The sequence below is a fragment of the Lycium barbarum genome, chromosome 9, assembly GCF_019175385.1.
Source record: "Lycium barbarum isolate Lr01 chromosome 9, ASM1917538v2, whole genome shotgun sequence".
In the NCBI taxonomy this organism is placed as follows: domain Eukaryota; kingdom Viridiplantae; phylum Streptophyta; class Magnoliopsida; order Solanales; family Solanaceae; genus Lycium; species Lycium barbarum.
The window spans coordinates 1,139,864-1,211,952 of NC_083345.1; the positions used below are offsets into that span (position 1 = coordinate 1,139,864).

At 34.6% G+C, this 72,089-nt stretch overlaps 4 protein-coding genes and 2 pseudogenes across 5 annotated transcripts; 1 reads left to right on the forward strand and 5 right to left on the reverse strand.

The window, feature by feature from the left end:
* Positions 1–1,129: 1,129 nt before the first annotated feature.
* On the reverse strand, positions 1,130–5,489 carry LOC132611109 (auxin-induced protein PCNT115-like). Its single transcript, XM_060325521.1, has 6 exons — positions 4,815–5,489; positions 3,784–3,984; positions 2,599–2,771; positions 2,398–2,500; positions 1,585–1,735; positions 1,130–1,455 (listed from the first exon to the last, which is right to left on the reverse strand). The coding sequence occupies exons 1-6, from the start codon at positions 5,037–5,039 to the stop codon at positions 1,259–1,261; spliced, it is 1,050 nt and encodes a 349-aa protein (XP_060181504.1). The 5' UTR covers positions 5,040–5,489; the 3' UTR covers positions 1,130–1,258.
* A 6,210-nt stretch (positions 5,490–11,699) lies between these two features.
* Positions 11,700–51,527, reverse strand: LOC132608843 (auxin-induced protein PCNT115). Of its 2 annotated transcripts, none has more exons than XM_060322612.1 (5): positions 51,267–51,527; positions 14,527–14,742; positions 13,138–13,310; positions 12,951–13,053; positions 11,700–12,313 (listed from the first exon to the last, which is right to left on the reverse strand). In XM_060322612.1, exons 1-5 carry the CDS (start codon positions 51,498–51,500, stop codon positions 11,975–11,977), a joined length of 1,065 nt encoding a protein of 354 aa, XP_060178595.1. In that variant the 5' UTR covers positions 51,501–51,527; the 3' UTR covers positions 11,700–11,974. The 2 variants fall into 2 exon arrangements, with proteins under 2 accessions (XP_060178595.1, XP_060178594.1); XM_060322611.1 differs by lacking the exon at positions 51,267–51,527 and adding an exon at positions 16,134–16,580.
* On the reverse strand, positions 17,360–22,064 carry LOC132608844 (auxin-induced protein PCNT115-like; annotated as a pseudogene).
* Positions 28,676–32,857, reverse strand: LOC132608845 (auxin-induced protein PCNT115-like; annotated as a pseudogene).
* A 7,471-nt stretch (positions 51,528–58,998) lies between the features above and the next one.
* LOC132611058 (uncharacterized) lies at positions 58,999–62,207 on the forward strand. The gene is made up of 3 exons (XM_060325468.1): positions 58,999–59,220; positions 60,513–60,822; positions 61,969–62,207. The coding sequence occupies exons 1-3, from the start codon at positions 59,083–59,085 to the stop codon at positions 61,986–61,988; spliced, it is 468 nt and encodes a 155-aa protein (XP_060181451.1). The 5' UTR covers positions 58,999–59,082; the 3' UTR covers positions 61,989–62,207.
* A 2,200-nt stretch (positions 62,208–64,407) lies between these two features.
* Positions 64,408–67,776, reverse strand: LOC132610162 (uncharacterized). The gene is made up of 2 exons (XM_060324451.1): positions 67,476–67,776; positions 64,408–64,897 (listed from the first exon to the last, which is right to left on the reverse strand). Exons 1-2 carry the CDS (start codon positions 67,614–67,616, stop codon positions 64,571–64,573), a joined length of 468 nt encoding a protein of 155 aa, XP_060180434.1. The 5' UTR covers positions 67,617–67,776; the 3' UTR covers positions 64,408–64,570.
* Between the last annotated feature and the right edge of the window lie 4,313 nt (positions 67,777–72,089).

The following is a 72,089-nucleotide window of genomic DNA, read 5'->3' on the forward strand; positions in this document are numbered from 1 at the left end:
CTCAACTTTTGTCGATGTGACATTTTTTAAAAAGTTAAATCCTTATTTAATATAAACTCACTCAATTTTACCATTTAGTGACCCGCTATCCAATGAATTTAGGGTAGGGTTTGATGAGGATGTCTGTGAATTGATCAGTAGTGTAAATTTTGTAAAGCAGAGATTAATATAGTAATTTTGAAATAATCACTACTTCTTGGATCCTGAACTAACTAAGTGAATTGAAACGTTGATATCGATGTGGCATTTACTTTTCCCGCAATCGCTACGAACTTCTTATGGTATTCTTTGTAACATTCAAGCTGCTTGCTCAAGGAAATTGTATTCTGAATACATCATAAATGAAAAGAAGATCAAAGGTACAACTAGACTCGGTTGATTTGCATAATATTTTGTGAATAGAATGTTTAAATTTCCTTGAAGAACTGTTACTAGTTGCAAATAGCTTAGCAGTAGTGTCATAGTAACCAGATGAACTTGAGGCAAAATTTTAAGGCCTGAGTAGGGAGGAGAATCCAGCCACGTTACCAGTAAAAAATTACTAGTAAAATTTCAGTCCTTAGTGTTTTGTTATAAAAATTTGGATAGCGGGTCGGTTTAGTGGGGCGGATCACTAAATAGTAAAAAATGTGGGTTTATATTAAATAAGAATTTAACTTTTAATAAAATGCCACGTCAGCAAAAGTTGACTAAAATGAGTTGAGTGACTTTTTTGTTACAAAGATGAAAGTTGAGTGACTTTCCGGTTACAAAACAAAGTTAAGTGACTTTTGTGTTACAAAGATGAAAGTTGAGTGATTTTCTTGTTACAAAACAAAGTTAACTGTGTTTTGTGTTACAATTACGATAGTTGAGTGATCTTCTGAGAAATCAACTCCACCGAAAAATATGTACTCTTTTTACAGGGTTTTGCCCCGTGTAAACTAATTAATACTCATAAAAGAAGCATGATTTTTGCTATTGGAATATTGACAATTTGACAGTATAAAGACATGTGACAGAGGAGTTTAGAAAATATCGCAAGACACATAGGAAAGAAGAGGGAGATAAACATAGAGCATACTTATAACATCAACCCTTAAACCTCTTGTTACCTGAACCATAGTTTATGAACATTCTACAATGACTATATATATTTCGGTAACACAAAAGTTAAATAAACATAGACGCTTAAAGAAACATAACTTTTAACATTTAAGTTTACAATTTCCAACAAAAAACATGTGTCGTTGTATTATAATGTATGGTGCGCAAAACTCTATCGTGCAGCGTTCCAAGTTGACAAGGGTGGAGTATCAGAGTTTTTATAATCATAAGTAGTTGCACCAGAGGCATCTCTTTCACCTTTGACTGCATCAGCTGAAGCAATGGATTCAAGCTCCGCCATATCTTTTGTATTTAAATTAATTGACAAAGCTCCGATATTCTGGTTGAAGTTTTCGATCTTAGTGGTACCTGGCATTGGCAGATGTAGCATATGGTCAATCTGTTCAACTTCCAGTATTTTCATCACGAATATATTTGAAAAATCAATTTAAAAGTTTGAACTCATCAAATTTTAAACTATGGAATCGTCTTAGGTACCTGGGATGGGGCACACATCATTTCCTTGGTGGTGAACCCACGCTAAGGCTAGTTGAGACGGCGTGCATCCCTTCTTGGTTGCCATTTGGCAAATTCTCTCGTACAAGATCTTGTTATGCTCAAGATTCTCGGCTTGAAACCTTGGGATATGCTGCAAAATCAATATTACATTATATACAGTATTAATACAAGTTATTGTTGTGCTCATGATTCTCGGCTTGAAACCTTGGTATATGCTGCAAAATCAACATATTATTTTACTTCTATAATTCTGATCATTATATCATCTCAAAAGCATATCTTATTAACAGCTAAATCAAGTGAAACTATTGCAATACCTAGAGAGGAAGCATATTCTATCATAAGTTATCATCTGTCAATTAAAATAGAGGCTAAGTACAAAAATAGAATTTACCTTGATTGGTCAAGGCATGATACTTAAAAGACACTATCACCAGATCATTAAAACTCAAATACTTGGTCACCAGCGAACAATATCCTAATCAACTTACTTATCCAAAATCCTTTTCCTATCTGTTGAAGTCTTAATTAAGTATATTAAAGTGCGCTCTCTCTAACAGATCAAGCTTTTAAATAAGATGGTCACACACTTCAACACGGTATTAGAGCAAATAAGAAGTCCTAACAGAAAGAATTTCGAGCACTTGGTGCATGAAAAAGAATCAAGCCCTAAAGAGTGTTTTCTCGAACAATTTAAATTTTTAGATAAGATGGTCGTGCAGTTCAACAATTTTCTAATATATAACTCGTCTACAGATTTACAAAAAAAAAAAAAAAAAAAAAACTTCAAACCTTCCGAAAGTCTTCATTCGACAAATCCTCGAGCAGTTTTGGACCTGATGACAGAAATCCTTTTCCTAAGGGACTGTATGCTACAATTCCAATTCCAAGCTCCCTACAGAATTAAAATTTAGTCATGAGGAGTGTTACATTAAGGACTAAAACCTGTGCTTTTAGACATTAAGTGAAAGTTTAACAGGACGAATGTTTAACCTGCAAGTAGGAATTATTTCTTCCTCTACATCTCTTGACCACAGAGACCATTCTAATTGAACTGCTGTTATTGGATGAACTTGGTGCGCTCTCCTGATGGTCCCTGCTGAAGCCTCCGAGAGACCTATATATTTAATTTTACCCTCTTTAACCAGCTTCTTAAGTTCTCCCATCTTGAAAACAAAACGCAAATCATAAAAAGATAATAAGTTGCAAACGACAAGCATAATGGACAAAGATACCGAACAAAATTGATGAAACTCAGAAACATTGCTTCATAAGAGAGTAGGAAAAACAGGATGCTTTAAGCAGAATCCAAGATTAAACAAATAGTCAGGGCTTAAATATTGACTAATTCAGCCAGTTTAACAAGTTAAACTGACAGTCACATCATTGTATTATGTATACAAACATTAAAGAAAAAAAGCGTTAAAGAATAGTAGGGTCGTCGATCATGAAGGAAAACAATCACATGCCATTTGCCAAAAACACGAATCACGTTGTAAAGATTAACAGTCTATGATCATACCTGTTACAAAAGACTCTCTCAACACATTTCCTAGAAAACTTTTGAAATTGTCAACATGAATTCAACTAGTTAAACTGGTAATGGCTATTGTAAGAAAGGCTATTATGTATTACCTTGCCTTAACAGTCATTTATTTCAGGACACGAGATGGTAAAAGCTTAAATTTTTGTCTTAATCAGGTTAGTTTAAAGAATAGAATATGCCTTTTGTTGCTCAGAAAATCTAACTTAAATGAGATTTTGATAATTCCTTCGTGTTCAGGGCATACTCTGCTAGTTGAATACTACATAATAAGATAAATTATCATTAGATTAGTATCAGTTCTTCTTGATAAATTTAATAGAAAGAATGAACAGAAACATTCTAGTCCTCTTTTCAGTCTTTATAACATGACTAATTAACGCTGAAATTTAAACCATTTTGTGTCTACTAAATGAGCCACTAAAAATCATTGTACCATAGCAAGTCAATCATCTTATCCTCTATAACTAAAAGTTAAGTTATATGCCCAGATGATGGAAGAAATATTTACATAATTAGGTAACTTAGAGGGCTATCATTAATAAACTGCTATGATAAGCATTAATCAGTAACCTGATAAATATAGTACTAAAAATTTGCCATCATATCTTATATTGCTAGTGTATATAACTAACCGTGATTTCGATTGGCACGTGCGTGTCAATCCTATGCTGATAGTACAAATCGATGCAATTAACATCAAGTCTCTTTAAGCTGGCCTCACATGAAGCTCTAACATAGCAGGGATCTCCAATTATCTCTATTTTCCCATCTGCAGAACTAATTCCAAATTTCGTTGCTAACTCAACTTGTTCTCTCATCCCTCCCTTTAAAGCCTGTCACAGTTATATAATAAACGTTAATCAACAAATTTCTAAAACAGTGTTAAGATTATTTTACTTTAACTTTCCATTGTACACTTAATGAGAAGCTTTCATACCCACGCAATTGTTACAACATATTTAAGACCACAAGTTTCGGTATGGATTGCTTTAAGACCACAAGTTTAAGACCACTAGCCACTTTCCAGCCATGTCTTTAAAAAATAACCACTGTTATGGAAAATTACGCATGATATTGGAATTAACTACTCCCTCTATCCCAATTTATGTGATACAGTTTGGATTTCGAGAGTCAATCTTGTTTATTTTGACTGTGAATTCGAACATACAATCTTTAAGTTTTTTTTTGAATAATTTACATATTTAGACATCACAATATAATTAATACTTTAAAATATTTAAAGGATATACGAATAAATTGCGGTAAAAATTTTCTTGTTTGATTCTCGCAGTCCGAACTATATATCACAAATTGGGATAGAGAGAGTAGTTGCCAGATATAGAAAATGATGTATTCTGTTAGAACAACCTAAAGAAAAATAAAAACACAGAAATTGAAACAGATAGATTAATATTCAAATTAAAAAACTAAGAGTCTGTTTGGATGGTCTTATAGCTTTTGACTTATCAGGAAATTCTAGCTCATGGCCTATTTTTGCAATTTTGGCTTAAAAACAAATGCTTACCATCATTTTTTTTTATTTTACTTAAACGCTACAGAAGTGGTTAAAACCTATTTTGGCTTAGAGGAACCTAAAATAAGCCAATCCAAACAGGCTCTAAAATGGAAATTAAAGATCATAAGAAACAGAGCAATTACGTACCTTGCCTATGAGGATTTCGTTGGTGTAAGGGACATATATATCAGAAGTATCAAGAAAAGTGATACCAGAGTTAATGGCATGGTGAACAAGTTTGATCATTTCATATTCAGGTTTTGGGGGCCCATAAAATGCAGACATACCCATGCAACCCAGTCCTTGGGCAGATACTTCAAGGCCTTGTGAACCCAGTTTCATTCTTGGCACTTTTATTCCCTCTTTAGCCATTGATGAATGAAGAAAACAGAAACAAAAACAAAACAAAAAAAACAAAAAAGAGAAACTGGGTGCGTTGTGTGTATCTGCAGGATAGAAGTGCTGATGTTTATATAATGGAGTTGGAGAGTGGATGCGGATTTAGAATTTAAACTTGAGGGACTTGCTATTTGACTAGATATATGCATTTAAGGAAAGTGTGTTACTATTTTTTTTAGATGGACTGAAAAAGAAAAGTGCGTCATACAGAATGTGACAAATTGAGTATTATTTTTACATAATGATGGTATTTAGACCAGCTTAAGCGCATCATACAAAGTACGTGTTACCTTTAATCAGTATAGAGACCGAGTAAGTTTGTCTATCAAGGCCCACGCAAATGATTTTTTTCTGCTTGAATTTGAATTCTGATCTTCAACGATTTTCATCCGCTTCATTGATGAATATAATACACCCCACCATTGAGTTCTTAGCATTAAATGTTTACATAATTTTCTATGTTCATTGAACTATGTTTCAAAGGGTCCATCTTGTGGACTTGCTACATGAAGAGAGTCAAATAAGTAAAATTAATAGCCAGCCATTTACATGCAAGCACGTGAACAAAAGAGAGCAAATTCAATTGTTGGGTGCTAGCTAGTTTTAATTCTTTTGTTTTCCTTATATTCATGAAGTGTTCAATTTAGAAAATTTGTAACACCCTCTAGCTATTTTAATTGCCACTTTCACTAGTATATCTTTGGATTTGTCATGCGTGAAAATTTTGAAACATTTCCTACAAGATTCAAGAATTTCAGTATTTCACGTTATCGTACACAAAATATTTTTCATATGTCCATCTCAGTCATTGGTAAAGAATAGATTGCACTAGTAGATTATCAGTGTCGTCAATTTTACATGCCTCTCTTAGTTTGGCTAGCACTCATTGAAGCTAGAACAAATCTTGGAAGATCAAAATCCAAGTCACTTATGGGCAAAAAAAAAAAAAAAAAATTCACTTATCTTAGTCTTGATGGACTGAGTTGCCCAGCATTTTTGCTGACAAACAATAAATTGAAAATAGCGCAATCTGACTAAATTAGTGTTTGGACATGTGATTTCATCTCATGAGATGAAATCCAAATCATCCAAAAAGGCATGATTTGGGATTATCATGATTTTAGAATTTTTAAATGTAAAACTTGACCCATAAATTTATATTTTGTAAAAAAAAAAAGATCCATAAATTGGTAGATATTTTTAACAATAACTCTCACCAACCATTTACCAACCTCATTAACTTCTACCAAGCGTTATTTATGTTCGTACCATGTGGGGAGATTATATTAAAGAGTAGTTAAGTTACTATTCACGTTAAATTTTCATTTTTATTGAACTAAAGTTTGATCAATTGATGTTGCATTTTTTAAAAAGGTCTTCTAGCAGCGTATTAATTTTGTTAAGAACTAGAACTTGCTCATTTGGTAAGATTGTATAAAAATTGGGAAAGTTTTGATAGTTTTCACAACTTGGGAGTTTTTATGTCTATAAGAAAAAATGCAACTTAAGAAATTCAAATTGCATATCCAAACATGAGTTCATCTTATGGTTTCAAATCATGTCCAAACGGCTCCTAAGACACCACAATTCTCCAAAATATTTACAAGCAAAACAAACTAAATTGAATACAAAGCAATATTAATTCCTAGTGCTTTACTCCACAAGTAAAGCCTACCAACAGAGTCATGAGTTTATTGTTCGAACCATCTTAAGGTCATAACTCATAAGTGGAATGATAGTTTGAAACTGAAAAATACCCTCTATTACACAGTACATAATACAGCAAAAACTCAACATACAGAGACACTAATTACATACTCTCATGATGCATAAAAGAAAAAGTCAAGTCAACTTACACAGACACTAATTACATACTCTCATGATGCATAAAAGAAAAACTCATCTCAACACAACACACTTACACACAGACACTAATTACGCAATTGCATCATTATGTAGCCTTCCATTGAGTGCTTAATATATACACGGGATTTGGCAAAAACTTATTTATTCATGTAAACCTGTAGATTACCAGCTAAATCCATCTCCAGGCTCCAAGAATAATACTCCCTCCATCGCATAATATGTGTCAATCAAAAAAAATTGTCCCATAATAAATGTCATCTTAGAAAATCAATACATAAATTGATTAGCTTTTTCCAATTCTACCCTTAGACAAAAAGTTACAAGTTAAAGTACTCCCTTCAGATAAAAAAAAAAGAGTCCACTTAGCCTTTTTTTCTTGGATAAAAAAAAGAGTCCACTTAGCAAATCAAGAATTAATTAATCTTGTTTTTCCATATTTGCCCCTATTAATTGTGATATAATCAAATTCTAATGCCTATTTAATTGGGGGTAGTTTAGTCAAATTACCTAGCATTATATTTTTGTTATAAATTTATAAAAGTATTATTCTACTTATAATATTAATAAACTTAAAATAAGAATCTATAAATACATAGATTAAATAAATAAATATTATATATAATATAAAAATGTATTACATAAATGGAGGATTGTAAAAAATAAGGGTGAAATAGTCATTGCATAGGATAAAGGGGGGGAGAATCTCTATTGTTCAAAGTTGAGGGGGGAATTTGATTTTCAAAGTAAAGTTGGGGGTGGAAATGATGTTCACCCGTGTGTATATATGGAGAGAGACAGAAACAAGTAGTTTTGAGTGAATATTGCAATGTTTGATGTTCTAAAATGACACTAACAAAGGTATTACTTTATAAAAATAGATTATGTTAATTCATTAAAATATAACCACTAATTTCAACATTTTCACCAAGTGACTCTTGTTAAGGACAGTTTCTTTGTCCAGCTTTATGTTGTGTAGTTTTAATGGAAAAAGTATTTTAAGATATTTCTATATACTTAAAAAAACAAATTAATAATAAGTCATCCTGGTATTAACACGACTTCAATTTGCAAATGGTCAAATATACCTTTCTACTTTAGTTTATTGGCTAACTTTGTCCTCCGTTAGCCAAAGTGATCAATTATATCCCTCTATTAGCCAAAGTATTCACTTATACCCTTAAGTGGATGGAAACCCCTAATTCAGCCAAAATTACTCATTTAATTAAAAATACCCATGCCCCATATTATAAACCCCCCCCCCCCCCCCGACCCACAAAAAATAATTTCACCTCACCCAAATATATCCCTTTAAAGTTTTAAAACATTTTAGTCTATTTCAAAAAGTGGGAAGGGCTTGCAACCGTTGAGGGCATGAAAACTTTTTAGTTTGAGTAATAGCAAATCCACATTTGAGTTTGAGTAAGTTGTTAATACATGAGTGATTATTATGTAGCAAAGAGAGATGATTTATTTTGCACAAATGGTACCTATTGCTAGCTGATAGTAGATATGACAGAATTCTTGCACTTTTGAGTTCGAGTAATAAGTTATTAATGGATGGTTGCAATCTAGCCAAAGGAAAATGATTTATTGTGGACAAAATGTTGTCAATTCTTAGCAGATAGCATATATGACAAAATTCTTGCACTTTTGAGCTTGACTAAATTATTAATACATAGATGGTTGCTATTAGGCATTAGCCCAAAAAATTGGCCAAGGCGCTGCCAATTGGTGAGTCCGGAGCTAAAATGGCGTATTTTTGCAGCTATTAGCTTAAAATAGTATGCTTTTTTTTTTAGACCAAAATAGGTATTTCGTTGGATAACCAACGAAGTACCCACACACACTGTTCCGGTGCCGAATAAATTGTTGCATTCGCTACACATGTAGCGAAATGCAACAATTTTTTATTTATTTTTTTGCATTTCGTTGTGCAATTCACGAAATAGGTTTTTTTTTTTTTTTGTTGCAATTCGTGAAAGAAACTGTGTGTGCATGCAATTGACCTCATTTTTTAGTGAATTGCATTTCGTTGTGCAATTCACGAAATATGCTCTTTTTTTTTTTGCAATTCGTGAAACTAATGAAAAAATTTGTTTTTTTTTTTTTGCATTTCGTGAATTGGTCAATGAAATAGACTTTTTTTTTTTGCATTTCGTGAATTGATCAACGAAATAGGTTTTGTTTTTTGCATTTCGTGAATCAATGAACAAAATAGTTTTTTTATTTTATTTCGTACATCTAAAAACGAAATTGGAATATAAATATATATATATATATATATATTTATTATTATTTTTTTGTATTTCGTTGATATACCAACGAAATAGGAAATTATTATTTTTTTATTTTTTTTTACATTTTGTGTATTAAAAAACGAAATAGGATAAAAAATATTATTTCGTTCATATAAAAACGAAATTGGAATATATATATATATATATATATATATATATATATATATATATATATTCGGTTATATTCCAATGAAATAGAAAATTATAATTATTATTTTTTTTGCATTTCGTTTATATTCCAATGAAATAGGATAAACATTTTATTTTATTTTTGTATTTCGTTTATATAAAAACGAAATAGGAAAATAATTGGAATATTTTTTTATTATATTTCATTCATATATCAATGAAATAGGATATATATATATATATATATATATATATATATATATATATATATATTGTATTTCATTTATATAAATAACATACCTATTTGCATGTACAAGAAAAAATATCAACTCGTAATTACAGCAATTAAAATCACAAAATTCAAAAATAATATAGTTTTTCCTTTTTTTTTTAAATTCACTTTTTCGTGTTTTTTTTTTTAAGTTTCCTAAAATAAAATTATGAAAATATAAATTTTTTAACTTTATAAAAAGTTATGATAATTTATAAAGTGGATTTTTTTAAAACAAGCGTGTTTAAAAAAAAAAAATTATGTTTTGATTAAAAAATAACACGCTTGTTTTATTTGGAAACTTTAGGTTTAAGTGTTTTATTTTTTAATCAAAACATAACTTTATTTTGAATATAATTCTAATTCAATTAGATAAAAACATAGTTAAAAAATATAGGAGAAAGAGTAGTTATAAATTGGTGAAAGAGTAGTTGTAAATTGGTGAAACATTAAACAGTCATAAATTTGCGCTCGGATATCCGATTTATGCATTTTTTTTTTTTTGCATATTTTTTCGAGATCTAGCAGCGCAAACGGCCGTAAGGCGGTTTGGTCGGGGCGATTTTCTAGAAAACCTCTTTTTTCCCTTCCAATTTTAATTTTCCCCCAAATTGGCGGGAAATTTTTAATTTTCTTTACTTATAATATGATGATGCACAATAGACTTCAACATAAAAATTTCGGAGTAATGTAGCTGTGAATGTCAATTTCACTTATGTGGTTTCAATTTTTGAAAATAAAGTTGACTAATTTTCTCGACGTATAGGATAAAACTAATTTTTTTTATCCTATTTCGTTTTTAATACACGAAATGCAAAAATAAATAAATTATAATTTCCTATTTCGTTGGTATATCAACGAAATACTATATATATATATATATATATATATTCCAATTTCGTTTTTAGATGAACGAAATAAAATAAAATAAAAACTATTTCGTTCATTGATTCACGAAATGCAAAAAAAAAAAAAGCCTATTTCGTTGATCAATTCACGAAATGCAAAAAAAAAAAGTCTATTTCTTATTGGTCAACGAAATAAAAAAAAACAGTTTCTTTCATTAATTTCACGAAATGCAAAAAAAAAAAAAAAACAGTTTCTTTCATTAATTTCACGAAATGCAAAAATAAATAAATAAATAAAAAAGTCTATTTCGTTGATCAGTTCACGAAATGCAAAAAAAAAAAAATCTATTTCGTTGACCAATTCACGAAATGCAAAAAAAAAAAAAAAAAAAAAAAAAAAAAAAGAGCATATTTCGTGAATTGCACAACGAAATGCAATTCACTAAAAAAAATGAGGTCAATTGCATGCACACACAGTTTCTTTCACAAATTGCAAAACAAAAAAAACTATTTCGTGAATTGCACAACGAAATGCAAAAAAAAAAAAAATCGTTGCATTTCGCTACATGTGTAGCGAAATGCAACAATTTATTCGGCACCAGAACAATTTATGTGGGTATTTCGTTGGTTATCCAACGAAATACTCATTTTGATCTAAAAAAAAAAGCATACTATTTTGGGCTAATGGCTACAAAAATACGCCATTTTGACTCCGGACTCCCAATTGGTAGCTTACAGCAGATATGGCAAAATGCTAGCTGTGTTGTCAAGTTGTGCAATTAGTCATGTGTTATCCCTTTGCCATATGATAAACCTGAAAGTTGGAGTTAAAATAGTTACAATTTCTCATCTTAGTCAAGAGTTGCTTAGTAGCTACATTGCTTTACTCACTATATAACTTGAAATGCTTTAGAACGTAAAAGGGATACATTTGGGTGGGATGAAATTATTTTTTGTGGGTCGGGGCGGTATAATATGGGGCATGCATATTTTTAATTAAATGGAGAATCTTGGCTGAATTGGGGATTTTCGTCCACTTAAGGGTATAAGTGAACACTTTAGCTAACGGAGGGGTATATTTGATCACTTTGATACGGAGGGCAAAGTTAGCCAATAAATTAAAGTAGAGGAGTATATTTGACCCTTTTCCCTTTAAACAATACCTTCTGAACTTGAGAATTGAATTTTGAAATGGAAAATGGAAGGAAGAAAAACCAAAAAAGAAAAGGGAAGCCAACGCCAAATATCTAAGAGAAATAAATGGGCAGGAAAGAATATACCTCTAATATCTGTCACAAAACTCCAACAAAGAAATGATCTGTCAAAAAACTCCACAAGTACACAAATTGGAGTCATGAATTTATTTTCGAACCATCATAAGGTCATAAGTGGCACGATAGTTTGAAACTGAAAAATATACTCCCTATTAAGCAGTGCGTAAGACAGCAAAACTCAACTCAACTTCAACACAGAGACGCTAGTTACGCGATTGCATCATTATGTAGCCTTCCATGCTGAAAGGGGCGGCGTTTCTGAATTTTTGTAAGTATTCATACCAGGAATATACCTATCACCCTGGACTGCATTAGCTGACGCAATGGATTCAAGCTCCACCATGTCATCTGGTGTTAACATTATGGACAGAGCTCCAATGTTCTGATTGAAGTTTTCAATTTTGGTGGTGCCCGGTATGGGACACACATCGTTTCCTTGGTGATGTACCCAGGCCAAGGCCAGTTGAGAGGGGGTACATCCCTTCTTTGCAGCCATTTGACAAATCTGCTCGTACAAGTTTTTGTTATGCTCAAGATTCTCAGCCTGGAACCTTGGCAGATGCTGCAAAATCAAAGATCGACTTAAGTCCAAGGAAGATATGACTTAACTCTCCCACAATATCGCTTAGAAATAGAGGAAAACAAATAATAACACTAAACATCATGGAGGAGAGCATTGGATACCAATTCAGCAAATGGCGATATATATTGCAGGCAAAACTCTGTACACCAAAAACATGTAGAAGTATACCTTGTGCTGTTGGGCATCTATAAAGTCGATCAACAAAAGCTGATCCTTTCATCCAGTGAGCATGTATGTAAAACGCTATTACATAAAATGCTAGAAAGAAGCAAAGACGTAGAAACTTTCTATACTGGTAGAATGACCTTCACATATCATGCTGAGCGACCTACTCATCCAAGAACATGTCTTTTTTAACAGAACTGGACATTGCGTACATACATAAATAAACTCCCTAGTGAGGAAGCAAGTTCTTTTTAAATAGTCCATGTACATCTCTTCCATATAAGGGACAAGTGTGAAGTTCATACTTCTTGAATTTTGATACTCCTACCAACTATTGGAAGCTTTTAACCCTAGTAATATCGTCCATATCAATAGCTTAATAAATATACAATACAACTAAACATGATATCAATATGTTTGAAATCCGAAACAACAATGAAAACAAACAAACCTTTCGGTAGTCTTCATTTGACATATCCTCAAGCAGCTTTGGACCTGATGACAAAAAGCCCCGTCCTAGTGGACTGTATGCCACAATCCCAATTCCAAGTTCTCTAAACAGTTACCAGAAACCTAAATCAGGATTTCAATTTCCATAGATCTCAAACACGAAAAACTAACAAAAAGAAGAAATATACCTGCAAGTAGGGATTATTTCTTCCTCTACATCTCTCGACCATAGAGACCATTCTAATTGTACTGCAGTTATTGGATGAACTGCATGTGCTCTTCTAATTGTTGATGCTGAAGCCTCAGAGAGACCTATATATTTTATTTTACCCTCTTCAACCAGCTTCTTAAGTTCTCCAACCTAGTAAAACAGGATCTCAAAGGGATAAGAAACGCTGATTATTAACCATTTCAACCAATATGTGAAGACATAAAAATTTACCAACCCGACATAATTGGTCACCCTGAAAATGTATAAAGTGTATGACACAACTCTAAGAAAGGTTGATTAATAACCATTTCAACCAATATGTGAAGACATGATAATATACCAACCCGACTTATAGCCTGTTTGGCCAAAGCTTATTTCCCCCCCAAAAGTACTTATATTTTCAACAAGTGCTTATTTTAAAAAAAGTTAGGTGTTTGGCCAAGCTTTTGGGAGAAAATAAGTACTTTTGGGGAGTAGCAGAAGCAGTTTTTCAGAAACTAAAAAAATAGCTTTTGCCCAAAAGCACTTTTTTGAAAGTACTTTTGAGAAAAATACACATAGAAGCACTTTTTAAAAACTTGGCCAAACACTAATTGCTGCTCAAAAGTATTTTTTAAATTAATTGGCCAAACACAAACCGCTTTTAGCCAAAAGGACTTATTTGAAAAGTATTTTTGAAAAAAGTACTTTTTAAAATAAGCTGTTTTTAGAAGCTTGGCCAAATAGGCTATTAATGGGTCACTCTGAAAATGTAAAAAGTCTATCACACAACTCTTAAAAATCTATTAATACATGAATCAGTTAAACTGTCTAACTGGTTCATCAAGCTCGCAGATGTACGCTAACAGTCGCAAAAGTCTGAAAATGAGTGCAGTTACATCTACTTTCCCGTTCATCTCTGGATGTTCATTTCTTTCTGTCTTTCGTTGTTTCTTTCCTTCTTTTTTTAAAGCAGAAAGCCGTGGGGAATTTTGTTGTTGATTTGGATAACAAGGGCAATGATTTTACTCTAAGCATATGAAGAGCGTGAAATTAAAATCACATATTTGATCTGACACGCACCCAACAGCATTTTTGAATAGTCCAAGCAACATAGGTTACAACTACTAGATCAATTCCAAAATATTGCATTGAAATATTTAGTAAAAACATTACACATGTACTCGAATACTAAACAGAATTTCCTATTACAATCAAGAACATTTGTATATATAAATTACCACTACACATTTAATTATTTGATTTGATTTTAATAATACTACTCCCTCAGTAGCCATCCTCCGAGTAAGAGCAAATATTACATCATTTTCCCGAATAAATAAGCAGTAACTTCAAAGAGTTATAAACGGGAAAAAAGAGAACTAACCGTGACTTCAATGGGCACACGTGTATCAATTCGGTGCTGATAGTACAAGTCAATGCAGTCAACATCAAGTCGCTTTAAGCTAGCCTCGCATGCTGCCCTTACATAGGCTGGATGTCCATTCACTTCTCTCTTTCCTTCTGCTTTCTTTTCATCTCCTAAAACAATACCAAATTTTGTTGCTAACACTACTCGTTCTCTCATCCCTCCCTTCAAAGCCTACATGGATACATAATTATCAGAAAAGTGGTAAAAGCTAAAAAGTTCTCAGTTGCCTATGCAATGCATTGAGTAAAAATTAAGTGTGTGATTTAGTAGTTAATGAAGTCGATGCTACGATGCTAACTTTGGAAAGTTCAGTTCAAATCTCAGCTGAGACCAAAAAAAAAAAAATACAAGATGATTTTTTTCCATGTCTAAGCTTTGGTGTGTAGAGTCTTGATACCTATGCTAGTGAGAGGTAGTAGGACCCAGTGAAATAATCAAGGTACACGGAAGTTGATCTGAACACTACTATTATAAGAAAAAATCTATGCAGAGAACAGCGGAAAATACAACTTCATGACACTTTTGTTTCTGTGTACCTCGTACTAAGAAAAGAACAATCCAAAACAATGACTATTCGTGGAAAAAAGAAACAAGTAAGCTCGAATACTAAAAGTAGAAATCACACACAAAGATACAGGTTTGAAGAATCATGAACAATACTTCTTCCTTAAGGTACAACCTTTGAGGCTTAAGCATCTGAAACGCAGCACATTGTCAGGTGAAAACATTAAATACCTCATATTCAGAGACCAACCAAAAACAGAAAAGTACAAGACTTTAAGCTCTGAGAACAATCATATTTTGCATAAGTAAAAAAGTATACCAGCTCCAACACCAGTACTTAGCACTCACATACCAACCCCACCAACCAAAAATGGAAAAGTACAAGACTTTATGCTGTGAGAACAATCATAGTTTGTGTAAGTGGAGTAAAATTATCCAGTCAAATACCAGCATTTAGCAGTAAGTAACTAAGTACACAATCACACACCTCTTTACCAAAACACATAACCAAAAAGGTACAAGAATTAAAGCAGTAGGTACAACCATCCTACTACATAAACTCAAAGAATTAAATTCACAAAACAGAGAAAAAAAATAATAAGCACACAATCACATACATAATACCAAAAACCAAAACCAAAAAGGTACAACAAATCAAGCATTACGTACAACCATCCTACTGCACAAACTTAAAGAATTAAATTCACAAAAATGGAAAGAAAAAAAAAAAGTAAGTACACACAACCACATACATACCTCTACCAAAATCCAAAACCAAAACCAAAAAGGTACAACAATTAAAGCATTATGTACAATCATCCTACTGCATAAACTCAAACAATAAAATTCAGATACATGAAAAAAAAAAATTGGGGGAAAAGGGGAAATTAAGAAGTTGAATAGAATAGTAAGTACACAATCACACACCTACTCTACCAAAAGGTACAAAAATTCCAGCATTACGTACAACCATCCTTCTGCACAAACTCAAAAATTAAATTCACAAAAATCCAAAAAAAAAAATTAAAGCAATGTAATTAAGAAATTGAGTAGAATACTTTGCCAATGAGGATTTCATTAGTGTGGGGCCCATAGACATCAGAAGTATCCAGAAATGTGACACCAGAGTTAATGGCATGGTGGATCAGTTTGATCATATCGGGTTCGGGTTTGGGTGGCCCATAAAATGCAGACATACCCATACAACCTAGTCCTTGAACAGATACTTCAAGACCCTGTGAGCCCAATTTCATTCTTGCCACTTTTGTTCCCTCATTTGCCATTGTTGTCATTCAAGCTTAAGGTTATTACTCTGCAAATATATGGACTGTGGCGGCTGGTCGGGTTAGGACATTTAGACAATGATTATGGATTGTGACAAGGCCTATGTTTTTTTGGTACACACGTCACTAGAGATAATATAATTGGACCATAGACATGTTAGCATTCAACTGCCATTAAACAAAAATTCTTTTTTTGGGAAAAATATGTATTTTACCTTTTCAACTTGTCCGAAAAATCATATACACATATATAGTGACAATCTAGGTGGAGTGGTGGACCATAAGAGTTGCGTGACCATTTTATTGACATTACAAACTTTTTTTTTTTTTTTTGAGATAAATGTATATTAAAATTCTAAATTGTCTCGAAAAGTCACTTATGGATATCCCTTTATCTCCTTATCTTATTGGGAGCAAAAATCCAGTGAAATTAGTGTTCTCTCATCTCAATTTATGTAATGATATTTGACTGAATACATTTAAAAATTAAAGGAGACTTTTGAAATTTTGGTCTAGATAAGTTATAGATATTAGTGGGTCTATAAATTATCTTATTAACATTAAAGTTATTAACTAAATATAGAAATATGTCATTTTTTTTAAATTAATTAAAAAAGAAAAAAGTCGCACAAATTAGGACAAAGGGAGTATCTCCTTGAGTGATGACATGGCATGAAAAATAGAATCACGCGTGAAAAGTTCAAAAACATGGAGTTAAAACTAGTTGAAATTCCACGTGTCACATTTTGATTGAATGCTCAATTAATCACATTTGTTTTAGTTTTTTTCCTACTTATAAAACTTGATAGACAAAGTGACCCGATACTTGTACAAATATAAAGTAACTATAACCGGTGCATCCGTTAAAGGAAGTACAAGTTTGGCCAAACACCACCTTCATTCCAAAAAATACTTCTCGAGTCTCGAGTCTGTCCAATTAATAAAAGATTGAATCATACATATTTCGTAAGGCAAGGGAAAAATATATTTCACTCCATAGGTAAAAGCCAACAAACAGAGATGAGAATTTTATTATTTGAACCATCAGCAAGTGGCACAATAGTTTGAAATAGAAAAACTATATTTTCTCAGTGCACAGCACAAAAACGACTCAACTTAAAACAGAAGACACTAATTAGGCAATTGCATCATTTATGTAGCCTTCCATACTGAAAGGGGTGGAGTTTCTGAATCTTTGTACCTATCACCCTGGACTACACTAGCTGAAGCAATGGATTCAAGTTCTTCCATATCTTCTGATGTTAACTTTATGGACAAAGCTTCAATGTTCTGGTTCAAGTTTTTGATCTTAGTGGTGCCGGGGATGGGACACACATCGTTTCCTTGGTGATGTACCCAAGCTCAAGGCTAGTTGAGAACGGGTGCATCCCTTCTTTGTAGCCATTTGACAAATCTGCTCGTACAACTTTCTGTTGTGCTCAAGATTCTCGCCCTGGAACCATGGTAGATGCATTCAATTCAAATAAAGAAATGTCTACGGTATAATAATTTACTTTAGGTATTTGACATATTTTTTATACAATATATAACCCAAAACAAACAATAAATATAAGCCAACCTTTTGGAAATCTTCATTTGCCAAATCCTCAAGCAGCTCTGGACCTGATGACAACAAGCCCCCTCCTAGTGGACTGTAAACCACAATCCCAATACCAAGTTCTCTGATCAGTTAAAAGATAGGGGAAAATCAGGATCTCACATTGCTATAGAGCCAAACATGAAAAACTAACAAAGAGAAAAAAAAAAACCTGCAAGTAGGGATAATTTCTTCCTCTACATCTCTTGAACATAGAGACCATTCTAATTGTACTGCTGTTATTGGATGAACTGCATGTGCTCTTCTAATAGTTGATGCTGAAGCCTCGGATAGACCTATATATTTTATTTTACCCTCTTCAACCAGCTTCTTAAGTTCTCCAACCTAGGAATAAGAAATGCTGATCATTAACAATTTGAGCAAACGTGAAAACATTAAACAAATAAGGCACTCGACTTAATTGGTGTGCGGCTGAAAATGTAATATTCTATGCCGTAACTCTTAAAAGGCTAACCATGCTTTGTATCTGAGGTCCCGACTGCTCATTTTTAAATTCTTTAACTGGTTCATCAAGCTCAGAGATGCAAACTAATAGTCGCAAACGTCTAAAATAGAGTGCAGTTACATCTAACTGTTGTCTCAACTTCATGTTTGCTCTTTTCTGTCTCTACAGGATCATTTCTTTCTTTCTTTCTTTTTTTTTTTAAAAAAAAAAAAATCTTTTCACAACTGTGCTATCTGTGCCAGCTTGCGCCCACCACGACTAGTTCCAACGTGTACCTGCTACCTTCCACCCGCAGAGGTTCCGGGTAACTCTTCTTTTTTTTCTTTCTATAGAAAGCCAGGGAAATAGCGTTATTCGTTTTGATAATGATATGGCAACATTTAACTCCAAACATATGAAGAGAGTGGATATCAACCTAGATCACTTCCAAAAATGATGGTGCAAGTTGATGCAGCACTGGAGTCATAAGTGTACGTAAAGTTTTGATAATGTATTCAAACAATTCAATTAGTTTATTCTTAATCAGTAGATTAGAAAATGTTCATAACCTGCGATTTCCAGAGTTATATATGGAAAAAGAGAACGAACCGTTACTTCAATGGGCACATGTGTATCAATTCGGTGCTGGTAGTACAAGTCAATGCAGTCAACATCAAGTCGCTTTAAGCTGGCCTCGCATGCTGCCCTTACATAGGCTGGTTCTCCACGCACTTCTCTATCTCCATCTTCAAAACTAATGCCAAATTTTGTTGCTAACTCAACTTGCTCTCTCATTCCTCCCTTCAGAGCCTGCATAAATACATGATTATCAGAACTTAGGTATGCCATTCTTGCAGAAGGTAAAAGGAGAAAGAAATTTCAAAAAAGGCACAATCCACATTGCCTGCAGTCCAATTCACGAACTAGTGTACCAACAAGCCTCTCCTACCCAAGTCAACAACAACAACATACCCAGTGAGTCCCACAATGTGGGGTCTGGGGAGGGTAGATTGTACGCAGACCTTACCCCTACCTTAGGTAGGGAGGCTGTTTCCGGAAGACCCTCGGCTCAAGAAAAAGCATAGGAAAGGTTAGATATGAGTAAACAATTCAAAGCAATTATGAAAATGAAACAACGAAAGTGAATAAGCCATGATAAACCATTCTGTGCAAACAAATACTCGCACAGATCAAGGGGCAAGAAACTAAAGATCAATGCAATTACTCGCAAGAAAGGATAAATGCGACTACCTACTAGCCTTCTACCCTAATCTGAGTCCTTCATACCCCCCTATCTAAGGTCATGTCCTTGATAAGCTGAAGATGCGCCATGTCTTGTCGAATCACCTCTCCCCAATATTTCTTCGGCCTACCTCTACCTCTTCTGAAATTGTCCATAGCCAACCTCTCGCACCTCCGCACTGGGCATTTTTATCTCTCCGCATCACATGTCCAAACCATCTCAGCCTCGCTTCCCGCATCTTATCCTCCACCGAGGCTACTCCTACCTTATCTCGGATAACTTCATTCCTAATCCTATAGCTCCTAGTGTTCCCACACATCCATCGTTGCATTCTCATTTCCGCCACTTTCATCTTCTGAACGTGAGATTTCTTGACTGGCCAACACTCCGCCCCATACAACATAGTCGGCCCAACCACCACTTTGTAGAACTTACCTTTGAGTTTTGGTGGCACCTTCTTGTCGCACAACACTCCGGAGGCAAGAAAAAGGATAAAACCTTGAGGACCAACGGACGCTTAACCAACCCAAGATCCGAGAGTCATGCTCTTATCAACTTGATCGTCATTTGAAGGAAGAAAAAAAAAGAAGTTATATAACGACCCTCTTATTTACAAAGGAACCCAAATTCTACAAGCAAGAGCATCAATCATCAATTACTCACTGCAACTACTACATTACTCTCAGGAAAGCTCTTTCTTAATTTACGTGTTCTTGTTCTTAGACTTAGCTGACTTGTATCGAAAAGAAGGCTTTGTATCTTTGACTGGACAGCGGATCAATAATATAACAACTCCCTCTTTTCCTCTCTATTTCTGAGCTTTCCGTTTACTGTTATATTACTTCAATTCTTGCTACTAGTGCTTCAATTCTTGCTACTAGTGCCCTTTTCCTTCTCGGTAGATTTTAGCATTAAGACTTGAGCATCATCAAGAATGAATTTCTTGCTTTGGTACAAACATCAAAATTAGGAACTAGTTGTAACTTATATCTCATATGTTGGAACCTTCAAATACCAAGCAGCCAGCAAAAACCGTCTCCCAATACACCATAACATGTCCAAGGTTTGAAGAACCACGAACAACATTTCTTGCTAAGGTCCAACTCAAGAATCTTAGGAGCCGTTTGGACGTAAGAATTTTTTCCTGTTCTTCAAAAAAATATTTTCAAAGCATTGTTTGGTTGGAATGATTTTTCAGCTAACTTTTAATGATGAGTTTTTCAAACTAGAAAAACAATGAAAAAATGAAATTCGCTCACAAAATTGCAACTTTTTCAAGTGAAATGCACGTTCAAACGTAACTTCAACTTCAAAACCCTTTTTTTCCAAGTTTCAACCAAATCTGTCCAAACGCCTACTTAAACATTTGAAAGTAGTATCAACTGAGGTGAATATTTCAAATACCGCGCACGAACTCCAACCCAACCCAAAATGAAACGAAAAGTACAAGTCTTTGAGCTTTATGAACCAGCACATTTTACATATATTACAATTATTCCAGCTCAAACACCACAAATACCCAATCACATATCCTCTCTCCAAGACACCAAAAGTTACAACACATCAAACATTATGTACAATCATCACTGCATAAATGCAGAGAAATTCATAAAATATTCCAGCTCAAGTACCAGACGAGCCAATCACCAAAAAGTGGGGGGGGGGGGGGGGGGGGGGGGGGAAGGTACAATACATATAGCATTAGGTACAACCATCCATCCTATTGCATAAAAAGTACTCCCTACGTCCCAATTTAAGTGTACTTAGCACAAAGTTTGATGAATAAAAAGTGACTTCTGAATCTTGCGGTCCTATAAATTAAATATATGAATAATGTACTAAAATATTCTTTAAATCTTGTGTTCTTAAACTTGTCAGATCAATGTTTAAATTATTAACTTATTAAATATAGAAAGTGATGTCCTATTTTGGGAAGACCAAAAAGAAGAGTAAGAAACTTAACTTGTAACATGGGTGAAGAAATGAAATACCTTGCCAAGGAGGATTTCGTTGGTGTGGGGCCCATATATATCGGAAGTATCAAGAAAAGTGACACCAGAGTTGATGGCATGGTGGATCAGTGTGATCATGTCGGGTTCGGGTTTGGGTGGCCCATAAAAAGCAGACATACCCATACAACCAAGCCCTTGAGCAGACACTCAAGTCCCTGTGACCCCAATTTGATTCTTGCCACTTTTGTTCCCTCTTTCGCCATTGTTGTCATTCAACTTACTCTGCAAATATTTAGAGATAGACAGATATGCTACTATGATTGATCTTTGTGTGTCAGTGTACATATATATATACATAAATTATTTAGGCACTATGTGGAGTGGAGTTGTTGATTGAGTTGACAATGGGTGAGATGGAAGGATCAGCTATTGGTGATCTTTTAGGTGTGAAATTAGCAGGGGTGACATGTACCACTCGAAAGCAAAATTTAATTAAATTTGGGATTAAGAAAAATTAGAGTTTAAAATAAATTTTTTAAATTTTTTAATTTTTTATAAAATATAAAAAAACGCCAACTTAATCTAAAAAATCTACCAACCCCTTTCTCCTCCTCCCACCCCTCCCCTTAATTTTTTTTTAAAGAAAAGTTTTGAATTTTTTATTTGTTTTTTCACCAGGCACCTCTCTTCTCCCATTGCTCCCCGCCTCCCCCCCCCCCACTAAAAAAAAATTAAATTTTTTTAATTTATTTTATTTTCTTTTTCACCAACAGCCCCTTCACCTCCTCCCACCCCTCCCTCAAATTTTTTTAAAAAAAAAAGTTTTAATTTTCTTTATATGTTTTTTCATCCCCCTCCTCCTTCCAACCCTCCCCCTCCCCCCACCCAAAAAAAAATTGATTTTTTTACCAACCCCCCACTCCTCCTCCTCTCACCGCTTGCCCCCTAATTTTTTATTGAAATTTTAATTTTCTTTATTTATTTTTCACCCCCCCTCGCAACCCTCCCCCCGCCTCTCCCCACTCCCCCCTGTTCTGATTTTTTTTTTTTTAATTTTGATTTTTTTATCAGCCCCCACTACTCCTCCTCCCCCCCCCCCCCCCCCTCACACACTTTTTTAAATAAATTTTTTTTTTTTTTCTTACCAGCCCCACTCCTCTTCCTAGCCCCCAAATTTTTTTAAAAAAAAATTAATTTTCTTTATTTGTTTTTTCACCCTCCCTCCTCCTCCTCCCCCCCAACACCCACCACCCCCCCCCCCCAAAAAAAAAAATTTGAAAAGTTTTTCTTTTTGTTTTTTTTTTGCACCCCCCACCCTTCCGGGAAAAAAAAAGTTTTGAAAAATATTCCCCCCCCCCCCCCCCCCCACACACACACACACATACACAAAATGATTTTTGTTGAAAAAGAAATTTTGATTTTTTTTTTTTGGTTTCTTACTTCCCCCACCCACCCAAAAAAAATTGTTTTAAAAAAAAAAAGTTTTTATTTGCAACCCTCCACGACCCCCCCCCCCCCCCCCCGCGCCCGTTCCAAATAAAATCTTGAAAGGAAGTTTTGAATTATTTTTTTTTGGGTTTAGGAAAAGTTTGGATAAAATCTAGGTTGTTGTTATGTGTTTGTAGTGAAATAGATGGTTTTTCTGTTGTTGTCCTGGTATGGTTCAGGGTTTAGGAAATATATCCAACAAATAATTTTTTTGTTCTTGTCCTGATATTTATCTAGTTCTATTTGTAAAAGATAACCAACAGATTTATAGTTGTTGCAACAAATTCTACACTTTTTGCAACAAGTAGACAATTTGTTGCAACGACTCACTAATTTGTTGGACATAGCTTCAGTTATTTGCTTCTGTTTGTAGAAGACATCCAACAGATGTTTAGTTGTTGCAACAAGTTCTACACTTGTTGTAACAAATGGACAATATGTTGCAATAACTACAAATTTGTTGGATATAGCTTCAGTTATTTTCTTCTGTTTGTAGAAGATATCCAACAGATGTTTAGTTGTTGCAACAAGTTCTACACTTGTTGTAACAAGTAGACAATCTGTTGCAACAACTACAAATTTGTTGGACATAGCTTCAGTTCTTTGGTTCTGTCTGTAGAAGGTATCCAATAGATTTTTAGTTGTTGCAACAAGTTCTACACTTGTTGTAACAAGTAGACAATCTGTTGCAACAACTACAAATCTGTTGGACATAACTTCAGTTATTTGGTTCTGTTTGTAGAGGATATCCTACAGATTTGTAATTGTTGCAACAATTTCTACACTTGTTGCATCAAGTAGACAATTTATTTATGAATCAGCAAATGTTGAGGAAAGATATAGTCAAATTGGCAGCCAAACTGACAATCAATCCTCAGAAAGAGATGAAGAACAGAGCCAAGAAGCAGTATATACAAATGAAGAAAGTAAAGAAGAACTAGAAGATGAAGAAACTGATGATGGAAATGAAGGAGATGAAGTAGATGAAGAAAATCTGCTACACCCCAAAAGGCAGTTGCTGAACAAATTATTACTTAAGTTGTGGTATTTGGAGGCTGTTGATTTTTTTTTTTTTTTTGTCCTTTATGTTATTTGTGAATGATGTTTATGAACTTATTCATTTTGATTAGTTGTGGTATTTGGAGCCAAGGTGGTTGTTGAACAATTTCTATTTATGAACTTATTTATTTTGCTTAATAATTGTTGCAATAGATGCATACAGTAGAATTGCTTAGTTGTTCCAACAAATTACTCACCTTATTGAAAAACAATCAAACAATTGCTTAAATTATTGTAAAACTAAAAAATATGTCGCAACAAATGAGTTAATTGTTGCAATTGATCATACACTTGTTAAAGAAGTTGCAACAAGTTACTAATTTGTTTCAACAGATGGATCAATTTAAACAAGTCACTAATCTGTTTAGACAAGTTGCCTAAATAATTGCAATAGATCATACAGTTGTTGAAGAAGTTGCAACAAGTTACTAATCCGATCTAACAAGTAACTAATATGTTTAAACAAGTTACTAATCTGTTTAGACAAGTTGCCTAAATGATTGCAACAGATCATACAATTGTTGAAGAAGTTGCAACAAGTTACTAATCCGTTCCAACAAGTAACTAATCTATTTAAACAAGTTACTAATCTGTTTAGACAAGTTGCCTAAATGATTGCAACAGATCATACAGTTGTTGAAGAAGTTGCAACAAATTACTAATATGTTTCAACAAGTTACTAATCCGTTCCAATAAGTAACTAATCTGCTTAAACAAGTTACTAATCTGTTGCAACAGATAGTACAGCTGTGGAAGAAGTTGCAACAAATTACTAATCTGTTTCAACAAGTTACTAATCTGTTCTAACAAATAACTAATTTGTTTAAACAAGTTACTAATCTGTTGCAACAGATCATACAGTTGTGGAAGAAATTGCAACAAACTACTAATGATTTTAATGTGTGTGTGTGTGTGTGTGTGTATATATATATATATATATATATATATATATATATATATATATATATATATATATATATATATATTGATCACTAAATATGATTAATTTTCACTGTTTATCACTAAATATGGGTAAATCAAGTAGTTCACTCCATTTAGTGCGTATTGGACTTAGTTGATCATCTATCCTGACCCAAAACACCATCAAATTGCTTAAGTATATATATTGATCACTAAATATGGTTGATTTCAATTGTTTATCACTAAATATGGGTGAATCAAGTAGTTCACATCAATTCACTCCAATGATCACTCCGTTTAGTGCGTATTGGACTTAGTTGATCATTTATCCTGACCCAAAACACCATCAAATTAATGAGTTAATGGTTAATTAGAGGTTAATTAGTGTAAATATAATTAATAAAAGAAAAATCACATGAAAAAAAGAAAGGAAAAGTGACAGTGACGTGTCAGTGACGTGGCAGTGTCGTGGCAGTGACGTGGCACCAATGTGGCGGAGAGTGTGCAACACTCTCCACTGTGCAACTAACCATAATTTTTTTTTGCCACGTCAGTCAAAAAGAGGTACAAAAATACAGAAAAAAAATATGACCAGAGGGGTAATAGGTTGCCCGCAAAGGTTGGGTGCGTCATAGATAATCCGAGTGTACGTTGGGGGGGTTTTATGTATTTTCCCAATCCATTAAGGATGTTAGTAGATATATATATATATATATATATATATATATATATATATATATATATATATATATATATATATATATCACTAAATATCGTTGATTTCATTTGTTTAACACTAAATATGGGTGAATCAAGTAGTTCACATCAATTCACTCTAATAATCACTCGACTTAGTGCATAATGACTTAGTAGATCATCTTTTCTGACTCAAAATACATCAAATTGATTGAGTATTATATATTGATCACTAAATATCGTTGATTTCATTTGTTTATCACTAAATATGGGTGAATTAAGTAGTTCACATCAATTCACTCTAATGATCACTCGATTTAGTGCATACTGACTTAGTAGATCATCTTTCCTGACTCAAAATACATCAAATTTATTAAGTATTATACATTGATCACTAAATATAGTTGATTTCCTTTGTTTATCATTAAATATGAGTGAATCAAGAAATTCACATCAATTCACTATAATAATCACTCGATTTAGTGCATACTGACTTAGTAGATCATCTTTCCTGACTCAAAATACTATCAAATTGATTAAGTATTATATATTGATCACTAAATATCGTTGATTTCATTTGCTTATCACTAGATATGGGTGAATCAAGTAGTTCACATCAATTCACTCTTATGATCTTTGGATTTAGTGCAGCTTCCTGACTCAAATTACCATCAAATTGATTAAGTATTATATATTGATCACTACTTATTATTGATTTCCTTTGTTTATCACTAAATATCATTGATTCTCTTTGTTGATCACTAAATATGGGTGAATCAAGTAGCATCCGTTGCAACAACTGTAATATCTGTCGCAACAAGTGTAGTATTTGTTGCAACAACTGTAGTATCTGTTGCAACAACTGTAGTATCTGTTACAACAAATGACATAGTTGTTGAACAAGTTCTTACTCTTGTTGGATAAAACACAACAAGTTACCCACTTGTTGGAAAAACCCTAACATGTAACATAGTTGCTACAACAAGGCCTGTCAGTTGTTGCAACAGATTGTTTATTTGCTAGAAAACTTTCAGCAGTTGGATAAAACACAAGTTATAGAGATGTTGCTACAGATTCATTATTTGTTGAAAACTGTTCAGCAATTTATTAACAACACTACACACATTTGTGATTTGAACACGATCAACATATCATATAAACCAAGTTCACAAGCACCAAGAACAAAAATTACCATTTTAAAAAAGAATAACATTAAAATGTATTGGGGAGAGGTAATTAGACACGACATGGCGCAATTACAGCTTACCGAGGACATGACCTTAGATAGGAGTGTTTAAACAAACATTTTTTTTTGGAAAGGTGGGGGGTGGTGGGTGCCAAAAAAAAAAAAAAAAAAACTTTTCAAAACTTGTTTTAAAAAATCAATTTGGGGGGGGGGGGGGGGGGGGGGGTAGTGAGGGGTGGGAGGAGGAGGGAGGCTGGTGAATTTTTTTTTTTTAAAATATCGAAATATTTTTAATTTTTTTTTTGGGGGGGGGGGGGGGGGGTGGGAGGGATGGGAAGAGGAGTGGAGGCTGGTAAGAAAAAATAAAAAAAAAACAAAAAATTTGGGAGGGGGGTTGGTGAGGGGTGGGGGTAGTGAGGGGTGGGAGGAGAAGGCGGGGCTGGTGATAAAATTAAAAAACAATCAAATTTTTTGAGGGGTAGAGGGAGGGATGGGAAGAGGAGTGGAGGCTGGTAAGAAAAAATCAAAACTTTTTAATTTTTTTTTTGGGCGGGGGGGAGTGGGGTTGGTGAGGGGTGGGAGAAGGGTTGCGAGGAGGAGGAGGACGAGGGGTGTAAAAAAATAAATAAAAAAATCAATTTTTTTTGGGGTGGTGGTAGTGAGGGGTGGGAGGAAGAGCGGGGGCTAGTGAAAAAACAAAAAAAAAAATCAAAACTTTTTAATTTTTTTTTTGGTTGGGGGGAGGGTGGGGTGGGGATGGGGGAGGAGGAGTGGAGGTTGGTAAGAAAAAATCAAAACTTTTTTTAAAAAATTTTTTTAGGGGGTGAGGGGAGGGTTGCGACGAGGAGGGGGAGGAGAGGGGGGGGGGTGAAAAAACAAATAAAGAAAATCAAAAAAAATTAAATTTTTTTTGGAGGGTGAGGGTGGGGGTGGGGAGGAGGAGGGGGAGTGAAAAAATAAATAAAGAAAATAAAAAAAAAAAAAATTTTTTTGGGAGGGGGGTGTGGGTGTGGGGTTAGGGTATTGGGAGGAGGAGAGGGTGAAAAAAAAAATCAAAAGAAAAAATTGGCGGGGGGTGGGGTGGGGGCGGGGGAGGGGTGTGGGCGGCATGGGGTCAGGGGTGGGGTCTGGGCGGGGGTGGGTCAAAGTGTTAAAAATTAAACTTGAGGGTTAAAGTGTCTAAATTGAAACTTTTGAACAACTTCAAAATCCCTTAATCACTAATAGAAAATTATCACCTCCACCTAATAATTAAAATTTGAGTTACCTCTCCTAAAATAAAACATTAAAGAGTCACCAATAATTAAATGCCCGGGTGAGATGAAGTAGGTGGCTAGTCATAGAGGGAGCCATTGACTGCTCATGTGGCTACTTGCCTTTTTAGTAGGCCCTTATCTTAACTTTGGGATTAAAATAACTTGGACACCAATATCAATTTTATCGATTTTTAATAGGAGATCGATAAAATATAACAAAAGAGGTTGATAAACAAAATAAAATAAATTTTAAACCTTTTGCCAGAAAATAACTCACCAATTCAAAGTTGGATATGATCTTAAAGATTTTGTGGACAAGTGTTTCATTTTTCAGAAACAAGACTACATGATGGCCTATGAGCCTATTATAAACATGAAATGTGTGTTGGAAAAGACATATTAGTTTTACCAAAACACCACCGTTATAAAAAAAAAAAAAAAAAACACATTCTTGACGTCATCCAAACAACAAAATGATTGAGCCAGTACATGTTTGCTAAGAAAACACTAATAAGATTGCTACATAAAATGCTCAATACAGAATAATTCAACTCAACACATCGAGGCTTGTCGACACACCACCACCATTAAAAAAGAAAGTTCTTGGACTTATCCAATCAACAAAAAGATTGAATCAATACATGCTTGCTAATAAAGTACATCGAATGCTCAGTAGAAGAATAATTCAACTCAACACACACATTAATTCCGCAATTCCATCATTTTATACCCTTCCATGCTGAGATGCTGAAAGGGGTGGAGTTTCTGAATCTTTGTGAGTACTCATACCAGAAGAATACCTATCTCCTTGTGTTGCATTAGCTAAAGCAATGGATTCAAGCTCTGTCATATCTTCTGATGTTAACTTTATGGAGAGAGCTTCAATGTTCTGGTTCAAGTTTTCAATTTTAGTGGTGTCCGGGATGGGACACACGTTGTTTCCCTGGTGATGCACCCAGGCTAAGGCTAGTTGAGAGGGGGTACATCCCTTCTTTGCAGCCATTTGACAAATCCTCGCATAAATTTTTTTGTTATGTTCAAGATTCTCAGCCTGGAACCGTGGTAGACTTTGCAAAATTTGAAGATAAATGTCAACATTATGAAGGAAATAATTAGATACCAAGGGAGCCTTAAAGCAGTGGTAAAGTTGTCTCCATGTGACCTGGTTTGAGCGGTGAAATCAACCATTGATACCTGCATCAGGATAGACTGACTACATTACACGCATTCGGTGGGACCCTTCCCCCGACCCTATGTGAACGCAGGATGCTTCGTGCACTGGACTGACCTTTATTAGATACCACAGCTGGCAAATGGAATGGGGTGGGGTATAAAGTCGAGAACATGTCAATAAACGCAAAACTAATTAATCATTTCATCAATCTAGCAAGAAAGTATGTGAAAATTGAGCAAGTCTTTAGATATGGGAAATGTTAAACAAATGCACTTGTTCATCATTAATTGTGTAATGATCTCCAAAGGGATTTATAACAGGCTACTCCCACCCATTCAATTTGGTCGAATGCTTAGATTCTTTCACATGGTATCAGAGGCCAACTTTGGCAAGAGCGTTTGCACAATCACTTAATCACTAACATTACTACGGGCCCACTCATTAGCCCGTTGAGACTACTATGTCTCCCTCTTAAATAGTTCACGCTTCATGGCTTTTGATACCAGAAATTCGAAATTTTTATTGTTAGTGATATGATCCAAATCAAATTCCTCAATACGCGAAACACTTTCTTTCCTCAAACAAGAAAATATACTAGCAACAGAACTGCACTGCAACTATACGTGATGCAATATGTTTTAAATCCAAAACAGTAAAGAAAATTACATGCAAAACCTTTCTATAGTCTTCATTTGACAAATCCTCAAGCAGCTTTAGACCTGATGACAAGAAGCCATGTCCTAGGGGACTGTATGCTACAATCCCGATTCCGAGTTCTCTAGTAGATTAATAGGGAAGGCAAACATCAAGATCTCACACTGTTATTGAACCTAAACGCGAAAATAAGAGAAGAAAAAACCTGCAAGTAGGGATTATTTCATCCTCTACATCTCTCGACCATAGAGACCATTCTAATTGTACTGCCGTTATTGGATGAATTGGATGTGCTCTTCTAAATGTTGATGCTGAAGCCTTGGAAAGACCTATATATTTTATTTTACCCTCTTCAACCAGCTTCTTAATTTCTTTGACCTAGTAAAAAAGGAATCTCAAGGGAATAAGAAACGCTGATCATTAAACATTGCAAATATGTGAAGACATAATAATATAAGAACCCGACTTAATTGGTGAGCCCGAACATTGCATCATTTTTTAGAATATATTAACCAGTAACTTTGGATGTATAAATGGAAAAGGAGAGCTAACCGTGACTTCAATGGGCAAACGCGTATCAATTCAGTGTTGACAGTACAAGTCTATACAGTCAACATCAAGTCGCTTTAAGCTAGCCTCTCATGCTGCCCTAACATAAGCTGGATCTCCATGCACTTCTCTCTGTCCATCTGCTGTAAAAACCAGACCAAATTTTGTTGCTAACTCAACTCGTTCTCTCATTCCTCCCTTCACATTGCATTAGTAGTTCTCTCATTCCTCCCTTCACATTGCAGTAGTAATGCCGGATTTTATGTGGAGATCGAATCTCCTTATTTATACTAATCAAATGACCCCTTAATCGTTGAATCCGGTATATGGTTCATATGTCCAAGAAAAGAAAAACGTTCCAAAAAACGTAACAAGACTGAGCATTATTAAGAATGAATTTCCTACTTATGGTACAAGCATCAAAATTAGGAATTAGTTAAAAGGATAAACATCCCACCTCAAACAACACAAGCACCAATCACACAATTCCTTAAGGAAAAGGGCCAAATGTACCCCTGTACTTTGGGATAAGGTTCATATTTACCCCTAGAAACTTTAATTTACTACCCGTACCCCCACCGTTAGTATAGTATACTCCCTTTCCCCTACGCCTAACGGATGCCCAATGGTGGCTTGCCACGTCATTTAATGTAGCCACTCGGGCAACCAGTCAGCAAGCCACATGGACACTGCCCGCCCCAATTAATTTGACCAACCCACACTAAATCACAACCCTAAATATGCCAAATACCCGACCCACACTTCCAGTATCCAACCATTGAAGGGCTGTGATTTAGTGTGGGTCGGGTCAAATTAATTGGGGCGGGCAGTGTCGGTAGGGGCAATGGAGTATACTATACTAATGGTGAGGGTACGGGTAGTAACTTAAAGTTCCTAGGGGTAAATCTGACCCTTTTCCCACTCCTTTGTCAAAAACCAACACCAAAAGGTACAACACTTTATGCATTATATACAATCATCTTAATGCACAGATGTAGAGAAATTTGCAATATAGTCTAGCTTCATACCCCATAACAAGAAACACTGATCAATCACACACCTCTACGAACACCGAAAAGTACCACTTTCAGCATTATGTACAACCATCTTAAAGCACAGATGTATAGAAATTCCAAAAAATAGTCTTAGCTTCATACCCCATAGAAAGCAGAAAACTTGACCAATCACGCACCCCTCTACCAACACCAAAAGGTACAAAACTTTAAGCACTATGTACAATCATCTTAATGCACACATGTAGACAAACTCGCAAAATAGCCTAGCTTCATAACCCAGAAAGAAGAAATACCAATCACATAACTCTACCAACACCAAAAGGTACAAAACTTTAGGCATTATGTACAATCATCTTAATGCACAAATGTAGATAAATTCGCAAAATAGTCTAGCTTCATACTCCCTTCTTCTCATATTAGCTGTCCAAGTAATTTAAAATGTTTGTCCCGAAATAGTTGTCCTTTTACGAAACCAAGATGAACTTAATTATTTTTATCCCAAATGTTAATACTAAGTGTTCTTGACAATAATCATCAATTATTGATTAGAGTGCAATTTATTGGAGAGAGAAGCATGAGTAGTAAATTACACTTTTTAGCGGCCGTGCAAACGGGGAATGTGACAACTAATATGGGATGTAAGGAGTACCCCATAATGAAGAAACATTTATCAATGACACACCTCTACCAACACCAAAAGAACAATAACAACAACATACCAATGTAATCTCACAAGTGGATTTTGGGTACTGGAAAAGGTAGAATGTATGCAGAACTTACCTTTATCTTGAAGATAGATCCCATAGACCCTCGGTTCAAGACACACAAATGAAATCAGTTCAACACTTTAGGCATTATACAATCATATTAATGCACACATTTAGAGACATTTGCAAAATAATCAAGCATTACGTACAGTCATTACTGCATAAAAATGAAGCATTTGGAGAAAATGGAAAAAAGTTGAATACCTTGCCAATGAGGATTTCATTAGTGTGAGGCCTATAGACATCAGAAGTACCAAGAAATGTGACACCAGAGTTAATGGCATGGTGGATGAGTTTGATCATATCGGGTTCGGGTTTGGACGGGCCATAAGCCATACAACCAAGCCCTTGAGCAGATACTTCAAGTCCCTCTAAACCTAATTTGATTCTTGGCACTTTTGTTCCCTCTTTCGCCATTGTTGTCATTCAAATAAAAAAGAAGAAATCTTTTTGTTTTTGGACTAAATGTGATTTAACTTATTGTTTTACTCTGAGAATATGTCGAAGAGACAGAAAGCAAAACGGGGTTTATATAGAGAGTGTTGACATGGCCATGCAACTGGTTGGTGATGGATTTGAAGAAGGCACAGTATATTCATAGCACGTGTCAATTAATATGGCACAGTATAATCATAGCATGTGTCATTAGTTATCAATATGGCACAGTCTATTCATAGCAAGTGTCAATTTCATTGAGATGCTCAATTAATACGTCAGTTTTTTTTATTGACGCTTGACCAACATGTTAGGATTTTGTCCTGATTTTCTTACAATATTTGAGTTTTACTTTTCTCTGGAAGAAAAGTTCAAGTATAACCATAATCGCTTCACTTTTCTTAAAAAGAAAATATAATTTCTTTCATATTTGGCTAGTCCTTTTTTTTCGAGGAAAAGGTTTTGGACCTCTGTATATTGAAGAACCCTTCTCATACAACAAACAGAAAAACATCCACAATATAGTCATTAAAAGTTATTTTCTCAGAGTTTTAATGTTTTTTTAAATATTAGATTTCTCAATATGTAGGTCACTTGACCAAATCATATTGCAAAATTATGATTTGATTTTCGTCGTTGTTTGATTTATCGTCATTTAAGGTTTGCAATTTTAGCTCCGCCTGACGCCCTGTTATTTCGATCCCAACACAACGATGTTTACAAATATGATACAAACTTGTAGGAAATCAAAATTGATTAGGATTTAAAATTTTAATTCATGTCTAGTTAGAATTTATAGTCAAATTAGTATAGCAATAGGTTTTGCTATTTTGAGTTAAAGTAGGTTTCTTACTATTATAAATAGGGTTTCTACTAGCTATTTTCATTACAAGAAAAAATAAGAGAGAATAAGAGACATTGTAGAGTTTATCAATAAAATATTTTACTTCAAATTGGTTATTTTATGACCCTGGTAGAGAGAATCAAATAGCTTCCGCTGCCGGCCGGCGGCACCAGCCAATATATGTCGCCCTTCTGGCCAAGAATTGTGTAGGAAAACGTCGGGCCAATGATATGCATGAAAGACAATCATGCTGAGAAAAGAACTGTCTTCTCTAAAAGTTGGAGAAGTCGGTTTAAGAAAAATTGAATGTTGATGAGAAGTGCATAAACTATCGGAAGTTGGAGAGAAGTGCTCCAACACAACCAAGAAAAAAAATAATGAATGTTGGAGAGAAGTGCTCCAACACAACCAAGAAAAAAATAATAGGAGTTGAAGAGAAGTGCTCCAACAATTGAAAGTTGAAGAGAAAGTGCTTCAACAATTGAAGGTTGATGATAATGTGCATCAACAAATTTGGATGTTGGAGAGAAAGTGCTCCAACCGTTGTCACTACTAAAAAACCGACGGATTCTGTTGGTTTTTTCAATAATTTTTTAAAATTTTTTTTTAAAGAAAACCGACAAACTGTGTCGGTTATATTTTGCGCAAAAATGCGCGAAAAAATATAATTATTTTTTATATTATTTTCTAAAATATAATTATTTTTTATATTATTTTTTTTGAAGAAAACCGACGGACTGCGTCGGTTTTTAGAGCAAAAAAACAGTATAAATTAAATCAATGTAAGTATATGAACAAAGAATATCAGTGGTCTAGTGGTAAAGCCCTTTAATGCCAAGGAACATACCCGGGTTCGATTCCAAGTTCCTAAATTTCATTCTTTAATTTTCAAAAAAAAAATGATGAAGTCCGTCGGTTTTTTTTTTTTTTTTTTTTTTTTTTTTACAAAACCGACGGACTCCGTCGGTTTTAACCGATGCAGTCCATCGGTTTCGAAAAGCGACATAACGTAAACCGACGAACCGTTTTGCGTCGATTTTCTATCGGTTTTCACTGAAAAACCGACGCAGGCCGTCGATTTTTGCCTATTTTTTAGTAGTGTGTGAAGGTTGAAGAGTGCTTCAACAACTGATAGATGGTTGGTGACAAGAGCATCAACAAGGTTGCTGCTCAAGTGCTTCAATAAAATTTGGTGTTGGTGACAAGTGCATTTACGGGGTTGGAGACAAGTGCTTCAACAAAATTTATAGGTTGGAAACAAGTGTCCTCAGCAATTGGAAGATGGTGACAAATACATCAAAAATTAGATACACAATTTTGAATTACGGGAGAATGTTGGAAATAATAATTCAAAATCGGTTAGCATTTGATATTTTAATCCGTGTCTAGTTAGGATTTATAGTCAAATTAGTATAGGAATAGATTTTTCTGTTTTGAGTTAAAGTAGGTTTCTTACTATTATAAATAGGGATTCTACTAGCTATTTTCATAACAAAAAAAATAAGAAAGAATAACAGACAACGTAGAGTTTATCAATAAAGTATTTTCCTTCACAATGATCAAGTTTCTTTTTTATTTAAACGATTCAAGCCCCATACTTAGGCCTGTTTAGACACATAATTTGGATTTTTTATGCTGTATTTTTTTTATAAACATAAAATTTCATAATTTGTAAAAACTATTAAAATTTGTCCAACTCTTATACAATCTTACCAAATAAGTAATTATAGTTCATAAATAAGGTATTGCAATATAAGACGCTGCATTAATAAATCGCTTATATTCATGTGCTTTTTATAAATAAATGCTTCCAATTATATGTTATTACAAACTTTCAAATACATATAACTAAAGATTCACTGGTTAAAATATGAACAATAATAGTAACTACCTATTCTTTAATATGATTATTCCACGTGATATGGAAAATTATCCCACTTGAATAGATTGACTTGCGCCCACAAATAGTATTAGATATATTTCATTATTTGACTAGTGTTAGTTATATATGAAATGAAATGAGGATATATTTCATTTTCTTCGCTAAAGGGAATCCTAATAAGCGAGAAGTTCTTTTGACCCTTTGTTTTCGACCCTTTGTGATCATAAATTAAACGAGTCGTTGATAAATTATTAATTATTCATGGATTGAATCAACTTCATTAGACTAAATAATGTTACTCCCCCCTATTCACAATGAGTGATTTTCTAGCATTCCAAATTTTGTCCAAATAAGTACTTAATTCTTTTGTAAACCAACAAGGTGTTAAATCTTCTTCATTTTTTTCAAATTTATCTGAACAATTTTTTAGTAGAACTTTTCAATACTTCTTTACATTTTTCTATGAGTAGATTAAAGGTAAATAAACCCTCTCAATTAATACTTAATCTTTTTTATAAATGTGTCAAAATCTTAAAAATAACTTATTGAGAGTGGGGGGAGTATAACTCAATTGGTCAAAATAATAGGAGATAACTTGAATTATAGTTAAATGGAGCAGTGTTTAATCCATACATGTTTGAAGGAGCTCCAATTACTTTTTCGGGTCATGCCATCCCAGGATAACTGCTCTACCAATTAATATGCAAGTGATTTTAAAATAAGCAAGATGGCCATGAAGTAGAAGTTAGAACATACCTCAAGATTGGATGATTTGCACAAATAAGATCTTTCTGAGCCACTATTTAAAATTTGACCTTGTTAAGAAAAACATTGCAAAAATACCGTAGAAGTCTAAAAAACAGAGCCGTAAATTTATTGTTCAGACAATTGTAAGGCCAGAAGTTTTACATTTGTTTGAAACAGAAAGATACAATTTCATAGTACATAAAATGCTCAGTACAGGAATAATTCAACTCAATCCGCAAACATTAATTCCACAATTGCATCACTATGTAGCAATCCGCAAACATTAATTCCACAATTGCATCATTATGTAGCCTTCCATACTGAAAGGGACGGAGTTTCTGAATCTTTGTAAGTGCTCATTCCAGAAGAATACCTGTCACCCTGGGCTGCATTAGCTGAAGCAATGGATTCAAGCTCTGCCATATCTTCTGATGTTAACTTTATGGACAGAGCTTCAATGTTCTGGTTCAAGTTTTCAATTTTAGTGGTGCCCGGGATAGGACACACGTCATTTCCTTGGTGATGTACCCAAGCTAAGGCTAGTTGAGAGGGGGTGCATCCCTTCTTTGCAGCCATTTGACAAATCCGCGAGTATAAGTTTTTGTTATGCTCAAGATTCTTGGCCTGGAACCGCGGTAGACTCTGCAAAATTAAAGATAAATGTTAATATTATGGAGGAAAGAATTGGATACCAAGAAGCGGAGGCTCAGAGCAACGGTAAAATTGTCTCTGTGTGACCTATAAGTCACGGGTTGGAGCCGTGGAATCAGCTATTTAATGCTTGCATCAGGGTAGACTGACTACATTACACCCATTCGGTGCGACCCTTCCCCGGACCCTATGTGAACGCAGGATGCTTCATGCACTGGACTGACATTTATTGGATACCAAAGCCGGCAAACGAAATGGGGTGAGGCATAAAGTTGAGAACATGATAATAAACGCAAAACTAATCATTTCATCTGGCGAGCAAGTAAGTGAAAAATTAAGCAAGTCTTTAGATGTGGGAAATGTTAGACAAATACACTTGTTCCTCATGGATTGTGTAATGGTTTCCAAAGGGATTTATAACGTACTCCAACCCATTCGCTTAAAGTTTTTGGTCGGATGCTTAGATTCTTTCACATGGTATCAGAGCCAAACTTTGGCAAGAATGTTTGCACAATTACTTAATCACTAACATCACTCCGGACCCACTCATTAGCCTGTGACCCTACCATGTCTCCCTTTTAAAAGCTTCATACTTTATGGCTTTTGATACCAGCTATTCGTAGGTTTTGCCGTTAGTGATATCATACATATCAAATACCTCAATATTTGAAACCCTTTCTTTCCTCAAACAAGTAAATATACTTGCAACAGAAATGCACTAAAATTAAAAGACATCAATATGTTGTAAATCCAAAACAGTTAAAAAAAAAACACAACCAAACCTTTCTATAGTCTTCATTTGACAAATCCTCAAGCAGCTTTGGACCTGATGACAAGAAGCCCCGTCCTAGTGGACTGTATGCCACAATCCCGATTCCGAGTTCCCTGAACACTTAACAGATAGGCGAACATCATCAGGATTTCACATTGTTATAGAGCCAAACGCAACCTACTAACAGAAAAAAGATTAAACCTGCAAGTAGGGATTATTTCTTCCTCTACATCTCTTGACCATAGAGACCATTCTAATTGAACTGCTGTTATCGGATGAACTGCGTGTGCTCTCCTGATCGTCGATGCTGAAGCCTCGGATAGACCTATATACTTTATGTTACCCTCTTCAACCAGCTTCTTAAGTTCACCAACCTAGTAAAACAAGCATCTCAAAGGAATAAGAAATGCTGACCATTAACCATTTGAACGAATATGTGCAGACATAATAAATGGAAAAAGATAGCTAACCGTGACTTCAATTGGTACACGTGTATCAATTCGGTGCTGATAGTACAAGTCAATGCAGTCAACCTCAAGTCGCTTTAAGCTAGCCTCGCATGCTGCCCTTACATAGGCTGGATCTCCGTGTATTTCTCTCTTTCCATCTGTATAAATCATACCAAATTTTGTTGCTAATTCAACTCGTTCTCTCATCCCTCCCTTAAAAGCCTACATAGAAAAATAAAAGTAATGATCAGACATTGCATTAGTAATGCTGGATTTTATGTGTTGATTGAATCTCCTTATTCATACCAATCAAATGACGCCTTAATCGTTGATAAAGGTATTTGGTTCATATGTCCAAGAAAAGAAAAACACCAAAAAATAAGTATTAAGACTTGGAGAATTATAAAGAATGAATTTCTTACTTATGGTACGAACATCAAAATTAGGAATTAGTTAAAAGGATAATCATCCAAATAGTAGCATTCGCCTCTAATCAAACCTTCATATCGAGCAGCCAACAACCACACCCCCCCCCCCCCCCCCCCCCCCCAAAACCACCACAAAAGAAAACGAAAAGTGCAAGACTTTAAGCTTCAAGAACAATCACATTTTGCAAAAGTTATATAGTAATTTATAAGTGACTATTCCAAAAGGTACAACACATCAAGGACTACGTGTTATCACCCGTGTTCAGAACTGTATGAAAGCAGAACCAGAAACTGGAAAAAATCAGTAAGTAGAAAAAATGAAAACAGAAACTGTGTGAAGAAATTTAGAAATATCCGAGACCACATAATTCACTGTGTGTCCTTAAGGAATTTAACCCCCTTACTGTACCTGAGGTTGCGGATTATTTCCTCCCAGGATAAAATAGATATACCTGTCGCAGGAGTGGCGGTACCTCAAACGCCTACGACTTCGCCGAACTCAAATTTGGCAACGAAACACACTAAGACTCGATAGTTTATTTCTGGAGAAAGAATGCAGAATTTTCAATGCAAGAAAAAAAAATTCAGTAGTCGAAAATTGAGGCATTGCCTCAGTTTATATAGTCTCGAACATGCCTGTTCAGAATAGGCTTGGTGGCTGTTCGGAGAGGCCATGCCTTTTCCGAAAAAAGAACGTTGGGGAAGTTTTTTTTAATTTTATTCCGCCAAAATTTAATTAATTACTAATTAATATTTTACGGCGAAAATAAAAAAAAATCAGAAAATGAAGATTGAATTTAAATAAATTTGGTCCAAAAAGATTATCAATCAATTAGATCATTTGACCAAATCCAAATCCAAATCCGAAGCCGAAGCCGAGCCGAGCGACGACGACGGCGCGAGGGGAGTCCCTCTTCTCAACCCTTTATGAAGATTGAATTTAAATAAATTTGGTCCAAAAAGATTATCAATCAAATCCGAAGCCGAAGCCGAAGCCGAAGCCGAGCCGAGCGACGACGACGGCGCGAGGGGAGTCCCTCTTCTCAACCCTTTAAGAGCAAGAGGAAGTGCTTTCTAATATAAGCACATAACTTTCCCTTTCTACCACCAATGTGGTACAAATCTCCTTTTCAAAGTAACTTTGCTTTGAAATTCATTTTCCTTCCATTGTTTTTTTCCCTCCATTTCTCATTCACACCAACTTAGCTAGCTTCAATCATTGACTAGCTTTAACAATCCCCCACATGAATGGGGAATGGCTATATGATGGAAAAACATGCATGAAAAAAAAAACTGTGTGATTCGTAAGCAAGGATTAATCGCATCTGGATAAGTAGATTTCTCTTTGAACTTTCCGTAGTGAACATATGTCGGATATACTCGGTCATTCGGTAGATTTGATATCTTTGAACCGTCGAGCTTTGGTGTATACCTAGACAACCACATGTCACACAATTTACCCTTTAACCATCTTTGTGTTACACCCCGCACTTTCAGAAAATGAGAATGACATGTACATCACCGTAGCAACGAAGTATCGGAGATGTCGCATGATGTTTTGGAAGATACAGGCCATGGGAAGTATGTAACAACAAAATAAAAAGACAAATTACGATCTCGTAAGTCGTAATCGGGAAAGAGTATTTTGAAACACGAGAACATGGCCATTATTAGTATAATAAGTGATAAATATCATGTATGGAGAGTTTCGGAATATTTCGAGATCGAGCGAATTGAAGAAAATAAGTTCGACAAAAATTTGAGAAATGCTGGAAAGAATTTTAGTCAGATTTGGAGGGGTATATATCCATGTATATTTGGAGTTTTAAGGCGTTTCAAAAGCCTAAAATGAAGTTCATCGAGTCTAGTTTGTAATTCAACAAACCTCTTGTTGATAAGACCTCGGAGTAGAGAATTATAGACGTTATAAACTGAACTGTCGCGCAGAAACAGCACTGCTACAGCACTGCTACAGTACCTCTACAGTACCGCTACAGTACTGCAGCAGTACTGTAGCTACAGTACCGCCGACCCAATTATAAAAAGGGGTTAAAACCCCATTTTTCTTCATAAAAACCTTCCAAAATGCTCTGAAAATTTCCAGAAAATTCTACACAAAAAGGGGGCTTAAATCTCTCATAAAATTGAGGATTTTTAGTGAAATTTGAAGCTACGAAGTACTAATCGAAGTCCGGGCAACGCATAGTCACAAATATGATTTCATTTTGGAGTTGGAGTGGCTTGTAAACGAGTAAATTTTGAAGATTTGGCTACTTTCATGAAAAACAAGGTATGAATTGTTGAATCTCTATCTCTATCAATATGAATTAAGAAATAATGGCAAGAATAAGGTGATGGTTTGTTGTATTGATGTTGTTGATTTGTGGGTTGAGATTTGAAGAGAAATTGGATGAAAATACACATATATATATATATCTTGTAGGATGTTAGTATTAATTTAAACTTCTTTATGGAATAATTTGATATGGGAAATGATTTTTATTGATGTTGGTATTGTTATTGTTATTCTTATGAAGTTGGGAAGATTTTTGGTGGAATGATATATTAGTGGGCTATTTTGAAAATTGTGTGGATCGTTTAAGGCATTCTTGAATTGATTATTGAAGTTATAGCATGGTTATTGGTTGGGTTGTTGTTGAATTGGGCCGAGCCATATTCTCGGGGGTGGCATAATTACAGGGGAAATGCTGCCGAAATTTCGGCAGACAAAGTGTTACCTTAAAGAATCAACTTCTAAAGGCTCTAATCAAGTTTTGGTAAACATGACCAATTTGTAGATTTTGGCGGATTTGCGACTTGAATTCGGGATAGCATACGGAGCGGCAAGAGGTATGTAAGGCTTCACCCTTCATTCTATGGCATGTCTTAGGCATACTAGGCTGGATACGAGCCTCAAGGACAACTCCATTCTCCGGAATCCGCACCTAAAGTTTCCCCTTTTTCTTTCAGTAGAATTGAACTAAAAAGTGTGCAAATGATGGAAAGACCTCTCAAACCCCTAGAACTTCCATAAGTGGGACCCGATTACCCTAGGACCCTGACAAGTAATGACATGACACGTAATATATGTAAATCATATACGTCACCCCATCCGGCCCGAGGTGGGCCCGCTACTCTCGGATTTTTCCTTACAATCTTGCTTGACTTACTTGAAGTGAATCCAAAGGGAACCTTTGATCCCGATTTCGTTACCAAATGATAAATACTATGACTCCTCTAACGAGGGCACTTCCATGACGATAATGATAACAATGATGTTAGATAAGAGAATATGCCTATGATACGTACTACCGGAACGACTCTATGACTAAGATGACTAAGCTAAGTATCTTATATAAACATGAAAATGATAAACTAATTTTTGAATCTTATTTATATTTCCTAGCTATGACTTTATTTTCTAAAAGATTTCAAAGTCTATGAACTGTCATCTATGATGCCCCGATTTCATTCTACGTTTACTTTAATATTATTCCCCGTTGGTAGTCTCACCTTAAAATACTCGTTCCTTCAAGGTGAGACAAAGCGATCACGAGTATTCTATAATATAATCGGAGGTCACTGACCATTACGTCACTCCGATGACTACATGATTCTTCTTTGGGCTTTCCTGCGTGCCTATGAGACATATGTATATAGGATACGTAAATGCATATAAGACATGTAAATGTATGTAAGATATGTGTATATATTTTTAAAACATGCACATGACGAAAGAGCTAGAGCGCTATAGACGCTGATACATGCACATGATACACGTATATGTATATGATAAAAGCACCAGAGCGCTATAGACGCTGATGTACCTACACGACACACGTATATGTATATGATAAAAGAGCTAGAGCGCTATAGACGCTGATATATGTACATGATATATGCATGTGTATACGGGGAAAATGGAGGTAAGGGCAGAGCGTTATGAACGCATATCCACCTGATCAGTTGGCATTACATGATATGATATCGTCCCGGACGCGGGATGTGTATATTTATGGTTAAATGGATCGGCTGCCGACGCCTCGGCAATATGAGATGTCCTATTTTATATGTATATGTATATGAACAAGGAAAGATTCTTAAAGGAAAGCTAAGTACGCATAGCACCTGCCAAGGGTATATATATATATACAGGTTATGTTTCTACCTCAGGACATGTGCTATTATTCTCTTATGTCGTTATTTCCGTTTTATACTTTCCGTATGCTACTATTCATGCCTTACATACTCGGTACACTATTCGTACTGACGTCCCTTCTTGTGGACGCTGCGTTTCATGCCGCGCAGGTCAGCAGACAGGCGGATTTGATCCTTAGGAGCCTTACCAGCAGTGTTGACAGCGCTCCAGTTATTCCGGAGTCTCACTTCTGCAGTACTATTTTGTGTATGTATATTCGGGCACGGCAGCACCCGACCCTTTCTATGTATAAGTGTACTATGTCTAGAGGCTCGTAGACAGATATGTACAGTCAGTTAAGTACAGTTAGGTATATGGTGTTTTGGCATGCTAATGTTGATGTATAAGTGATAACGAAGTTTATTAGTCTATGTTCAGAATGACGCCGCTAATGTTAATGTTCAAAAAAAAAATGGCTCTGTTTACATGGCTTGCTAAGAGGTAAAGGTAAAACGATAGACAAGGGGTGCTTGGTACAAGTATCGGGTACTCGTCACGGCCCCTAGTCGGGTCGTGACACTTTGGTTCTCATTGTTTTGTTCGTTTCAGCCATGAACACTGCCTGGTTCATAAGTGCGTAGAGAATTGGCCTTACAGAATTCTTCTTGAAGCGGCTTACACTTCCGCTTACATAGGTGATTTCTAAATGTGTCATCCCGTAGATACACTATTTGATATACCCCGTATCAAACTTAGAAACCATTAAAAATTCGTAATGCTTTATCCTGGTACTGAACATTGTCTCATCACGAGAATGGACTAAAAAGCTATTGTGACAATGTTGAACCGTCATCAATGACTTTGTTTGATCTCTTTGAACCTAGATCTTGGGATCTCCAGTCTTCTAGGTAGAGTTACCGCCACGATGACTTGTCCTCGGCCAAAGTCCCATTCCCCTCGATGATCTTTCAACCACTTCTCTAGTTAGGCCTTTAGTTAGTGGATCCGACACATTATCTCTTGACTTAACATAGTCAATTGTGATAATTCCACTAGAGAGTAGTTGTCTAACGGTATTATGTCTTCTTCGTATGTGACGAGACTTTCCGTTGTACATAACGCTCCCGGCTCTTTCTATTGCCGCTTGGCTATCACAATGTATGCATATAGGAGCCAACGGTTTGGGCCAAAATGGAATATCTTCTAAGAAATTCCGGAGCCATTCAGCTTCTTCACCAGCTTTGTCTAAAGCTATGAACTCAGATTCCATTGTAGACCGGGCGATACATGTCTGTTTGGATGACTTCCAAGACACTACTCCTCCACCTATGGTAAAAACATATCCACTTGTGGATTTAGTTTCAGTTGAACCGGTGATCCGATTTGCATCACTATATCCTTCAATAACTGCAGGATACCTATTATAGTGCAAAGCAACGTTTTGAGTATGTTTCAAATACCCCAAAACTCGTTTCATTGCCAGCCAATGATTTTGGTCGGGATTACTAGTGTAGCGACTTGGTTTACTTATAGCACACGCAATATCAGGTCGCGTACAGTACATGATATACATCAAACTTCCCAACACTCTGGCATAATCCAATTGAGAGTGACTTTCACCTTTATTCTTTGCAAGAGCAAGGTTCATATCAATTGGCGTTTTTGCAACTTTAAAATCCAAGTACTTGAACTTTTCAAGTACCTTTTCAATATAATGAGATTGAGACAGTGCTAGACCTTGAGAAGTCTTATGGATTTTAATTCCCAGAATTAAATCGGCAACTCCTAAGTCTTTCATATCAAACTTACTAGCAAGCATGCGCTTAGTAGCATTTATATTAGCAATGTCGTTACTCATTATCAACATATCATCCACGTACAAACAAACAATGACGACGTGGTTCGGAGTGTTCTTAATGTAAACACATTTATCACATTCATTTATCTTGAATCCATTTGACAGCATCGTATGGTCAAATTTTGCATGCCACTGTTTAAGTGCTTGTTTAAGTCCGTAAAGAGACTTAACAAGTCGACACACCTTCTTCTCTTTCCCTGGAACTACAAACCCTTCAGGTTGTTCCATGTAAATTTCTTCCTCTAACTCTCCATTTAAGAAGGCTGTTTTCACATCCATTTGATGGATTTCAAGACCATACACGGCGGCTAACGCTACTAACACCCGAATAGATGTAATCCTCATTACCGGCGAGTATGTATCAAAGTAGTCAAGACCTTCTCGTTGTTTAAACCCTTTAACAACTAGTTTTGCCTTATATTTATCAATAGTACCATCAACTCTCATTTTCCGCTTGAAAATCCATTTGGAACCTAAAGGTTTATTCCCTGGAGGAAGATCAACCAATTCCCAAGTATGGTTGTCCAATATGGATTCTATCTCACTATTGATTGCTTCTTTCCAAAATTGAGCTTCCGATGAAGACATAGCTTCATTGAAAGTTCGAGGCTCATTTTCCAACAAAAATGTTAGAAACTCTGGTCCAAAGGAAGTAGACGTCCTTTGACGTTTGCTACGTCTTGGATTTTCCTCATTAGGAACATTTTCCTTTATTTCTTCCTGAGGTCGTTTATATTCTTTGCTAGACGACTCACATTCCTTTTTATACGGATATATGGTTTCAAAGAAGTCAACATTATCTGATTCAATTACTGTATTCACCTGAATGTCGGGATTTTCTGATTTGTGAACCAGAAATCGATATGCCTTACTATTTGTGGCATAGCCTATGAAAACACAGTCAACGGTTTTAGGTCCTATTTTTACCCTTTTGGGTTTAGGAACTTGCACCTTGGCCAAACACCCCCACACTTTGAAGTATTCCAAATTGGGCTTCCTTCCTTTCCACTTTTCGTATGGAATCGATTTTGTTTTGCTATGGGGCACTCGATTGAGTATTCGGCTAGCTGTTAGAATAGCTTCCCCTCACAAGTTCTGGGGTGACCCAGAACTTATTAACAGGGCATTCATCATTTCTTTTAGTGTTCTATTTTTCCTTTCTGCAATTCCGTTTGATTGTGGCGAGTAAGGGGCAGTCGTTTGATGAATAATACCATATTCCAAACATATTTGTTCAAAAGGAGATTCATATTCACCGCCCCTATCACTCCTTATCATTTTAATCTTTTTATTAAGTTGAGTCTCAACTTTAGTTTTGTATTGCCTGAATGCTTCAATTGCTTCATCTTTACTATTAAGTAAATAAATGTAGCAATACCGCGTACTATCGTCAATAAAAGTTATGAAGTACTTCTTTCCACCGCGAGATGGGATTGACTTAATGTCACAAATATCTGTATGGATTAAGTCTAAAGGACTTGAATTCCTTTCAACTGACTTATAAGGATGTTTAACATACTTAGATTCAACACAGATTTGACATTTCGATTGATTGCATTCAAACTTAGGCAATACTTCCAAACTAATCATTTTTCGCAAGGTTTTATAATTGACATGTCCTAAACGTGAATGCCATAAATCATTTGACTCAATCAAGTAAGACGAAGCACAAACTTTATTATTACTAGCAACAACCATTACATTCAGTTTGAAAAGACCCTCTGTGAGGTAACCTTTTCCTATGTACATCTCGTTCTTACTTATTACAACCTTGTTAGAAACATAAACACACTTAAAACCGTTCTTCACTAGAAGTCCGGTAGATACTAGATTTTTCCTAATTTTGGGAACATGACAGACGTTGTTGAGAGTCACCACCTTGCCAGAGGTCATCTTCAGCAGTATCTTTCCATAACCTTCAATCTTGGCCGTTGCATAATTTCCCATATATATGGTCTCGTCGGGCCCGGCGGGAGCATATGAAGCAAAGGCTTCTTTAACAGCACAAATGTGGCGAGTGGCGTGATGTGGCGTGATTTTACACCACAATCGATGCTTTTTAACTATAAGTTTTACTTGTTTTTAAGCAAGTCTATGTCATTTTACGTAGTTTTTGTCATGTTTCAGGTAATACGAGGTCCCTAGAGCCTAAGTGTGGAAAACAAGCAAAAAAGTTGCAAAACTGGAATCAACTGGAAGTTCTGGAAAAGAGCCGTGGAAAAATACTCTACGCGATCGCGCAGAGTACCCACGCGATCGCGCCCACGCGGGAATTGTACTCCACGCGATCGCGCTGTAATGTAACGCGATCGCGCCTACGCGCGTTGTTAATTCCACGCGGTCGCGCAGGATCTACACGCGATCGCGATTAAGGGAGCAGGGGAAGCTGACGTCATCCACGCGATCGCGCATACACATGGCGCGATCGCGATGAAGGATTTTCGGCAATTTTCAACCAGAACTCGGATTTTGACGATGCCTTCCATCCCAGTTCATATAAATAGAAAACTAGGGCAAAATATCAGATTATCTTTGGCAGCTCCCACAAGTTGGAAGCTAGGGTTCCTACACAAATTGTTCTTTCTTCTTTTTAATCCTTGTTGATGGAAATCTCTTGGTGACAATTAAGATTGACACTCTTGTTGTGCTTATTTATTCATTTGCATTGTTCTTAATCAAGTAAGTTTTTGCTATTTTAATTATTCTTGTTCATGAATGTTTTCAAGGGATTAGCTAACCTTTGAACTCGCCCATTTACTTTGTTTGAAACTCGGAAGAGGAAAAACGAAGTTGGGATAGGATAATTAACATGAATTTGGGGCGTTAACCCTCATCTAATGGAAGTTGACCTAGGAATAGGCAATACCACTTGTAGCCATATTCGGGTGTTCTTAATGCTCCTAATTGCTTGAGGGATCTTCAATTGGGTAGTCTAGTTAATCTTCGGAAGAAGTTAATTTAGAGTCATTATCCGAGGCTAAATAACATAAACTTGCTATTATTTACAATTCGTGAAATAGATTGGATCGTTACTTGAGAAGTAGTTTCCTTCCTTCCATTCTTGTTGCCATTGATCAATTTACTTGCTTTCTAGATTAGAATTTATATTTCCGTATTTTATCAAAACCTTATAAAAAACCACCATTGATGCGTTCGGGCATAACTATTGTTAGTGATAATTCCTAATCTGCTTAAATCACCTACATATTGTTCTCTGTGGGATTCGACCCCGACTCATAGTTGGGTAAATTATATTTGCATACGACCGTGCCCATTCTAATTAATAGGGTGGATTTGGACGTTATCATGGCGCCAAAGTCAATCCACCACTCCTTCGGATTTCCCACTAGGTTGCACTCAGACAACATAGCGCACAAGTCATCAACTTCATCGTTTGTTTCAACCATATTAGCCTGACCCTTCTTCTTTTCCTTTTTCGGAGCACGATAGTCTACAGCTTTGTGTCCGATTTTTCCACAATTGTGGCAGTTTCCCTTGAATTTCTTCTTGTTGGGATAGTTCCTTGGTCCCGATGCCTTTTTCCTCTTTTTCAGATTAGTTGAGGCAGTTTCAACAATATGTGCTCCCCCTATGGTTGATCTCCCATTTACCTTCTTCTCCGCTGCCTTGTTATCTTCCTCGTTTCTCAACCGGACGATGAGATCTTCCAGTGTCATCTCCTTTCGCTTGTGTTTCAAGTAATTTTTGAAGTCCTTCCAAGAAGGAGGCAACTTCTCTATCACTACCGCAACTTGAAACGCCCCACTAATCACCAAACCTACACCAAACAATATGTAAGTAATGGTGTACTGAATACTTTCAACAAAGGTATTAACTAGATTTATACCTTCAGCGAGGAGATCGTGGATGATAACCTGCAACTCTTGAATTTGAGTAACAACAGACTTGCCATCTACCATTTTGTAGTCCAGAAACTTAGTAGCGATAAACTTCTTTAATCCAGCATCTTCTGTTTTATATTTCTTTTCCAACGCATCCCATAGCTCTTTTGATGTTCCCACATTGCTATAGACGTTGTAAAGATCATCCTCCAGTACGCTAAGAATATAATTCTTGCAGAAAAAATCTGAGTGCTTCCATGCCTCAGTTACAACAAAACGTTCATTCTCAGGTGTTGATTCCGGCAGAACCGGAACGTCCTCCTTAATAAACTTCTGAAGGCTTAAAGTAGTTAAATAGAAGAACATCTTTTGTTGCCATCGTTTGAAAACAATCCCGGTGAATTTTCCGGGCTTCTCTGCCGGAGCCGGTGCTGGTGCAGTACGACTGGAGGACGCAGTATTGCTCGTAGAACCAACCACGGGGGCTGGTGTGGCAGTAGCAGTAGCAGTAGCATTCAAATTTGGAGTTTGGTCTCCCATTTCTGTCGCAGGAAACAACAGAAAAATTTAATAAACAGTGAATCAGTTTAATTTTTAAAAAAAATCTTCGAACTGAATCTGTTTTGACAACAACAAATATAATACACAACGGTGAAGATTTTATTTCTTCAAACCGAATCAAGTTTACACAAAACAGATTTAAAAAAAAAAAAAACTTCAAACAGAATGTAGAAAACTGTATGTTGTATACTTGATGAAGTTTTTATATCTTCAAATCAAGTATCCAAATGAGTAGAAAGTTCTGAAAACTTTAATCTCAATCGGAGTAGAAATCCGAAGATTTTAGTCTCCAAACAACATACAAGTTCGTTACATGCAAACAACAAAGATGCAGGTTTATTTTATTTTGTGGACAACACTGTTTTATGTTAAAGAAAACAATATTTTTTTTTCTATAACGTTCTGTAGTCGCTAAACAACAACAAATGAACACAGAAATAATTTTTTTGTAAATTCCTTAAGCTTGTTATCACCCGTGTTCAGAACTGTATGAAAGCAGAACCAGAAACTGGAAAAAACCAGTAAGTAGAAAAAACGAAAACAGAAACTGTGTGAAGAAATTTAGAAATATCCGAGACCACATAATTCACTATGTGTCCTTAAGGAATTTAACCCCTTCACTGTACCCGAGGTTACGGATTATTTCCTCCCAAGATAAAACAGATATACTTGTCGCAGGAGTGGCGGTACCTCAAACGCGTACGACTTCGCCGAACTCAAATTTGGCAACGAAACACACTAAGACTCGATAGTTTATTTCTGGAGAAAGAATGCAGAATTTTCAATGCAAGAAAAAAAAAAATCAGTAGTCGAAAATTGAGGCATTGCCTCAGTTTATATAGCCTCGAACATGCCTGTTCAGAATAGGCTTGGTGGTTGTTCGGAGAGGCCATGCCTTTTCCGAAAAAATAAGAACGTTGGGGAAGTTTTTTTAAAATTTTATTCCGCCAAAATTTAATTAATTACTAATTAATATTTTACGGCGAAAATAAAAAAAAATTCAGAAAATGAAGATTGAATTTAAATAAATTTGGTCCAAAAAGATTATCAATCAATCCAAAGCCGAGCGACGGCGACGGCGCGAGGGGAGTCCCTCTTCTCAACCCTTTAAGAGCTAGAGGAAGTGCTTTCTAATATAAGCACATAACTTTCCCTTTCTACCACCAATGTGGTACAAAGCTCATTTTCAAAGTAACTTCATTTTCCTTCCATTGTCTTTTTCCCTCCATTTCTCATTCACACCAACTTAGCTAGCTCCAATCATTAACTTGCTTTAACACTACGTACAATCATTTTAATGGTCGAATTCAGAGAAATTCGCATAGTACTCCAGCTCAAACAACACAAGCACCAATCACACAATTCCTCTAACAAAAAAACCAACACCAAAAGGTACAACACTTTCAAGCATTATGTACAATCATCTTAATTCACAGATTTAGAGAAGCTCGCAAAATAGTCTAGCTTCATACCCATAGAAAGCAGAAAAACAGACCAATGACACACCACTACCAACAGGGGCGGATGTACCAAGAGCCCGGGGTGTTCACCCGAACACCCTGAACAAAAAATTACAGTGTATATTTAGGGTAAATTTTATGTGTTTTTGTACATATATTAACTTTTGAACACCCTAAACATATATTACAGTGAATATTTAGGTTCAATTATTTTTCCGAACACCCTGAGTGAAAATTCTAAATCCGCCAATGACTACCAACATCAAAAGGTACAACACTTTAAGCATTATTTACGATCATCTTAAAGCATAGATGTAGACAAATCCGCAAAACAGTCTTATAGTCTACTTGGCCAAGCTTGTTGGAACTCAAAAGTGTTATTTCATCAAAAAGTGCTTATTTTAGAAAATTCAGGTGTTTGGCCAAGCTTTAAGGTAAAAATAAAGACTTTTTAAGTAATTAATCGCAGAAGCTATTTTTTTCGGGAAAAAAAGTAGTTTTTTGCTCTAACATCGGCAAAAGTGATTTTTTAATCAATTACTCAAACACAAAATGCTAATCTCCAAAAGCATTTTAGGAAAATGCCACTTCAAACAAAAAACACTTTAAAAATAAATATATTTTAGAAGCATAGCCAAAAACAGGCTATTAGCGTCATAATGTATGTACCCTTGTTTTTTTTTTGCTTCATAACCCAGAAAGAAGAAACACTGACCAATCACATACCTCTAGGTAAAACAAATCAAGCATCACGTACAACCATTACTGCATAAACTCACAGATATTCTCAAAAACGAAAAATAAAAACATTTTGACAAAGTGGGAAATAGTTAAATACCTTGCCAATGAGGATTTCATTAGTGTGAGGCCCATAGACATCAGAAGTATCAAGAAATGTGACACCAGAGTTAATGGCATGGTGTATGAGTTTGATCATATCGGGTTTGGGTTTGGGTGGCCCATAAAAAGCAGACATGCCCATACAACCAAGTCCTTGTGCAGATACTTCAAGTACCTGTGTACCCAATTTCATTCTTGCCACTCTTTTTCCCTCTTTCACCATTGTTGTCATTCAAAAAAGAACTTTTTTTGGCCTTAATGTGATTTGAACTTACTGTTTTACTCTGCAAAGCAAAATGGGGTTTATATAAATATTGTTGATATTGCATGCATTGGACTGAGAGTGGAAGCCGGTTAGTGTTGGTTCGTCATTGATGATGGATTTTGAGAAGGTGTATGTAAGTACACAAGTCACTAGTTTTGTCAATATATTGAGTGCATGAATTTCATTCACATACTCAATACCTATCTATTTTGATTGATTGAGCACTCACATGATAAAAGTATTTTTATTTAAATAATTTGACACTGGATTCTCGAATCGGATTAAGTCTAACATGAATGCTTATTTTATCTTGCAGAAGAAAGAATATACTATCATTTTCCTTACTACTAAATAAATCTAATGAACTAGAAGTCCTTCTGACCCCTGCGACTATGAGATCAATGAACAATAGATAAATTATTGGAGTAGTTATTTGGATCGAGACAGAATAAATTAATTTACATTAAATAAAAATTATAACTCAACTGGTCAAGAAAAACAAATGGAAGTAGCTAACTTCAAGTAGTCAGACGGAGCAGTTTTAATAATTGAAAATATAGGTCTATTGTCAACTTAGATACAAGTCTCAATCAATATTAGGAGGCGTTTGGATATGGTTTGAAACTATGCATTTGTATATGGTTTGAAATTATGAGATGAAATCATGATTTGAAATTATGTTTGAACATGCAATTTGAATTTCTTAAGTTGTATTTTTTCTTATAGACATAAAAACCGCAGAAGTTGTGAAAATTATCAAATTATTCTCAGTTCTTATACAATCTTATCAAATGAGCAAGTCATAGTTCATAACAAAATTAATACGCTACTAGAAGGCCTTTCTAAAAAATGCAACATCAATTGATCAAACTTTAATTCAATAAAAAAGAAAATTTAACATGAATAGTAATGTAACTATTCTTTAACATAATCCTCCCACATGACAGACATAAATAAAGCTTGGTAAATGATTGGTGAGAGTAATTGTTAAAAATATCTACCAACTTATGAGTCTTTTTTTTATAAAATATAAACTTATGGATCAAATTTTATATTTAAAATTTTTGAAACCCCAAATCATGCTTTTTTGGATGATTTGGGTTTCATACCATGGTTTGAAACCATGAGATGAAATGCATGCCCAAACGCTAGTTTCATCTCATGTTTTCAAACTCATGACCAAACGCCTACTTAGTAAAATTTTAATTCGTCAAAGATTATTCCGGATAGTCAATGTTTGAAATGATTGTTGATATTTAACCATCTTTTGAAATGTAATTGAAAAATACTTAACTACTTTTAAGACGAAACAACCATAATGTGATAGAATTTGAAATCTTTTTTGAAGTTACAGGTATAGTTCAAATTTCTCAAAAAATACTCGTGAATTTTGAACTGAGGTGATTTAAACTCTTGTATTTCTTTCTGGAGCTGCAACTCCAAACTTCAGGAAATTTTCAATCAATTTATTTGAGCGAAACGCCATCATAGCTGAATTAGTACGACATATTTTCTTAAGAGAATCGCTTCGTCAAAATTGTGCGTTTGTGCCTAAATGAAAAGAGGAACAAATCGGAACTTGAACAACAAATTTTCAGAGGGTAAAAGTTAAGTGCAGCATTTTATTTTACTTTTGGTTGAAAAAAAGATCGGAAAAGGACCAAATATACCCTTCATCCGTTAAAGTTGTCCAAGGTAGACATCCGATCCTACGTGGCTGTCACACATTTGATGAGGTGGATGTCACGTGGCATGCCACCTCAACACCCCTAACCCATTTTACCCCCTCCCCTCTATTTGTTCTTTCACCGCTAAAATTTCCTTTCCTTCCACAACCATTGCCACCATTACCGCCAACATGACCATCTCTAATTCGAAAATTCAACCTGAACAGCATCATATTGTTACAATCAACAGAAAATGAATTAACAAATTTTCAATAGCAAAGAATCTTTACGATGGCCGTGAGTATAAATGAAAACTGAAATGCAAAGACAGATAAAATTAAAACATATAAATTAGCCAAGAAAATTGTAAAACTTGAGTTGTATCAATCATCGTGAACTATCAACTCCCCAAAGCTGTATGACCATGGACAATATAAAAATCTTCAGAGAAAAGAGGACATTAATCCTCGTCTTGCAGAATCTAAAGAGGAACGAACGGGAAATTAAATTCCAATTTAGCAGCAATCATAGGCATCAAGTTCTTCATGGTAAGAAGCAATATCATCACTTGCACTAACAGAGGCAGTTTCTTCATCCAATGCATATAGGAACAGTGGCAAATGGATTACCGGAGCAACATTAGATTTTGTGGTGAGTAATGGTGGTGGAGGAAAAGGAAATTTTAGCGGTGGAAGAACAAATAGAGGGGAGGGGTAAATTGAGTTAGGGGCATTGAGGTGGCATGCCACGTGACATCCACCTCATCAAATGTGTGGCAGCCACGTAGGATCGGACGTCCACCTTAAATAACTTTAATGAACGAGAGATATATTTAGCTTTAAAATATAATGATAAAGATATATTTGATCCCAAAATATAATGAAAAATATATTTAATCATTTTCTCATAATACGGGGTATACTCGGGCCTTCTCAAAAAAAGGAATTTGGATCCCCTCCAGTAGGGAATCTATCCAGTTGGTCCGGTGCTATCTTGTATAGTTTACACGTGTCTCTTAAATAATTTAATGAACAAGATTTATTGTGTTAACCAATTGATATTAACTGTAGTTATAAGCATTTCTCTCTCTTCCGCTCTTTTTTCTCATTGCAAACAAAAGCTCCTCTAAACTGTTCAATCTCTCCAAAAGAAATGCAGATTGCTAACCACTTAATCACTCTCTTTTTACCACTATTTTCACGCCAATTTTTTTTTTTTTTGGGAAAACCGTATCATCCCAAGTCTTCCATAAAAAGAGGAGAACAAAATTCAAAGGATGCAGTTGGGTTATAAAATTTCAAAAATTAAAAGAGTAGCTTGATTTTGACGGGAAAAATAGCGGATGCACTCGGAGAATAATTTGAATTATTTTTTTTTGTGTGGAATCCACTATTTTTTCTTGGGTTTTTCTTTCTCTTTTTGTTCTTGCATAATTGTAATCTTCAATTGAGGTTACTCTCCATTTCAGCATTTCTCTTTTCGAAGTTCTTCCGATTTTTTAGTGTACATGGTAAACTTAGAGTTAACGAATTTTTGATATTTTAGCTTTCCAGAATTTGTGTTCTTTTCTTGCTCTGTTTTTTCTAGAATTTGGGAGCGAGGGAAGGGCCTTTTTTTTTCTGTTCACTGCAGTGAAAAGAAAGAGGAAGAGAGAAGAGTGAAGAGAGAGAAATGCTTATAACTATGGTTATGATCAATTGGTTAACACAATAAATCTTGTCCATTGAATTATTCAAGAGACACATGTAAACTATACAAGATAGCACCGGACCAACTGGATAGATCCCCTACTGGAGGGGATCCAAATCCCAAAAAAAGATCCTCATTATAGTCTTCCCTTCCGGTCAAAATTACTTTTGGTAGATAGCGAACAGTACGCAAACTAAGAGGGTCCTACTTGCTTCGAAAAATCTGATGTTGGAGAGGCGCACCACGTCATACTTGAGTGAGGATAGTTGCTGTTTGACACATTGAACTGTAGACCCCACCCTCCAATTGCTTCTACCAAAGTTGGCAAGTCCCACATAGCAAAAAGAAATTCTTTATAATATTTTGTGATATCATAATTCCAAGAATCTTTCTTTGAATAATCCTAAATAGATTTAAGAGATCTCCTTATTTCTCGAGGTACATATTAGATATTACCCCACTTCTGAATCATCTTTTGCCCGAAACTGACTCACCAATTTTAAAGTAGGATATGATCTTAAAGATTTTGTGGACAAGTGTCTTTCAATAGCAAGGCTATATGATGGCTTATGATAATATATTATAAATGAGATGTGTGTTGGATTAAGTTATTCTTAAGATATTTTTAACATAATGTCATCCGTGTATTTCGAATTAGACTTGCAAAGTCTTTTGAGAAAAGGCTTGATATCGTTAAAAGTTTATTTTACCTTTTATATATGTGAATCTTTTTTACTAACTTCTTAATATGGAATTTTATTCGAATATCATTAAATTTTTCTTTTGACCTAAGTATTAGATGACCCACCACAAAGATTTAAAAATTTATTGTGTGCTATCCATATCATCCGAATATTTTTGGACACCAAAGTTGGCAGGCTTCTTCCTGTACTATGTCTGTCTAAAATATTTTTGACCACCATGGTTGTAAATCAGCTCGTCTCACGTCATCACTTGATTGAGCTTGTTTCTTTACTCTTCATGGGTTGTAAATTGAAATATGGTAACTATTCTTTGTTATCTCCATATTTGTAATAATGACTTCGCCACCACTTTGTGAATTAAACTAGCCAAAAGACTCTCTTAATACAATGTGATGCTTATGTAACTATGTAAAACCGTGATTGATTATACTCGAATTTTAATTAATTTTTAAGTATTTATATTCTGCAAAACATTATATGCATTATCCAACCATACTATTTGAGGCAGAGGAAGGATTTTGGGGTCGAAGAACATATTAAAGACAAAATATAAGTGGGCCTGAATTCAATTAGCCAGGTAGATCCGGTGTTGGACAAAGTAAATAATGTTTGATTTGTCCCTTTTTTCTTCCCATTCTTTTTGTTGTGTTTGGTACCTTAGGAATTGACTTTAAGAAAGAAAAGAAAAATCTGAGGAATTCATAATATGGAAAAATCTTAGAAATTCATTTTAATAGAAGTTAATTCCTATTAAAATGAGAAAAATAATTTTCCTACTTATAAGAAGTAGTAGTTTTTACAATTATTTTAAATTAAATTTAGATTATTTATTTCAGCAATCACTTAAGACATATGCGCTCCATCCAAAACTAAGTGTATGCCTAGCAATTTTCACGTCTATTAAGAACAAATAAGAAGTACAAGGTATCATTTAATAAGTTGTTTTTATTTATTAGATGTTTCTTAAAAATTGAGCACTATTAAAAAGAAGTAGTTCTTTATATGGTATAGTTGAAAACAATTATTAATTATTGTCTTAAATTCTTAAAGTGATAATTATTTTGAAATATGTTTTTACTAAACAACACTTATATTGGAACCAGTGGCGGAGCCACTCATGGCCAAGGGTGGTCACCTGCACACCCTTGGCTGGAAAATGGTACAAGTAGATGAATTAGATATTATAGCTAATGGATATAACTTAAATTTTGAACACTCTTAAAATAATTGAGATAGATAGCTTAAAGGTAAAGGATGTTCAATTTTACCTAAAATTCACGATTTAAAACTTGCATCAAACGCTGGTCATCTTCTTTCTTTAAAAGAAAACATATAAATAATGTCTGAAGCTAAATGGTTGATTTGTATTTGCCCTTATTTTCTTCCATGTTCCGACTAAACTTATTTGTATTTGAGTTATGATTTGCATTTGGTTTATTACTATCTTTTTCACAATCAAAACAAGTACATTTCAAAAAAAAAATAATACTATTTGCAAAAACTATGGCCAAACACAACTCCAACTCCAAAATTCCAAAATAAGTGAAAAAGTTTTTGATTTATATAGCCAAACGCCTACTTAAATTTTACGGGAATTCTACAATTTTGAACTTATATTAATACCTCGTTTTTGGACCAACCCAATTTTTTTTAAAAATGTGTTAACCACGCATCAGTATTTTCTTGACAAGTGTGAATTCGTTTTTGCTTATATTTTTTCTTTCTTTTTTCTTTTCTTTTTCTTACTTTTTGACTTTACCTTAACTAAAGTAACTTCTCCATTCCTCACCCCATCCACACACTTCTTCTCCATCTAACCCCTCCCCACCATATCTTATCTTTTCTTTCTTTCTTTCTTCTACTTTAAGTCTAACCTCCCACCCTCTCATTAACACTAAGGCCCCGTTTGTGCATAAATATTAAAAAAAAAAAAATGGAATTTTGAAATTAGAATTGGAGTTGGAGTCGTATTTGATCATAATTTTTGAAATTATAGTTTTTGTTGAAATGTAGTCGTAAAAAAGTGAAAAAAGTGATTTTTTTTTAAAAATAAGTTTTTGATATTCCGGAACGAAATTCTTATGGCCAAACGCTAAAAAGTGAAAGAAGTAAAAAAAATTCCGAAATAAAGTGAATAATTCTTATGGCCAAACGCCTACTAAGACTAGCGTTTCAGTTTTTCCCCTCTATTCCTAGATTGTTGAGTTGTTGATAATCAAAATAATTATTTTTTCCTTTCCTAGTAGACTCAAAATTTGGGAGATATCATCAATTAAATTCTCTCATAACTTCAACACAATTAAGAATGAAGATTTCAAAAAGAATCAATAAGCTCCCCATGATTTATATGGGGCTGGGCTGAAGACGGAAATAAAAAGTCTAAATTTTGCCTTCATTGATCTTATGGGTTTTACGAAAGTAATTGATCAAATTGTAAGGGAATATTAGCGGTGGGGTCCAGCGGTGATGGCAACTGGTTTGAAGAAGAAAGAAAGGAAAAAAAGAATAACGGAAAAATTAGAATAACAAAGAAAAATAGGAAAATATATTTTATAAAGAAAAAACTTGTAGAAATTATTTTTCTTGGGTTCACACGCTCTTTAAGACAGTATGCACTCCCTGTGCCAGGTGGAGAAAAAAGGAGGTAATAATATTAGTTCGAAATTACTTTAAGGTTTAAGTGTTTTTTTAAATGTCAACTTTAGGGCAGTTCTGATGTATTTTCTTCAAATTATATCAACGGAAAAAGTCTAAAAATACCCTTAAACTATTGAAAAAGACTCATAAATACCCTTCTTCTATCTTTTGGTCTAAAAATACCCTTCCATCCACCTTTTAGGTCTAAAAATACCCTTAAGGTTTGTTTTTGGCTCAAATATACCCTTTAAACTAACAGAATATGTTTTTTTATTTTTTTTTATCGGAAAAGGTCCAAAAATACCCTTAATCTATTGAAAAAGACTCATAAATACCCTCCTTCCACCTTTTGGTCTAAAAAAATATGAACGAAATATGTTTTTTTTTTTGGGTTTTTTTTGCATTTCATGAATAAAAAAATGAAATAGGAAATTATAATTTTTTTTTTTGCATTTCGTGTATTAAAAAATAAAATAGGAAATTATAATTTTTTTTTTGCATTTCGTGTATTAAAAAACAAAATAGGATAAAAAAAAATTAATTTCATTCATATAAAAACGAAATTAAAAAATATATATACCAACGAATAAATATATATATATATATATATCAATTTTAGGGCAGTTCTGATGTATTTTCTTCAAATTATATCAATTGGCAGATATGCCAGGTGTCAATTCCAGCTAGGTAAGCAAACCGGCAATACCAGTTACCAGTCATCAATTCCTCTTCAACCTCAAAAAGGCTCAAAACACTCGTATAAAAACACACAACAATAATACACACTCAACAAGAGTCGGCGCATTTTCAAAAATCTCAACTTTGGGCAGTCAAAAAAGAACAAAGAAAAACATGAATGGAGTGGTGGATAATGAAGAAGAAGGCAAAAAAGGGGTTAGTCTTGAAGAACTGAAGAATAAAATGGCTGATTTTGCAAAAGAAAGAGACTGGGATCAGTTTCATACTCCAAGAAATCTTCTTTTAGCACTGGTTTGTACATACCCCCACCCCCTTTTTTTTTCATAAACTTTTTAAACATTTTTTGAACACCCTTTTTGTAGAATGAACCATTATTAAGTATGTAGGGTTGGGTTGGTACATAGTGCAACTTTGTCCTATGTGTGTTTTTTTGTCTGTGTTTTGCACATTGATGGGTTTTTGTCCTATCATTGTTTATATGTTTTTTCTTGTTTACTTTGCTATTTCTTGCTTTTCATGGTTATCTCTGATGATTACTTATAAGAGATTTTGCTTGTTTCTTGTATGAACTTTGAGGAAAAACTAGTAATTTTTCTTGCTCAAAGGTTGAGTCTTTATGCCATTTTTGATGTTATTTTTTTTTTCCTTTGTGTTTTGATTTTGCATGTGTCTTAGTTGATTCAAAGGAAAGTTTTGTTTTGAGTGGAATTACTGATTTTTTTAGAGGAGTCTTGAAGAACTGAAGGAAAAAAAAGGCTGATTTTGCAAAACAAAGAGACTACATAGTGCAACTAATTTGTTCACATGTGTGTCCTTTCTTCCCTGTTTGTTTTCTTCTGTTGTGGACATTTGTGGATTTTTGTCTTATCATGTCTATAAACTTTAGAGCCACAAATATGGTGATTTTGCTGTGTTTTCTGGATGAACTTTGAGGAAAAGCTGGTGACTTTGAGGAACATAATATACTGTTTTGAATATTTTTGGTTTTCAAGATTATTTTTGCTTGTCTCTTAGTTGATTTCAAAGGATAACTGTGTTTTTCAGTGGAATTAGTAATGGATAGGAGGGGAAGTTGGAGTCTTGAAAAATCAAATATGATAGCATGAAACAAAAAGTTATCCTTTTTAGTATTTCCTAAAATTGTATGTGGGTTTTGGGTCATGTCATTGTTGAGGATTTCCAATTGCCTGGAAAGCCAGAAAACCCAGTAGCCTGAAAAGAAAAGAAAAGCTTTCATGTTTTCTCAGTTTTCTTGGTGGTACCCAAACAAGGCAATAGTACCTGATAATTTTACTACTGTATTTTATGTTCCCCATAATGTTATTATAGCATTTCAGTCAGAAACATGGAAACTAGTGCAACACTTCTTCTAATGTGTCTTTTGGTTGATGGGATAAAGGGTGTAACTTTATAGAATTTTTATACTATCAGGTTATTTTGAATTGTAACATGAAAAAAGTAAGATAAACAACTTGCTTACATTGTCATTGTATATTAAATCTTGAATAAATTTGAGGATGACAATAAAGATTTTGGTATTTGGTTAATTATTATTTTAATGCATGTTTGTTTTTGAATATCAGGTGGGTGAAGTGGGAGAACTGTCTGAAATATTTCAGTGGAAAGGTGAGGTCCCAAGAGGTCTACCAGATTGGCAAGAGAAAGAGAAGCAGCATTTAGGTGAAGAGCTATCGGATGTATTGCTTTATCTTGTCAGGCTTTCAGATATTTGTGGCATTGATCTTGGCAATGCTGCACTAAGAAAACTGGAGCTAAATGCCATTAAATACCCTGTTAGCCTTTCCAAAGGTTCATCCAAAAAGCATACTGTGTTGAACAAAACTACAACAACGACCTCCACCAATGACAGTGAAAATGGTGTGGCTGATGATGGTACATAATATTCTTTGATTTCCTTTGCTTTTTTTCCTCCTTTGTCTAGGTTCTCTTTTTAGTTTCTTAGACTTGCTATAAGACCTAGAACTAGTTTTTGTGTTAAAAGGGACAAATAGTGTTGATTGAAGTAACATTACCTAGTCAATCAATTTCGCCTTTTGCCTTTCCTGGATTATTTGGTTTCTTGCTTTGTCTATGTCCCCTTTGCCTCCTAGTTAATACTATTTGCTCAGTTATGTTGCTTGGACTCTTTCAAAGGACAAATAGTGTTGACTGAAGTAACATTACCAAGTCAATCAATTTTGCCTTTCCTGAATTATTTTTAATACTATTTGTTCAGTTAGGTTGTTTGGACTCTTCAAAAATGATATCGGGTGTGTGTTGATCCTCCATGCCGCAACATTTTGGATAGTCCGAGCAAAATAGTTGCTCAGACAAATGTATCTGCTTAATTGTGCTGCAATCGGCTATAGAAGATTAGTTGCCTTATTGTTTATGTTTATTAATTTAACTATTTATAGGTTACATGGGATTATTTTTTTAGTGATTTGATGACATTAAAAATTTGTACTATCAGTATTATCTGTTTGGATTGTCGTTTTCCTATTCTGTTCTTGTTTTGCTTATGACTAGAGAGAGAATGGAGGCTTATTTAAAACATGTGAAGCGCAATGTGTGGGGCAGACCAGTCTGCCTGACTAATGGGTTGATATAGTACACTCTATGGCTGCTTCTTTTGTTGTAGGGTTTCACTGTTCAGGAACTCCAAATTGACTTGAGAAAGTCTTTTAAAGGCTTAGGAAAAGTTAAAACTTTTTGTATTTTTATATTTTTATATGCTTAACTTTTTCTTCATTAGCAGAAATTACTTTGAGGACTTAGGTTTTTTGGTAGGCTCTTGGCTGTTTGAATCTGTCTCATTACTATTGTAGTCTTACCAAGAATGTTATTTTGCTTTGTAACTTGAAAATACTGGACTTCACAGGATTAATGCTTGGGTAGCCTTTTTTTAGAGTAACGTGTCATATGTGCACCTGAATTATGCAACATGGTCTAGATATGCTCTCCGTTGATAGTTTTGGTCAATTATGCTCTTGTCCTAATAAAAATGACCTATATTTGCCTTCGTTTTCGGTTTTGCAGAACTGGAGAAGCAGAAGTGAGAAAAAGCTGAGCGGGAGGCTAAGACGTTAAATGAGACTTTGATAGAAAGTTCAAACGAGTATTTTGATATGTCCTCTTTGCCTCCTGGTTAAAAGTTAAAACTACTCCCTTGGACAAATGTTTTGAGATTTGTTTATAACAGTACTAGTACTAGTTGTTTAAGATGGTGTTTGGAAATGGTAAATTGGTGACTCTCAGTAGTTATTTTGCATTCAAAATATATTATTTAGGTGACATTTGAAATTCTCAGCAGTTTAGTTACACCACCATAATATTAGATTTGAGGTTGTGATTTTAATTCCAAGAACCCCAAGTGTTTGAATTTTTTTTTTTTTTCTTTTTTTTCATAAGGTTCCTAGCTCACAGCTGGGTTGTATTAATCTTGGTAAAGATAATACATGAGGGGACTAGGCCTTACCTTGGGAAACACTGTGTTGCTATAAATTTACAAACACAGTCCAGTACAAAAGAGAATATCAATTAGCTTACAAAAAAACTGGCCCTATCAATTCTTATACTAGGCATTTGCCATTTGTCGGGGTCGAAGGCTCCCCTGGCCTGTCTAGGGAGGTCCTGATACTGATACATGTGATTCCATTGGCATGAATAAAGCTGCCATCTGTATCGAGTTTTACTCTACCAATTTCAGGGAAATTCCATCTGACAATCAAGCTCCTTGGGTTAGGTCTCAATCTTGGTTGGTCCATGTTAACGCTAGGAAATGCCGTATTCATGGCAGTCTTCAGAGTCCACAAGAAGTTATATTTCATACCTCCTTCTTGTTACCAAATTTACACGCTGTCACTCCTGTCCATATCTCCCAAACTATGACCACAGGTGTGATATTCAACAACATCCTGTGAACAGTATTCTTGGCTTTTGTATTGAATCTATCCAAATGGTACCTTATAGTTTGCTCGGAAACTCTCTTCAAATTAAACTAGATTTAATCGATTTTATTCGTGAAGATGGTGAGGTTATTTATTTATTTTTTAAAAAAGGACAATAGTCCCACCATCCGATATTAATTATTCACATTATTATAAATATTTATCCCAAAGCACTTATCTATTTACAAAATTAAAATATAATTAATTAAGTTTTTTCTACTTTGTCTTTAACATTAATTATTTTTTAAAATAACTAATATTGATTAGAGTTTAATTTATTAAAAAAAGATAAAGATAATGTTGTGAAAATAAACTTTTATTTATAAAATTTTAAACGTCGTGTAAAGAGTAAAGTAAATAAGTAATATAGAACGATGGAAGTAAACACAATTCTCATTATAACTTTCCAATAAATAATTACTTTTGGTAGAAAGTGAACACTACAGAAAAACTAAGAGGTCCTACTTGTTGCAACTGTCAAAGTTGGCAAGTCCCACATAGCAAAAAGAGATTCTTTTTATAATATTTTATTATATCATCATTCCTAGAATCTTTCTTTAAATAATCCTAACTGCATTAAAGAGATCTCCTTAATTTCTCGAGCCACGTATTACCCCACTTTTGAATCACCTTTTTGCCAGAAAATGACTCACCAAATCAAAGTTGGACATGATCTTTAAGTAGGCGTTTGGCCATAGAAATAAAAAAAAAAACTTTTTTTTTAAATTTTGAGTTGAAATTGGAGTTAAAATTGTGTTTGATCATATTTTTACAAATAGTATTTTTTTTGTTAAAATATATTTGTTTTGATTGTGAAAAAAGTAAAAAATTTGAAAAATAAATTTTTCTTATTTTTTAAATTTTAAATATAACTTGAAGTTGTATTTGAAATTTTCATGGCCAAACACTAATTTTAAAAAAAAAAAAACGAAAAAAAGTGAATTATTTTTTGTGGCCAAAACGGGTTTAAGGATTTTGTGGGCAAGTGTTTTTCCAAAAGCAAAGCTCATATGACGGCTTATGAGCTTATTTTAAACACGAGACGTGTGTTAGATTAAGCTTTAGTTCAAAAACACCTCAAATTTGATGTTCACGCCATATCAATGAATTTATAACATTGTATTTTTAACATATACTCACTTAACCATGGCTAATTACAGTCGAATTGTCATAGTGAAATTTTGTTAAAAATTTTTGTTAACTTAACATGAAAGATGACTCCGAGAAAAAATATGAATGTTATAGAAAAATTTAACTGTAGTACATATTTTCATCTGATTTTATCACCTTTAATTTAAATAGTCGAGTGTAAATAATATTTTCTCATGGAAAAGAACAGTAGCATTCAAGGCACACCACCCTAGATGGTGCTCATGCAAGACAATCAATGAGACCGATCACCAATTTACCATCCCTTTTCCAAAACAAAAGTAGTACTACTAGTAGTATTATACTACACAAAGCTCAACACATTTGTCTTGAGGAAATAGTATTAACCAGAAGGTAAAGGGAATATATGGATAAGGCAAAAAACCAAACAAGCCAGAAAAGGCAGAAGTTAATTGACTTGGTGCATGTTACATCAAATCAACACTACATGTCTATATACCCTTTTACCACAAAAACTAGTAGGTTGTCATAGCAAGTCTAAGAAACAATAAAGAACCCTACACAAAGGAAATCAAAGAAGATCATACACTATCATCATTCACTCCATTTTCACTCGCATTGTTAATGTTGGTGGAGGTTGTTGTTGTATTTTTGCTCAAAAGAGTAAGCTTTTTGGATGAACCTTTGGAAAGGCTAATAGGGTATTTAATGGCATTAAGTGCCAGTTTTCTTAGTGCAGCATTACCAAGATCAATGCCACAAATATCTGAAAGCCTGACAAGATAAAGCAATACATCTGATAGCTCTTCACCTAAATGCAACTTCTCTTTCTCTTCCCAATTTGGTATACCTCTTGGGACCTCACCTTTCCACTGAAATATTTCAGACAGTTCTCCGACTTCACCCACCTGGTATTCAAAAACAAACATGCATCAAAATAACCAATAACAATATCTTCTTCATCAACACAAGCTTTTAGATAAATCCATTTCTAATAGTAGTAAAATCGCGAGGATCAGTGGCGTACGGTTTGAAACTCAATGTATAATGAGTCTGTTTCCCTACCTTTCTCCAATTAAATACCGAGTATTTGTTTTCAAAAGAGTTAAACTTTGTGCATATGTCTATAATACACATCATGTGTTCCGCTCTTATCACTAGACCAGAGCTCGGAGGATTCTTACATTATATGTAATTTACACTACTAGTATAGTTTAATCTGTTATATCGGATTATTTACCTTATTTTTTCAAGTTACCTACAAATCCAAACTTACCAAATATCGCTTGCCAATAGTGTAAAAAAATGTATACTGGCAGTAATAACACTTAGGGGTCATTTGGTTACCAAGGTGGGATAGACGAATATTCGATTGGATAGCATTCGATTGGATTTGCTATCCCTCCCACCATTTTTGAACATAATGATTCCCGAGACTAATTAATACGCATAACCAAACACGGGATAAAATAATTTTGCAAGACATCCTGAGATTATTATCCCTAAACGACCCCTTAGTAATTATCATAACAATGCTATGTTTTGGATGGGAGAAGAAACAAGACCACCAGTGTTTATGGTAACTGATCAGTGTTGGTGCAAGTGTTGCACTACTTTTCATGTATTGACTGCAATGCTATAATTACATTGGGAACATAATATCATATGAAGATTATCAGTACTATGCCTTCTTTAGTGGGTAAAAAGAAAGTTTTTGCTAGGTTTAAATCCATGAAATGACCCAAAATGACCCAAACATTTACTAGTATCTCATTTGTTCTCTAAAGAAAATTACAGTGAACTTGGTTTTTACCATTGGGTTTGTTTGGTAAGGATATCAATGAGATTATTTTACCACATCTTTCTGTATGGGATGGTAATGCCACCATTTTAGTAGAAATGATGGAATAGAATAATTCCGGGACTAATTAATACTCATAACTAAGACCCCGTTTGGACATGGTTTGAAACCATGTTTCGACATGCAATTTGGATATTTGAAGTAATTTCTCTTATAGACATAAAAAACTCACAAGTTGTGAAAACTATCAAAACATTCTCAATTCTTATACAATCTTACCAAATGAGCAAATCATAGTTCATAATAAAATTAATACGCTAATTCATAACAACCGGCTCAAAATTAATACTAGAAACCTTTCTAGAAAATACAACGTCAATTGATCAAATTTTAGTTTAATAAATAAAATTAAACTATGGGTCTTTTTTTACAAAATTAAAAGGTTGGTAGACATAAATAAAATTTGATGGAAGTTAATGAGATTGGTAAATGATTGATGGGAGCAATTGTTAAAAATATCTACCAACTTATGGATCTTTTTTTACAAAATATAAACTTACAACAACAACAACATACCCAGTGAATCCCACAACGTGGGGTCTGGGGAGGGTAGAGTGTATGCAGAACTTAACCCTACCTTATGTAGGGAGACTGTTTCCGAAAGAAACTCGGCTTTACAAAATATAAACTTATGGATTAATTTTTATATTTAAAAAAGTATGTCCAAACGCTAGTTTGAAACCATAATTTCAAACCATGGCATGGCCAAACGCCCACTAAATGGAGGATAAAATAATCCTGCAATCTTATCCTGAAATTATAATACTTATCCAACCAAACAACCCTTAGACACTCCAACTTTCTCTACTATCCATTATTAATTCCACTGAAAAACACAACTATCCCTTGATAATCAAGTAAGATATAAGCAAAACAAATCTTGAAAACAAAAGAAAAAATCAAAACTGGCAAAAAGATTAGGCCTTTGAGCAAGAAAAGTTACCAAGAACAGCAAAATACACCATTTTTATGTCTCTGAAGCTTATAAAACATAAGACAACAAAACCCATAAATGCAGACAACAGAAAAACAAAGACACACAGAATATACAAAGGACAAAGTTGCACTATGTACCAAACTAACCCCACAATACCTAAAAATGGTTCATTCTACGAAAAAGGGTATTCAAAAAAAGTTTTTGATAAAAATATTTACTAACTCTTTGTTCCATGGTTTATAGTCTAAAGAAAATTACTACAGTAAACTTGGTTTTTACCTTTCAAGACTCCAACTTTCCATCCTATCCATTCCTAATTTCACTGAAAAACACAATTATCCTTTGAAATCAACCAAGAGATAAGCAAAAGTAATCTTGATAAAACAATAAAGAATCAAAACTGGCATAAATACTAAGCCTTTGAGCAACAAAAGCTACCAAGAACAGCAAAAAATATCACCATTTCTATGTGTATATATATCAACCTTATAAACATGATACAACAAAACCCATAAATGCAGACAACACAAAAACACACACACACAAAGGGACAAAAGAACACACACAGGGACAAAGTTGCACTATGTACCAACCCCACATGCTAAACAAAAAAAGGGTGTTCAAAAATGTTTAAAAGTGTTTGACAAAAAAAAAAGGGGGGGGGGGGGGGGGGGGGGTATGTACAAACCAGTGCTAAAAGAAGATTTCTTGGAGTATGAAACTGATCCCAATCTCTTTCTTTAGCAAAATCAGCCATTTTTTCCTTCAGTTCTTCAAGACTCACTCCTTGTTTTTCTTCTCCTTCATTATCTACATCTCCCTTCATCATCTTCTTCTTCGTTTTTGTTTTTTTGTGAGTGTTTTGTGTGAGCTTTAAGGTGGTTTTTTGAGGTTTAAATTGGTGACTGGGGGAAACTGGTAATTGCCGGTTTGCTAAAATGATGTTTTGGCTAAGCTGAACTGACACCTGATGTATCTGCTATCTGCAGTTACAATAATCTCATTTACGACCACTTGCTTTAATGTATATCAAATTTTTGGCTAATAAATTGACAGCCCCTAAATCAAATTTTATTTAGACTCGAATTATAATTTATTTTAGTTGAGTACCTAAACGTATAATAAAATAGTTTTATTAGACATTTTTGTTTCAAATTACATGCTCTCAAGTGTCTATGAGGTAGTTAAGTTAGTCATATAAGATATGTCATCTCTTTTAATTATACATATTAATCTCAATTAAAAAAGATATGAAGCGAATGTGTATAATCAAAAGATGTGACATATTTTAAATGTTTAACTCATTTACGTAATAAGCATTTTTAATGGTCGTAAAAAGAAAAAAATTTGAATTGAATGTGTTCAAGAATGAAAAAGTCCAACATCTAATGGTTAATGAGATAAGTGATGTCTTTATATGGGTTTGAGTAATGATCTCTTCATTAGGTAGCTTTTGAGCTTGAGTTAGGCTCAAGACTTTTTTTTTTTTTTACATAAAATGCCGAATAGGAATAATTTATATTGTGTTTAATTGAAATAAACCGTAATTTAAATATCTAAATAAAATTTGTTTGCACGTTTAAGAGGTTATTATCCAATATATTAGGCCTTTTTCATTGTCATTTTATGCTTAAAGTGTTTTTTCTTCAAGGCCATTGTTTGATTATATATGTGTGGCCATTTTGCTGACAATTTATCTCACTTGCTAAAATGTCAATTTTCTTGGGTTCCCTTCTGTTCAGGCTACTTCGTTTTATTCCCTTTTAGATGGCCCAGCAGATGCATAAAGGTTCACATGTGTCAGCATTTGTGTCATATTATATGTCCACATTTATACACATCCACGGGATTCACGTGCGTTGCACTATGAACGTCTCCTGATCAATAATCAATGTAAGTAGATAAAAATATAATAAATCAATGTTCAGATTTCAATAGAAATAAAATAGTACGTTGAACTAATTGAAGATCGAGTGCAAACGTATAAATATACAATTATGAGTAGTTAGGTGAGTTTAAAGTCAATTACAACTAAAAAGAAGGCTAAAGTATTAGATGCACCCTGAATTTATCTTGATTTTTCATTTAGACCGTTTAACTGAAATGTTGATCATCTGGAGTCTCGAACATAAAATAAAATGTGTAATTTGAACCCCTCGTGCCACCTGGGCACACGCGTGCAGTGCACTGCTTTAAACAGAGTGTGAGTTACCAATTTTTTTTTTTTAATTTTTAATCATTAAAAATTAATTTTAACAAAAATTCTATTTTAAAATCTATTTAAATAATTTTAAAAAATTGAAAAACCCAACCCATCCTCTCCGATAGCCCACTTCGCCGCCGCCACTGCCTCCGCCATCGCCACTGCCGCTGCCGCCTCCACCGCTACTCCACTTCAAAATGTATTTAAATAAATCTTCGACAAAAAATGACACCATTTTTTTAATTATTTAAATAGCTTTTGAAGCTGCGGCGGCAGTGGCGGTGGGGGCGGCGGAGGCAGCAGCGGCAGTGGCGATGGTGAAGTGGGCTATCGAAGAGGATGGGTTGGGTTTTTCAGATTTTTTAAAATTATTTAAATAGATTTTAAAATTAATTTTTCTTAAATTAATTTTTTTTGTTGACATGGCTTACATGTCACTGGTCTATTTTTTCATGTCACTGGTTTATTTTTTCATGTCACTGCAAGTGGACTGCACGTGTGTGCCCAGCTGGCACTAGGGGTCAAATGACACATTTTATCTTATGTTCGAGGTTCCAGATGATCAACGTTTCAGTTAAGGGGTCTAAATAAAAAATCAGGACAAGTTCAGAGGTCCATCTATGACTTTGTCCTAAAAAGAATGTCAATCTTGCCATCAAGAACTTTTGAATTTGACCGTGAAAAGCTCTAGATAAGCACACACTATTTAGAGCAGAAAGAAGCTCTAAGTACAAATTTTATAATGTAAGAAATTATCATTTCTGCTCCATAATTACTGGGAAATATTTGATATTTAAGCTGATAAAAAATGTACTAATAAATTCCCTAAGAAATTATCAAAATGTGAGCAAGCTGACCTGTCACTCCCCATTATAAAAAAGTTGCACTAAAAGAAACTTGTCTAAAATGGTGTAATCTTCAAGATTACATCAACTTTGAATTAGTAAGTCACTTTTTGGCAAAAGGTCCTTCAAAAGTGTGGTCAAAACGTAACTCGAGAGATTAAGTTCTCGTAAATCCATTTAGGTATTGACCTTTTCTTTTTGTACTGTTCACTTTCCACCAAAAGACTAATTTTGACGGGAAGGCTACAATGAAGTTGGTGTTTTTGTCCTTTTCTTGTAATGATTTTCTTTTATTTGTAAACCAGCAGGGTATACCCATGCACGGAAGCCAACATGGTTTATTTGATTTTTCAATTTAGCTAAATTGTTTTGGTAAAGAATTGTAAATCACTTTTAATAACATTCTAATTGTTATTGCCTTGTAAATAACAACATATACAAAATCTCAAATACATGTGATAGATGTCATTGAGGATGGGAAGAGTTGAATTTTTTCTCTGAAAACGCAAATATAATTTACAAAGGCAACTTCAAAAAACAAATGGGCATATAATTTTGGACAATGAATACACGCTGCACTTGAAAAAAAGATACCCCCATTAAGGTAAAAGTGATGCTCCAGATAAGGTACAGTTAATCTTCCTTGAATTTTGAAAATCATCCCATGATTTGGGCTCTGTCAATTAAACAAGGAATGCATTAGGAAATGTAGGAGGCATTCTGGTTCACAAGAGTATAGTAGAAACACCACCTACTGCATGTTTTTGATAAATTCTAAGAATCTTTCAATACCTACAGGTTCATCCACCAAAAGGCCATTTCCCTCTATTCCCACACTTGTTCCCGTTGTTATCTTATAAGTCTCCTTTGATTTTACAAAGTTAAGCTTTATCTGTCAGTGTTTATCATACAACTTGTATACTGGAACTAAACAATTAACTCCGGAGGACTAGGAAGCTTCTGACAGTCATCTAGACTTCATATGATCTATGCTTTCGGTGATAAATTAGTGTTTTTCTTGTACAAAATTGCTCATGCCACAAGTGTTGTTACCTTGTAAACAGAATCAAAAGCGCCCCCCCCCCCCCCCCCCCCACCACCACCACCACCCAATCTTTCTGTTAGTTATGGTAGAGAGTCATTGGTATCTCAAGTTATTCAGTGCAACTACCACTGTCGTAATCCATCTTGAAATTGCTATTGTATAGCCATTTTCCTGACAAAAGGAAATTGAGTGAATTGTATTTAAGATTAGAACCCAATTCTAAAAAAGCTAAGGACAATTCAAAAATACTTCACCAGCAGCTCATCACCCTCAAAATCCCGATTGACACCAGTCTGCAGTGAATATTCAGCAGTTAAAATAAGAAACTCCTATTGAAATTGAAAATAGATCTTCAAGTGAGATAAATGAAGAAATTCTAGTGAACATCTCAAAGTAATGCAGTGCAAAATAAAAATTGGTGTCAATCGGGATTCGAAACTTACAAATAATGTATTAAGTAACTCAGAAAGTTAAAACAATACAGTCCTTTAGTTTTTCTTTGATCCCATGCTAAAGCCTACTGTAGTAAGCATATTTAGGAATGAAAAGTTAGTTAGCATATCTTTAATAAGATTTTCAGAAGTTCTTAGTCTGAATACAGGTTTAGTGTTCCTTTTTGTTGCAATACAGCATGAACCACTCTTTCAATATGCATGTGGAAATCAAATGCTTCACTAATATCACTTTGTTTCATCAGCGAAAGGCCTAGCTGCTCTTAAATAGCCTGAAATAAGGTTTTACAGTCTCAAACTTTCTTGTTTTTCAATTTTACAGGTGTTTCCTCCCTCTCTTTAAGATTACTTATTGTAGTTATAGCTATAACTTTATTGATGCATAAATATATGCAGTAGGAATTTCTTTGCAGTATTAGTTGTTTCCACCTTTTACAATACAATTTTTCGTATGTATTTTTGTAACATCAGGTTCGTATAAATGTCTTTTAGTTGTTCGCGAAGTCTTGTCTTGCTAATTTTTATTTTATTTGTATGACTAAGCTGAGATTCGAATCCAGAATCTCGGAGTATTTTAGGTGAAGGGTAAAAATTAAAGACCAGCAATTTGAGGGTTAAAAATCAAAGACCACCACCAAAGAAGGTCAATCGTGCAAATTGCTCTTTAGAAGTGAGGCTTAATAACCGGTCTCTTTTGACTCGCCCGCCTCAGGAGTTGGTTTGAGGCCAGCATTTAAGGCCAGAAAAACATAATAAA

What these genes read in the sequence shown, in the direction of transcription:
- LOC132611058 (XM_060325468.1), top strand. Translation starts at nt 59,083, where the DNA reads ATGAATGGAGTGGTGGATAATGAAGAAGAAGGCAAAAAAGGGGTTAGT. An exon ending in GAAATCTTCTTTTAGCACTG is followed by an intron (nt 59,221 to 60,512) that starts GTTTGTACATAC and finishes TTTGAATATCAG; the next exon opens with GTGGGTGAAGTGGGAGAACT. An exon ending in AAATGGTGTGGCTGATGATG is followed by an intron (nt 60,823 to 61,968) that starts GTACATAATATT and finishes TCGGTTTTGCAG; the next exon opens with AACTGGAGAAGCAGAAGTGA.
- LOC132610162 (XM_060324451.1), bottom strand. Translation starts at nt 67,616, where the DNA reads ATGATGAAGGGAGATGTAGATAATGAAGGAGAAGAAAAACAAGGAGTG. An exon ending in GAAATCTTCTTTTAGCACTG is followed by an intron (nt 64,898 to 67,475) that starts GTTTGTACATAC and finishes TTTGAATACCAG; the next exon opens with GTGGGTGAAGTCGGAGAACT.
- LOC132611109 (XM_060325521.1), bottom strand. Translation starts at nt 5,039, where the DNA reads ATGGCTAAAGAGGGAATAAAAGTGCCAAGAATGAAACTGGGTTCACAA. An exon ending in ACGAAATCCTCATAGGCAAG is followed by an intron (nt 3,985 to 4,814) that starts GTACGTAATTGC and finishes TAACTGTGACAG; the next exon opens with GCTTTAAAGGGAGGGATGAG. An exon ending in GAAATAATTCCTACTTGCAG is followed by an intron (nt 2,501 to 2,598) that starts GTTAAACATTCG and finishes TTAATTCTGTAG; the next exon opens with GGAGCTTGGAATTGGAATTG.
- LOC132608843 (XM_060322612.1), bottom strand. Translation starts at nt 51,500, where the DNA reads ATGACAACAATGGTGAAAGAGGGAAAAAGAGTGGCAAGAATGAAATTG. An exon ending in ATGAAATCCTCATTGGCAAG is followed by an intron (nt 14,743 to 51,266) that starts GTATTTAACTAT and finishes GTATCCATGTAG; the next exon opens with GCTTTGAAGGGAGGGATGAG. An exon ending in GTGTGCCCATTGAAGTCACG is followed by an intron (nt 13,311 to 14,526) that starts GTTAGTTCTCTT and finishes CTGTTTTACTAG; the next exon opens with GTTGGAGAACTTAAGAAGCT.